Below are 59,357 nucleotides of genomic sequence, written 5' to 3' on the forward strand. Positions count from 1 at the left end.
GGATAGAGCACTGGGAGTCAGAAGGTCATGGGTTCTAATGCCTTCTCTGCCACTTGTCTGCTTTGTGACCTTGGGCAAGTCACTTCACTTCTCCTTGCCTCAGTTACCTCATCTATAAAATGGGGGATTGAGACTGTGACCCCCAGGTAGGGCTGAGATATGTCCAACCTGATTTGCTTGTATCCACCCCAGTGCTTGGCTCATAGTAAGGACTTAACAAAACCACAATTATTATCAGTGTTAGGACAAGGACCTTCACTGGCATGATTAACTTGTATTTACTCTAGTGCTTAGAAAAGTGCTTGACACATAGTAAGCACTTACCAAATACCGTAAATAAACAAAAAGGAGAAAGGGAAAGGACCCCAACATTGGTATAGTGTCCTAATAATCTTGATTTCAACCAATGTAATATAGTCAGCCTACTTTATGCCCACTGACTGATCTGACTCCACCCCTGACATCTCTCTATGCCATAGCTTGGAGGAGCGATTAAAGAGATTGCTTTGTGGCCTCATTAGGATGTACTCTTTCTTCACCCCAATAAAAATGTTTGAACTCCTCACTTCGGCACATTTTACAAAGCAGTAATGGCTTGGAATAAAATCATTCCTCACACTTTCATAATTAGTTTGAGGTCTGGTTTCGGGAAAAAGGAAAAAAAAATAGCTGTGAGTTCAATATTGTAAGACTTCCGCAGTTTTATATGAAACATCAGAAAGAGGGAACTCCTGCCTGAGACTGCTCTCATGGTTTTCATTATCACACAAAGTTAATCAAAAACACTTCAAACTCAGGCACCTATCACCCTGGAATATTGCTATAGGGAAAGAAAGCATCTCTCTCATTTGGGCACTAATTAAGCTCAACTTTAGCAATTAAAAGAATGAACATAGTACTCTCAGAATTAGTGTTCCCCTTGCAAGTTCAAACCAAACACTTCTGGGGTTCTTCTATCCTAATGTCTCACCATAGGATAGATTGGTTTCATGGTATTTATAGTGGGCCATGGGCCCAGCAAATTCAAAGTGAAGGCATTTAGTACATGGCACATTTGCTCCCCTTGAAAACCAAGTTGAAAGGCCATCCTAAAATTGCTAAAAGGATAAAGAACCCAGTCTCTATGAGCACTGGGAAACAGCGTGATATAGTGGATAGAATCTGGGCCTGGGAGTTAGAAGGACCTGGGTTCAACTCCCTGCTCCACCACTTGTCTGCTATGTAACCTTGGGCAAGTCACTTAACTTCTCTGTGCCTCAGTTATCTCATCTGTAAAATAAAGATTAGCATTATGGTCCCTAAGTGGGACATGGACTGTGTCCAACCTGATTAGCTTGTATTTACCTCAGCACTTAGTACAGTGTTTGATACAAGGCAAGCACTTAAAAAAACCCACAAACAACAACAAAAAATAGCTACAAAAAACACAGCCTAAAATTCAGGTGTACATGATGGAGAAAAGGAAACAAGAACTCTGCTAATAATAGAAGATTTGTAATAATAATAATAATAATGTTGGTATTTGTTAAGCACTTACTATGTGCCAAGCACTGTTCTAAGCACTGGGGTAGATACAAGGTAACCAGGTTGTCCCACTTGGGGCTCACAGTCTTCATCCCCATTTTACAGATGAAGGAACGGATGCGCGGTGAAGCGAAGTGACTTGACCAGGTCACACAGCTGACAAGTGGCAGATCAGGGATTAGAAACCATGACCTCTGACTCCCAAGCCAAGGTTCTTTGACTAAGCCACCCTGCTTCAGCTTTGTGTTCAGAATTCTCCAATGTGCTGCTTTCCAGATTGTCTTTACCATTTTCTAAACCAGCCTGGAATTGAACATAATGAAAGCAGCTGGAAGCTGTAGCCTATTACAGTATTGCTGTTCATTTTTGAAATTCTTTAATCCCGATTCCCCTGATAAGAGTTAATCTGTCACTCCAGTCCATAATAGTCCACATTAAGGAAGTTTTTTACCTCACACAAAGCAATCCATATACATATATATGTATATATATATATAAAATTCATAACTTGCATATATCTAGATAATGACTAAATTATGCAGACTGGAAGCTGATAAATGAATTTTTAAAAAGACACTGTTTGGCCCAGTGGGATCATTTTCATTTGTTGCCTGGGCCCCGATGATGCCCAGTGAAACTAAACAAATTGCTTCAGCATATGCCCTCATCAGCAAAGTAAAATGTAATTTTGCTAATTAAAATACTATTAGACCATATGTCTAGGAGAAATCAAATTTTAATCAAATAAACTCCAACCTTACTATTAAAAACAAATCCCTCAATTAGAGAGATTTAAAATAACTTAATTGTAAGTGGAAAATGTGGTTTAAAATATAATCACAAGGTAATTTTGTTTTAGTCCTTTTGGTCAACCTCATTAGGAAGATGAAAGTCTCACATGGATTTCAGATTGGATATCAACTGGGGATTTTTTGGTCACAATATTTCAACATGCTGTACAATGAGCTTAATCTCTCTCCTTCCAGGTTTCACAAAGTTACCTTTAAATTAGCTAGGACTGTCTTTAGAAGCTTCCCAAATCTCCAGTAGTCGTAAAATATGCACCCAAGACACACAGGGGGTAAGATACTCACCTCGAGGAATCAGTTTACACATGTCTTATTTCATAGTGTTTTCCAAAGCAGGAATCTTGGAAATACATTTACTCTGACCTGCCAATAGGAAGCAGTAAGCTCTCTTTAGATTCAAACACATTTAGAGTTGAGTTTCTTTGAACTGGGTTACCTGTCCCAAACCAGAGATTGCACCACAGTAAAGTGTTGTAAAAGGCAGGATCAGAGAGAATTTATAGGACCCAAAGTTGATATGCCATTGGAAGAAAGTTATAGCATTGTTTATTTTGAGTTATTTGTATGCATTTTGTTTGTCCTTGTCAGAGGAAGACTTACTGTTAGTTACTTACATTGATTTTTTTTTTTTTTAATTTCTGAGATACACATTAGGGCGAGATTCAAACTTAGGCCCCTGAAGTAAGGCATTCTTTGGACAGTGAAATTCAAATCCCATTTTATTATGCTGTCAATGAGCTGCTGAGGTTCTCCCTTGCTTGTTAACATGATAGCAGACAGACGAGAAGAAATAAAAAGTACTGGTCTGTGAAAGCCAAATCAAAGAGGGAGATTGAGGGTATTCTCGAGTTACCCCAGTGATTCTTTAAGCCTTAGCCAGTGACCCAGCCTGTGGTCAGAGTGCTGCAGGTTCCGTTTGGTTGATCCAAACGCTCAGACATGGAATCCAACTGTCTGTACAAAAGGCTGAGAATTGGCAGTTTCTTTGTAAGCTTACTGCACAATAAACAAAAGAGGGGCATTTGATACTAACTAAACAGAAAGAAGGAACAGACAATAACATTGTATAAACTTATTCAAGTCACAAATCTTTACGTGACATAGGAAGAATTTAGGTTCATAAATATCATGAGCTCAGATTTTTGCTAGCCTTAGTAGTGGAATTACGGCTTTTGGTTGAAAAGTTGTTCCATTTACCCATGAAAAATAACAGAAAGTACAAATTGGCTGAAAACTAGGTTCCATTTTGATCGTTCAAGTCAAATGAAATAAGGGGAAGTGGAGTGTTTTTCCATTAGCAATTTTAACTTGGTGACAAAAGAATCCAAGACGAACTAAGGGAAGTGACACATCTAATGTGTCTTTATAGAAAGGACGTCACACTCTTAAAACACATGGCATCATATAGATGATGCCGTGAAGTTCTGTGAGAATGGGTTGGGGATCTTCTGGTGTTTAGATTGTTTATGGTGTTTTTGTAAAATACATTTTTTCCCCCAAAGAGTCAGTATTGGCAGCTTATTAAGAATCCAAACTGGCCTTGAAAGCTCTGCCACTTGTCGGCTGTGTGACTGTGGGCAAGTCACTTAACTTCTCTGTGCCTCAGTCCCTCATCTGTAAAATGGGGATTAAGACTGTGAGCCCCACATGGGACAACCTGATTCCCCTATGTCTACCCCAGTGCTTAGAACAGTGCTGGGCACATAGTAAGCGCTTAACAAATACCAACATTATTATTATTATTATTATTATTATTATTATTAATTCAAAGCATTGTCCTGTCCATGTATTCATGTGAGTGTGTGCCCAGGGAGATAGGTGCAAAGGGGCTGTTTTATATTGTCCCCTGGCCTTGGGAGATTTGGTCTAGTCATCTTCTAGTAGAAATTTTCTCTGTCAGTTCACCGTAATGTATTTTTTTCTCAGAATACATTAACCGTCAAGTTTAAATTGTATCTTACATGCCCTTTTGTAACTTGTAGAATTAGGTTTATGAAAAACATCTGTCCAAAACGAAGTCTTGGCTAGCAGTGCCATCTAGCATCGCAAAGAAAAAATTGTGCAATTGCTTTGGAGAACATTTAGGAAAATTATCCAAAACACGTAATAGGCTATTTATGCAGCGCTGCAGTTTTCCACTGGGAAATAGGAAATGATTTGATATGAAGAACATGGTCAAGAATTAGATATACACTCAAAGTAAAACACTGAATGACAATGAAAAGAAAGGATTTGTGACGCTTTGTGACATCAGGGAAAACAGAGTGACTTGCGACATTTTCCGGTCGTGCCATAATATTGCTCATAAAATGAAGCTGTGACACAGTGGAGGATATGAGAAATGCCAGTAAGGGGATGAGAATAAATCATGGAACAATAAGAGCTTGCTCTTAAAATCTGGGATGCTAAACCTCTCCTTTGGGTGTACAAGTAATGGAACTTCCCATTCTTCATTACATCAAAAACTGAAAAAAACTATGGGCCAGATTCAATAAGGACTTACCATTCGTTTCATGGTTATTGAGCACCGATTTCCTACAGAATAGCGTGGCTCAGTGGAAAGAGCCCGGGCTTGGGAGTCAGATGTCGTGGGTTCGAATTCTGGCTCTGCCACTTGGCAGCTGTGTGACTGTGGGCAAGTCACTTCACTTCTCTGGGCCTCAGTTACCTCATCTGTAAAATGGGGTTGAAGACTGTGAGCCTCACGTGGGACAACGTGATTACCTTGTACCCTCCCAGTGCTTAGAACAGTGCTCTGCACATAGTAAGAGCTTAACAAATACCAACATTATTATTATTATTACTGCACTAAGCATTGAGAAAAAATCCCAAGGATGAAAATTAAACCCAGTCCTTGGCCCTCAGGGGACTAACAACCTAATAATAAGGAGCGAGGGAATTGGCAACAAATATACAAGGCAAAATTGAAATGATAAAAGTGGCAAAACAACATAAGACAACAAGAACAACAATGAAAACAATCAGAGCTGAAGTATAATTAGGGCTAAAGAAGCTATTTTGGGGCTTCTCACGCTTTTGTCTTTTTTGTGGTTGTTGTTGTTTATAATGCATTTGTTAAGTGTTTACTATGAGCCAGGCACTGTACGAAGTGCTGGGATAGATACAAGATAATCAGATTGGACATGGCCCCTGTCTCACTAGGGCTCACAGTCTTAATCCCTGTTTTACAGATGAGTTACAGAGACAGTGAGTACGTGGTCGGGAAGGTCGCACAGTAGGCAAGTGGCGGATCTGGGATTAGAACCCAGATCCTCTGACTCCCAGGCTTATGCTCTTTTCACTAGGCCACTCTGCTTCTCAAATGTTCCAGGGGCATGGTCTTGAGTCCAGTAACTCCAACTTTCCTACAGTGTTTTAAAAGTCTGTATGGCCTTGGTTCTTCCTGCTCGGCTCTAGCTGGGCAGGGGAGCTGAGATCTCACAGGTGACATGGAGAGAGAAAGGGAAGAGAAAGCAGCAGTGTAGAAACACTTTCCCAGGCAGTGCAGCTCAATCCTGCGATGGAACAACTGAGGTCATGTGCCAAATTCCACCGTTTTCCCTAAGAGTATTCTGGAGATTTAATTATACTTGTCTCTATTAAGTGTTCCCTTTTCCCCATCCCAACCCCCCCACAAAAATGGCTGCTTCAATAAAATGAGAGAAAAAAAGTGTTAAGGTGTCTCTGGAGTTTGTGCTGTGCACACAATAAGTGCTCAATAAATATAATTAATTGAATGAATGAATGAATGAATGAATGAATGATACACTCACAGGACTTGAAGATGAAGTGTGAAGTCTCCTCTCCTCTAGACTGTTACCTCACTGTGGGCAGGGAAGGTGTCTGCCAACCTTGTTGTATTGTAATAATAATGTTGGTATTGGTATGTTGGTGTTGGTATTTATTAAGCGCTTACTATGTGCAGAGCACTGTTCTAAGCGCTGGGGCAGCTACAGATAATCCCCATTTTACAGATGAGGTAACTGAGGCACAGAGAAGTTAAGTGACCTGCCCACAGTCACACAGCTGACAGCGTGGCGCAGTGGAAAGAGCACGGGCTTTGGAGTCAGAGCTCATGAGTTCGAATCCCAGCTCTGCCACTTGTCAGCTGTGTGACTGTGGGCAAGTCACTTAACTTCTCTGTGCCTCAGTTCCCTCATCTGTAAAATGGGGATTAAGACTGTGAGCCCCACGTGGGACAACCTGATTCCCCTGTGTTTACCCCAGTGTTTAGAACAGTGCTCTGCACATAGTAAGCGCTTAACAAATACCAACATTATTAGCTGACAAGTGGCAGAGCCGGGAGTCGAACCCATGACCTCTGATTCCGAAGTCTACGCTCTTTTCACTGAGCCACACTGCAAGCACTTAGTACAGTGCTCTGCACATAGTAAATGCTCAGTAAATACCACTGACTGATTGAAATGTGGATCACTGTTTTGCTAATTTTACAATATTCAACAGTAGGTTATGACCCCAGGGGGTTTATGCCAAGATGATGGGCTAGTATATGATCTCATCTATGTCCTCTTTTCACTCTCTAAGGAGATGAATTTAGACATTGAAAAAACCTAATACTCTATTGAGTGCCTATGTGAACAGTGCATCGTGTCTGATTCGTTGCAAAGTGAATTTAAAAAGTAGGGTCTCTATCTTCCTGAAATACAGCATATTAAGAACAGGCAACTCAAAAGAAGACTCAATACATTATCTAGTCATCTCTCAAGGTCAATATAGAATATCCCCTTACACATTGGTAGTTTTTACTGAAATAGCCCAAGTGATAAAGTCCTTAATACTGTGTTGTAATTCAATAGAATTTGCTAATTGGAGGTTTTTTTTTCATATTTGCTTAAAAGGTTATTTTTCTAAGATGCGTCCTATTTTCTTTGCTACGGTCTGTTACTTCAAATTAAATAATTGCCCACACTTTCCCTTGAGGGGCGACTTCATGGTTGGAGGAGTTTACTTGTCCTAATAATGGATGAAGCTTGGAGTGACTTACAGAATTTTGAGGGTTTTGGTATTTTTAATGAAATATTTGTTTTTTAAAATTTATCTTCACATAATGTATGTTTTTATTTCACAAGAATGTGGTTGAATTAGAATCTTTTCATTATCTTTTCCATAAATGAATCTAGAAAATAATCTCTTGGGTAGAGGCAACATAAATGATTTAATGCAACACCATCTGCCTTTTAATCTCAGGATTAAGTACCAGCACCATCATCAACAACAACATATAATAATAATAATATTTGTTAAGTGCTATTTGTCAAGCACTGTATTAATCAATCACATTTATTGAGTACTGACTGTCTGCAGAGGACTGTACTAAGCACTTGGAAGAGTACAGAGTCAGAGCTGGTGTACATGGACCACTGTGTACATAAATGCTTGGGATGGTAATATTTTCATAAGTAATGAGGGTTACAGGAAGACTGACCCTACTTGAGAGGGCTTCCTTTGGAAACCGCAGTCTCTTCAATTTCCCATTGGAATGACTGCTTTCAATATCATTTTACTGCCCTAAATGATTCAGATTCTCATTTATTTATAGCCCCTGTCCTTTCACTGTCTGCAGTTCATCTCATATTCCAGTTTCATTACCCTCTTTCTTCCCTGAAATTTGCTCCCCCAGGGTTGAAAAGTGAATCCTTGGGGAGCTGACAAATTTCCACCTAGAAAGTGGCCTCTTTGGGAGGAAGGGGTTTCTGGGGACACCAGGACTTTGCTGGAGATTTTAAATTTAAGGGGGAATTCTCTTCACAGGACTAGTTCCCACTAGAGGAATTTTCCAACAGTTCAATAGGGGAAAATCAGCTAAGAAATCACTTTATAGAAGGAATGCCCAAGGAGTTTCTCCCATCTCCTCCCATGTCCTTCTCACATGCTGCCCCCACAGAGCCAAGCAGTGTCCATCAATTCTCCTGGGTAATAATTGGTCAAGAGTCCTCAGGAGGCACCCCAACAGTTTCTTAAATGAACTTCTGTTCACTGTTCTCCTTTTCTGTTCTCCCGGGGTGGTGGTTGAGAAACTTTAGCCTATTAATGATAGATACAGATGGTGTCCATCTGGCATCCATCGTAACCAAAAGGATGGAGGGGTAATAGCCCTCTGAAACAAGACCCTTGCAAAATTAGATGAAATCTAACATCTCAGGAAAATATAGTTACTCGATCCATTATAGTACTTTTCTACTGACTTAAAAGTGAAGATGAATGGTGATTTGTTTTTTCTGAGTTTAAAACACGTGCCCTATTATTTGAATTATGCATGTCCTCACACTACTTTGGAGCCAGCTGAACAAATTGTTAGTTTTACACCAAATGAATTGGTGCCCATGCATTGCAAGCCATCATCTTTCATCACAGAAAACATTTAAATACTCCCTGATTCCACCACTCTTCTTTTCCGTAACCATAAATGTTCCTATCAGATGGTGCTAATATCAAAATTCTTTCTTTCCAAGCACTTAGCCCAGAAAGGATCACTTGGGACCCACCAGCATTTTAGATCCCTTCCTTTCCAGGTTCCTGATTGGATGGACTATCCCAACTGATGCCATTTCTACAAGGACCAATAAGATCTAAGACTTTTGTATAAAATGTGGACCTACACCTCTTCATAAAGATGGGGAAGAGTAGAATGGGTTCATTCAAGAAACTATTTTTCTGAAAGTTTCAAAGGAAGGAAAAGTAGGGACGATTAGGCAAGGGATTGAGAGTTTTGTAATGGAATTGGATATTCATTAATATTTTAACTTTCCAAACCAGATGCTAGCGATGGAACACTGAGATGGAAGAGGAGATTTACTCTAGCTAGGTCTTAGTATAGCTTCCTGGGGCCCCAAACAAGTTAGGCCACTTGAACTTTAGTCTTCATCTCCTTTCATTCTGCCATGAGAAAAGATACTGATGCATCCATTCACCTTCCTCCCTGGAGTGTAAGGGTGCTGAATTGCTGCTAAAGCCCTTTGCTCTATTCTCCCGGCAGAGCTGATAACATGTCTTTGAATATATACCATACACTGAAGGAAAACATAAGACTAAACAGAGAAGCAGCATGGACCTGGGAGTCATAAGGACCTAGGTTCTAATCACAGCTCCACCACTTGTCTGCTATGTGACCTTGGACTAGTTAGTTTTATTATTGCATTTGTTAAACACGTACTATGTACAAAACACTATACTATGCACTGCGGTGAATACAACCACATCAGGTTAGACACAATCCCTGTCTGGCTTGGGGTTCATAGCCTTAATCCCCATTTTACAGATGTGGTTACTGAGGTACAGAGAATGACTTGCCCAAGGTCACACAGCAGATAAGTGGGAGAGCTGGGATTAGAACCCAGGACCTTCTGACTCCCAGGCCGGTGCTCTATCCATTGGGCATGCTGCTTCTCAAGTCACTTAACTTCCTTGTCCCTCAGTTACCTCATCTGTAAAATGGGGATTAAGACTGTGAACCCCAAGATAGACATGGACTGCGTCTTCTATGATTAGTTTTTATCTACCCCAGCACTTAATTCAATGCCTGGTATGCAGTGAGTGCTTAAGAAATACCATTAACAAGACACATCAGAAACTATTGAGAAAAGCTAAATATTACAGGGTAGGCACTCCTTTTTGAGGACAGTTGGCAGAGAAGAGTACACGTGGTGCAGTAATGACTTTTGGAGCCCTATTAAGAGTAGCTTGAGCTTGAAAAATCCCAGTATAAGGAGACAATGCCTCATGCCACCCATGGACAAACCAAAGCTCAAACCTTTCATGTTTTTCAACATAATTGTTTTACTCAAAATTGGCTCTATTGACTGTTTCCAGCAGTATTTGCCAAGTTTGAAATGATGGCTCCCTATTTTTCAGCTCTCTGTGAGCCAAAGAGTCAAAACCCACTCATTCCACCTCACATATCTCAAATATATGCAGCATGCTTTTCCTGAATGGGTCTTAAAGCTGTGGAGAGGTTTCTCCAGAGACAAAGAGCCTCAGCCCAAAAGCCATTTCTAAGTGATAATGCACAATGAAGGGGCAGAGAGAAATGGACATTTTAAATGAAAATTTATTATAGATCATTCAAATAGAAAAAGGATTTCTCAGCCCTTGGTGGATTCAATTCTCAGACAATTTCAATATTGCTCAATTTTTGCTACTATTGTCCATTCTCTTCATAGAAGCAGCGTGACTTAGTGGAAAGAACCCGGGCTTGGGAGTCAGAGGTCATGGGTGCCAATCTCGGTTCCGCCACTTGTCTGCTGTGTGAGCTTGGGCAAGTCACTTAACCTCTCTGTGCCTCAGTTCCCTCCATCTATAAAATGGGGATTAAGACTGTGAGCCCCATGTGGGACAACCTGATTACACTGTATCTACCCCAGCACTTAAAACAGTGCTTGGGACATAGTAAGTGCTTAACTAATACCACCATTATTGTTATGTGTCCTGCTCAGCAAAGCTATGTTTCTGTGAGCACTCCCTCAATGTTGGGGGGAAGACCATAGTCCAGAATCACATTCAACTTATTCTGTCATCTGAAGTTGAGAATGGTTCAAGTGCTTAGTACAGCACTCTGCACACAGTAAATGCTCAATAAATACAATTAAATGAATAAATATAAATGTAGATTAAAGTGCTCCAGGAACTGGAAAAAACAACTACTATTAATGATAATGGTGGGGTTTTTTTTGTTAAGAGCTTACTATGTACCATGGCTCAGTGGAAAGAGCAAGGACTTTGGAGTCCGCGGTCATGGGTTCGAATCCTGGCTCGGCCACTTAGCTGTGTGACTTTGGGCAAGTCACTTAACTTCTCGGTGCCTCAGTTACCTCATCTTTAAAATGGGGATTAAGACTGTGAGCCCCACGTGGGACAACCTGATTCCCCTGTGTCTACCCCAGCGCTTAGAACAGTGCTTGGCACATAGTAAGCACTTAACAAATACCAACTTTTTATGTACCAAGAGCTGCACTAAATAATAAAGTTGGTATTTGTTAAGCACTTACTATGTGCAGAGCACTGTTCTAAGCGCTGGAATAGACACAGGAGAATCAGGTTGGCCCACGTGGGGCTCACAATCTTAATCCCCATTTTACAGATGAGGGAAATGAGGCACAGAGACGTGAAGTGACTTGCCCACAGTCACACAGCTGACAAGTGGCGGAGCTGGAATTCGAACCCATGACCTCTGACTCCCAAGCCCGGGCTCTTGCCACTGAGCCACGCTGCTAAATGCTAAGATAGATGTAGTATATGCAGATTGGACACAGTCCCAATCCCACATAGGGCTCACAGTCTACATAGGAGGGAGAGTAGGTATTAAATTCCCATTTTACAGATGAGGAAACTGAGGCCTTCCCAGACTCAGCTCTCCCTTTCCCTCTGCCCCTCCTCCCCTCCCCATTGCCCCTACTCCCTCCCTCTGTTCTTCCCCCTTCCCCTCCCCATAGCACTTGTATATACTTGTGTATTTTATTTATTACTCCATTTTATTAATGATGTGTATGTATCTATGATTCTATTTATCTATTTTGATGGTATTGATGCCTGTCTACTTTTGTTGTCTGTCTCCCCCTTTTAGACTGTGAGCCCGTTGTTGGGCAGGGATTGTCTCTACCTGCTGCCGAATTGTACATTTCAAGCACTTAGTTCAGTGATCTGCACACAGTAAGCACTCAATAAATAGGATTGAATGAATGAATGAATGAATAAAGCACTGAGAGGTAAGTGACTTTTCCGAGGTCATACAGTAGGCATGTGGCAGAGCAGGGATTAGAACCCTGGTCTCTGACTCCCAGGTCCATGTTCTTTCCACTAGGCTACCCTGGTTCTCAAGTAGTAGTAGTATTTACTGAATACCCACTTGGTGTGCTGCACTGTACTGAGGACTTGGGAAAGACAGGATAACAAAGTGACACCATTCTTGTCCACCAGGAGCCTATACTGTCATGGCAAAGACAAAAATTAAAAAATATTCATTCATTCAATAGTATTTATTGAGTGCTTACTATGTGCAGAGCATTGTACTAAGCGCTTGGAATGTGCAAATCTGTAACAGATAGAGACAGTCCCTGCCCTTTGACGGGCTTATCTGCAACAATTCATCAGTTGTATTTACTGAACACTTTCTGTGGACAAAGCACTGTACTAAGCACTTGGTAGAGTACAATATGACAATGTGGCTTGGTAAAAAGAGCATGGGTTTGGGAGTCAGGGCTCATGGGTTCTAATCCCCGCTCCGCCACTTGTCAGCTGTGTGACTTTGGGCAAGTCACTTAACTTCTCCATGTCTCAGTTCCTCATCTGTAAAATGGGGATTAAGACTGAGCCCCATGTGGGACAAGTTGATTACCTTGTATCTACTCCAGCACTTAGAACAATGCTTGGCACATAGTAAGCACTTAACAGATACCATTATTATTATTATTATTATTTCCAGAGCTGGTAGACATGTTCCCGGTACAAAATGAGTTTACAGTCTAAAAGGGAGTGGTCTAAGGCCTAGAGTGGTCAAAATAAAATAAGCAGACACAGACACACACACACACACACACACAAAGTGCTAAGGAAGTTGTCAGTAAGTTCATAAGTGCTACGGTTGACTGAAGGGAAGATATGGTTCAAAGTACTGGGAAAGTTCGTTGGAGTTGGGATTTTAGGAGGAATTAAACTGTGGGGAGACCTTAGTCTGTCTGATGTGGGGTGAGGGGAAATTTCAAACTGAGGAAATAGAGGAACAAGGGGATAGAGATGAGAGAGTCAAGAATGAGGTACAGCTGGAAAGTTGGCTTGGAAGGAGTGAAGACAGCAAGTTGGGGGATGTCAGGTAAAGAGCACAGATAGGTAAGGTAGGGCCAGATGATAAAGAGCCTTGAATCCAGTTGTGAGGAGATTTTATTTGATGCAGAGACAGAAGGAGCCTGTGGAGGGTTCTGAATAGAGGAAAGATATGGCCAAGCATGACTTCGGGAAGTTGATTCATGCAGCGGTGTGGAGTATAGGTTGGTGAGGTCAGAGTGTGCAGGATGAGAAATCAGCAAGGAGGCTAATGCAATAGTCTAGCTGTGGTGCAAGATCAGAGCTTATATCAGGGTGGTAGCAGTGTGGGTAGAGAGGAATGGGCCAATATGGGAGCTGTTGTGCAGGAAAAACTGGCAGGATTTGGTAGTAGACTTAACGTAAGATTTGAAGGAGAGCTAAAGATCAACGATGACACAGTTTGCTGAATTATGGGATGGGGAGGATGGTGGTGGTGTCTTCTGAGAGATTTTGGTCTCCCAACAATACAGACAGTCGAACTTTGACAGACCTTCAATTTGGGGTGAAGCTTGATAGCTTTGTCACTCACTTCCATCTTGTCAATCTCTATTTTCGACTTTGTTTTCCACCCATGCATATTTAGATAGCATCATGCCTGGTAACACAATTTTTTGGCAGCACTGACTTCTATGTTGCTACTAGTGAAAATCTTTGGGTTTTGGGTAGTTCTTCCTGTGTTTAAGATGATGTATATAGCTTCAGTTTTCTTCAAGTTTATTGCCGGTATAGAACTTCGTAGGGACACTGCAGAACAATTCAGAATCACTGTCATTTTTTCTTGTTCATGAACCTCCAGAACTGTGGTAATTATTAAGTGCTTACTTTGTGCCAAACACTGTCCTAAGCACCAGGATAGATACAAGATTATTGGGTTGGACACAGTCCCTGTTCTACATGGGGCTCACGGTCTTAGTCCCCAATTTACTGATGAGGAAACTGAGGCAGAGAGGTTAAGTGGCCTGCCGAAGGTCACACAGCAAACAAGTGGCAGAGTGAGGATTAGAACCTGGGTCCTTCCGATGTCCAGGCCTGTGCTCTTTCCACTAGGCCACACTGCTTCTCAACAATCATTGCCACATAGTAGTTCCTCAATGACAGACTGCCAAGGATGTCTGTGCTATAATTAGTTGGAAGAGGTTTCTGATAGATTGGAAGTGTGATCTCACTCTAGCTTGCAGCATTCACTGCATCCTCAAGCAGAGTGACATAAAATATGTCTATCAGGCCTGCTTCCAATGGTGAAGGTGGAAAGAGAATTGCTCTGGGAATCAAGAGACATTGGTTCTAGTCTCTGCTCAGTCTGCTGGGCCTATGCCAGCAATAGTGAGGATTTCTGATCAAAGAGTCTCCTCCAAAGGCATTCTGAAGGGTGGAGAGATCCAGTAGAAGTGTTGAAAAAATAACCAAGACTGCAGCTTGGTTATTTTTTCAGCACTTCTACTGGATCTCTACCAAGGAGACCACGCACCAGCCAGTTCATGGTTCCACAGCACAGCTTTTGCATCAAGCTGCAATGATAATAATAATAATAATAATAATGGTACTTGTTGGGCCGTTAGTATGTGCCAAGCACTGTTCTAAGTGCTGTGATAGAAACAAGCTAATCAGATTGGACATAGTTGTACTTTAATCACTTTGGTCCTGCATATCAGATACCTTTGCATGAACTCAATCATGTTTTGCACCCTTACCCACTGAGTCATTCCTAGCACTGTGCCCCAGCGGGAATGTGATTGGCAGGGAAAAGAGAGTGCAAATGGTGCTGGTCAAACTGCAGTCACTGTAATGAACACCTCCAGGTTAGTTCTACATCCCGAAGCTTTAGGACCGATGCTTTTCTGCCATTCTCAAAAGGAGAATCCATCCTCTTCAGAATCTATGCTGCATCCTAGGGTCACAACATGGTCTAATGGAAAGGCATGGGCCTGGGAGATAGAGGACCTGATTTATAATCCCCTCTCTGCCACTTGACTGCTGCGTGACCTTGGGCAAACCACTTAGCTTCTCTGTGCCATAGTTTCCTCATCTCTAAAATGGGGATTCAATACCTGTACTCTTTCCTACTTAGACTGTGAGTCCCGTGTGGGACAGGAACTGTTTCCCACCTAACTAGTAGATACCCAGGGCTTAGAAAGGGGTTGACAAGTAGTTAACATTTAACAAATACCGTTATTATTGAGATGGTCACGGTCAAACAAGTCACCGTGAGTTCTTTAGTTGAGTTGTTAAGCAGAATTGTCTAATGGATAAAGCTTGGGCCTGGGATTTAAAAGGACCTGGGTTCTAATTCCAGCTCTGCCACGTGTCTGCTGTGTGACCTTGGCCAAGTCATTTAACTTGTGACTATCTGTGCCTCAGTTACTTCATCTGTTAAATGGAGATTAATACTGTGAGCCCCATGTGGAACATGGACTGTGTCCACCCTGGTTATCTTGTATCTACCCCAGCAATTACTCCAGCATTTTGAAATAGCTTTAGGATTTTGGCTGAAAAGAATCTATATAGTCCCATTATTACTGCCTATATAAACATGGGGGTATAAAGGTTTGTGGTACATAAAACATTTTTATAAATTCAACTTATAAATTTAAGGCGAATAATTAATTTAAACATATATTCCATCAATTCATAAAACTAGAGTCAAAGACAGATCCCTGGATTGATATGTTCTAGAGAAGCAGCGTGGCTTAATGGAAAGACCATGGGCTTGGGAGTTAGAGGTCATGTGTTCTAATCCCTGATCTGCCACTGATAAGCTGTGTGACTATGGGCAAGTCGCTTGACTTCTCTGTGCCTCAGTTACCTCATCTGTAAAATGGGGATTAAGACTGTGAGCCCCATGTGGGACAACCTGATTACCTTGTATCTCCCCCAGTGCTTAAAACAGTGCTCAGCACATAGTAAGCGCTTAACAAATGCCATCATTATTATTATATGTTTTGTGGACATTGTGAAAAATTATTTCCCTACCTCTCTCTGGAAATCACTCATGATTATTCAAAGGAAGTGTATGGACTGATTTCACACTAACCCATCTCTAAGTGAAAATTAGCAATATTTCATTTTCCAAACATGAAAATTATATAAGAATAGTATTCTTCACATATATGTGTGTGTATATATATATATTTATAAATATTCCTATAATACAGTAGAATGCTACAGTAACTAACCTCCACTTCCCTTTTCTTTAATGGTATCATTAAACACTTACTATGTGCCAGGTACTGTACTATATTGTACTACTGTACTATCCCCTCCTCTAGACTGTGGCTGTGAGCTCGTTGTGGGTAGGGATTGTCTCTATTAATTGCTGTATTGTACTTCCCCAAGCGCTCAATACAGTGCTTTGCACATAGTAAGCACTCAATAAATATGATTGAATAAATGAATACTAAGCTCTTGGGTAGGTACAAGCTAATCAGGTCTATGTCCAACATGGGGCTCACAGTCTTAATCCTCATTTTACAAATGAAATAACTACGGCACAGAGAAGTTAAGGGACTTGACCAAGGTCCCATAACAGACATGTGGTGGAGCTGTATTTAGAACTCAGGTCTTCTGACTCCCAGGCCCATGTTCTTTCCATTAGGCCACAATGTTTCATCCCCTTTCCATCCCTCCCCATTTAAGATTGAGATTAAGTATTTAACAATGTATGGATTTTGGAGGAAGCTCTCCCCAGTTCATATCACAGTTTTGAGAGGCTAAAAAGGCTTCTGAGCAGACAACTAAAGGAGCTGTTGTACTGGGGAGTCAAACTTAATTTAGAAATGGATGATGCAGATGTCACAGACTTAATTGCAACTCATTCAGTGGGGTCATTATCCAATGAGGACCCCATCAAATTTTGACAATCCAGTGCTTAATTACAGGATGCTGAAACAGATGAAGGGGAAGTTGTGATTTCTCAACCACCAGCTAAAATCTTGCTACTAAAGTCTTGTACACAAATTTTTAAGAAAACACTGATAAAGCGAAGATTTAAAAACTGCAGAGGGGTGTTTGTTCATAAGCTGTTTGCCTGCTACAAGATACCCAAAAAAGAGAAGAAGGCTACTACTATTCCAGTTTTAAATTGGATCTATTCTTCACTAATCAATTTGAAATTTCACCAAAGTTGAAAAACCACCACTACAGTCAGCTTCTTCAGGAAAGTAAAATAAGCTTTTACTGTGGCAGCTTTCTACAAAGACTCATAATCATATTACAACTCCTCATTTATTTAATATTATGATGTTATGCTTTGAATTACTATAATAAAGGTTAAATGATAATTTAGTGTCATTTATCATTACCATATAAAGCACATAAAGGAATTTCATTTTAGTTTTCCAGAGGTTCTGAAAGGGATCTTAATTTATAACATTTATGGCTACAGGATAGCTAACCCCTTAATGCAACCATTTCAACATTCATTCATTTATTCAATCATATTTATTGAGTGCTTACTGTGTGCAGAGCACTGTACTAAATGCTTGCAAAGTACAATTCAGCAATAAGGGGAGACAATCCCTGCCCACACCGGGCTTACAGTCTAGAAGATCCAACCACAGTTTCCAGGAAGATCACCCAGTTGTATGGTGATGTATGCCTGTACTATTGAACTTTACCACAGAAATATCTCAGTTTATACAGAGGGAGCTGTTGCATCTCTTGGCCTTTTCCCTCTACTTCCTCTTGTATACTTAGTAAAGAAAACATTTTAGGATTAAAAAAAAAGGAAGAAATGTTCAAATCAGGTTCCCTTCTGAAACAGACTTACCAACACAAGAACTCAGTCTTCTGCCCTGGGGCCACTGAAAGCCAAAACAGGATGTTTTTCTTAAGGGAGTGGCTGGCTAAGCTTTTTCATTGTAAATGGAAACCACCCACCAAGGTGTCCTGCTCTGCTCACTAGCAACAATTAGGATTCTGTGGAGACCGTTTATTTCACTGAGTCCAAGACTCCTCAGAAGGAATTTTAACAGTTCTGCAGAGATCATATGCCTATTTCAGGTGCTGAGAATGATACTACTGAGCTCGTTTTGGAATTAGAAGGCTCCTTTGGACTGTTCCTTGGGGACAGAAACCCAGATGTGTCTGTAATGATAACTTGAGGCTGCTTAGTTGAGAATACTATTTAGGACTTTCTTCTTCAGAGCACTTACAAAATGTGCGCAACCTTTTTTAATGCCGTTATAGAGGAGGAAACCGATAAGTAAAAACGTCTTTTATTCCTTAAATCGTATTTATTATGTGTCTTGTCCAAGATCACAGAGCAATCTGGTGGCAGAGGAAAGGTAGTCTCCCTAATAACAGCGCTTGTCAGAAGGTGCTACATTATCCTCCACTCCCAGCAACAATACAGACCGTGGCCTAGTTGAAAGAGCATGGGCCTGAGAGGAAGAGGACCTGGGTTCTAATTCCACTTCTGCCACTTACTAGGTGTGTGACCTTGGGCAAGTCACTTAACTTCTCTGTGTTTTAATGTCCTCATCTATAAAATGGGGATTCAGTACCTGCTTCTTCTCATACTTAGATTACGAGCCCCACATGAAACAGAGTCTGTGTCCTACATGATTTTCTTGGTTCTGCCCCAGTGCTTGGCACATAGTAAGTGCTTTACAAATCCCACTGCTATTATTATTGTAAATATACTACTGAGAAGTGAGGTCCATATCAAATGCAATAGGGAGTTCATCAATAAAAGCTAGAATTTCACCTTCAAATCTCAGTTTTATTTCTAATCTTTTCCTTTTGTGAGAGTATTCCTTTCATCTTAAAGTCTTGTTTGACAAACTTAAGGTATTTAAAGAGGAGGCCAAATGCTGCTTGGGGAAGAAATTACCCTGGGTAACTGAGGACTGCGAGGCTTCAGGAAGACGGGGAGACCTAGAGGTAGATTTGAAACAGCCTCAGGCAACTGGGAAACATCAAGGCAGCCAAGGACACCACTTACATTCTCACATGGAGAGATGGAGTGTCAGTCACATGTGACATTTCCACCATACCCAGACATATGGATAGTATCTCCTTATCAGTAACATCATCTTGGAATAAAAAGGACATGTTATACATATTTTAGTGTCTGCCCCTACTGCTAGAATGTAAGCCCCTTTAGGGCAGGAATCATGTCTCTAAATCGATTGTCCTTTTCCTAGCACTGAGAACAGTATTCAGTCCAGAGTAGGGGCTCAATAAATACTACTGATGGTAATGATGAGAGAGGTAATATACAATATATACATATGCATCGGCATCACATATATATCATCATATTAATCAGCAATAGTAGGTGAACAGCAGTAACAAACATAAATTTGCATGAGGTTAATTTGGCTGACCCAGGACTGAAAAGATTGGCTGAACTTTGGGCAAACACTTCCATAGTGGGAGCACTTCTGTTAATTTCTTTTCTCCATCTCCTTGGGTAGTAGAAAACTTCAAGAAGCTGGACATCTTTACGTTCCATTTGAGGTTCGCACTGTACCTCGATCTCATCTATCTCACCACTGACCCTTCATCCAAGTTCTGCCTCTGGCCTGGAATGCCCTCCCTCCTCAAATTCAAATGACAATTACTCTCTCCTGCTTCAAAGTCTTATTGAAGGCACATCTCCTCCAAGAGGCCCTCCCTGACTAAACCCTCCTTTCCTCTTCTCCCTCTCCCTTCTGCGTTGCCTGGCTTGCTCCCTTTATTCATCACCCCTCCCAGCTACACAGCACTCAGGTACATATCTGTTATTTATTTATTTATTTATATTAATTTATTTATAGTCCCCTCTTGACTGTGAGCTCACTGTGGGGAGGGAATACATTTATTTATTGTTATTTTGTACTCTCCCAAGTACTTAGTACAGAGCTCTGCACGCAGTAAGCTCTCAGTGAATACAACTGAATGAATTAATGAATGAACAATAGTAGAAGCTCTTTTAAAATGTTGCATTTAGTATTGCAGGGGGAGTGAACACTGAGGGCATTGCTTAAACATTTTCTGTGTCTTCCTCTTGGCTACCTCTATTGATTTTACTGAGAGAGTAGCTTTACTCTGGAGGCTTGGACTCAGATGTTTTGTTTATGTGTGCAGGTCTGTCAAGCTGGAGTTGTATCCTCGATGACTCAGGAGTTTGTGAGAGGATGCTCTCTCCATGACGCCTTTTCATTTGACCAGGAGGGTCTTCCAAAGTGAGGTGATTGAGTTTATTGTCATTTATGAGAACCTCGTAATGATATCAGCAAATGATGGGAGAAAGGTGAATGCAGAAGATTGGAAGAGAGAGGGAAAAAGGGGGTAGATGAGATTAATGCACTTTCATTGTTAATAGACTTTGCTATTATTAGTGGTTTTGTTCTAAAGCCAGTGCTGGAAATTGTACTCTCACTGACATGGTAAATATTACTGCCTGACTACTTGTTTTGTTTTGTTGTCTGTCTCCCCTGTTTGGACTGTGAGCCTGTTGTTGCACAGGGATTGTCTCTATCTGTTGCCGAATTGTACATTCCCAGTGTTTAGTACAGTGCTCTGCACACAGTAAGTGCTGGATAATTATGATTGAATTAATGAATGAATATTACAGGACAGTGTTTTTGCTAAATGTGAGGGTTGTCTTTCTGAAAGTTCCCGTGCTTGAAAAAATTGTTATGCTGAGATCAAACCCTATGGAATAAAGGGATTAGTGACTGACTCTGTGAATTGGGCTAACAAGTTGCATTTCAAATAACTGTAGATTTCTTCACCTCATTCCAGAAGCCTGCCCTGAGTGTTGGTCTTGTGTCCACCCTCAAAGTATTTCATTCCCATCCTTCAATCAATCAATCAACTGTATTTATTGAGCACTTACTGTGTGCAGAGCCCCATACTTATCACTTGGGAAAGGACAATATAACAGAGTTGGTAGACACGTTCCCTGACTACATCGATTTCCATGCTCATCACTTGTGAATTTCTCTATATTTTTTATAGTTTCATTTGTATATTAAATTTTTAGCTATTTCATGCTGATTTATTAGCACCTACTTTCTATTATTTCCTCGTTCTTTCTCCTGTTTACAGTATTTGTAAATCATGTTTGTCTACCTACTTCATTAGAGATGGTGAGCTCTTTGAAGGAAGAAACATATATTATTTTGGTTTTATTCACAGTTCCATTTAAGTCCTGCTATGTGCCAGGCACTGTACTAAGCACTGGGGTAGATACAAGCTAATCAGGTTGGACACAGTCCATATCCCACATCGGACTCACAGTATTAATCCCCGTTTTACAGATGAGGTAATTGAGATGCAGAGAAGTTGTCATTTGCCCAAAGTCACACAACAGTCATGTGGCAGAGTTGGCATTAGAACCCAGGTCCGCTGACTCCTAAGCCCAAGTTCTTTTCACGATACTGCCCTGCTTCTCATGTATTTGCTTTTGCTGTACTCTCCAAGAACATAGCACAGTGCGACACATTCAGTAGGCACTCAGTAAATCATAAATTACTATGCTCTATCAAGCCTGCAATAAATATACTAGAATTAAATAAAAAATAAACCGGTGCATGAAAATCATTTTTACCTCCCTGTTTACTTTTGAGGTACATTTCATTTGATAAAACACTGGCCATGTTTCAAGAAAAATCATATCTTTAGTTTATAAGGTTAGTGTAGAAGGATATATACAAAGCTATATATATAGTAATAATAATGTTGGTATTTGTTAAGCGCTTACTATGTGCAGAGCACTGTTCTAAGCACTGGGGTAGATACAGGGTAATCAGGTTGTCCCACGTGAAGCTCACAGTTAATCCCCATTTTACAGATGAGGGAACTGAGGCACCGAGAAGTTAAGTGACTTGCCCACAGTCACACAGCTGACAAGTGGCAGAGCTGGAATTTGAACCCATGACCTCTGACTCCAAAGCCCAGGCTCTTTCCACTGAGCCATTAAGTATATTTCTATATTAGCATATAAGTGTATATATACAAATGTATCAAGTATATTAAGGCATTGGTAAATGGCTGTTTGCAGCTGCACTAATTTCAGAAGTGTATTCTGTAACTGCTTAAAGGTCACTGGAAGAGATGACTATCACCTCCATTGTATTATGCTTTCCCAAGCACTTAATACAGTGCTTTACACACAGTAAGTACTCAATAAGTACCCCTCATTGAGTGCTGGATGATGTTTCCTAGGAATCCATGGTGGATCTAAAGTTCGCAAAACACAAGGAGTGTCAAGGTGAGTGAGGGCATGGATGAATTAAAGTGTCAGGAAGCCCGAGACCCATTACAGAAAACCCTAGGTAGGAAAAACTGCATATTGTGATAGTGCAGATGGTAAAACAGAATATTAATCATGTATACTCAAAACCTCCTCTCAAGGTTGCACCTGAAGGGTTTCTAGTTTTCTACCAGTCTTGAGTATGGGAGGGAGAGTCAAACAGAGGTATTTCCATTCCTAGCTTGGGCAGTAGCTAGTAAGTGGAAGGCAATCTGCTACAAGTCAAAACTCACCTGTGCTGAGCAGCAGCAGCATGAGAGTCGAGGGTGGAGGCAATGGTAAATCATTTCTGTATTTTTTTACCAAGAAAACTCTATAGATACACTACCTGAAGGATTGCAGATGGAGATGGGGTATTCTGGAAGAGACGTGTCCATGGCATGGCTATGGGTCGGAGACAACTTGACGGCATGACAAGATACTAAAAACAGTAACTGGGAGAAGTAAAACTTCATCAGTCAAATTCACCACCCTCCAAGTAAAATATTGTGTCCTGTTCCAGATGACTCACTAACTTGTTTTTTTCATATAATTTTCTGCTGTGGAGTGAAAACTTTGAGAGTTGTCTATAATAATGAAGTCAAGCAGTCCATGCTCTTTTTCAATGCCCAGAACTGTTATTTTGTAATAAAGATAAACTGATGATCACATTCCTAGTGGTTTAATTTTGTTAATAACAAAATTTTATTAATTTTGTTAAGATAACCTTTGGGTTATCTTAATCAGCCATTTTTCAGTCAAGCTCATTCCTTATCAAAGTAGGTAAGGGAGCAGGTAGGAAGGTCCTTAGCCTAGGAACTAGTATTGGAATAATTTTCTTTCCTTTTTTTCTTCATGCTGAAACAGTATCCTAGTTCTGGAAATTCAGAGTCACTGTCTTGAAAGAATTTTACTTTCTGATTGGAAATTTCATTTCAAAAGGGGTTCCTCTTAGAGATGAAAATGAAGTAGATTGTCTAGGACTTCGAATTTTCATGGGCATCATTCTCAAGTTCTCCATCATTTGAAGAGAAATTTCAAGAATTAACATTAGTGAACTGCTAAGTTTAATAAAACTCTAAACATTCTACAAGCAATCTCAATATCATTGATGACATCAGTCCTGTATTTGACCTCCAGTACGTTACTTGATCTGTGAAATCTACTGATCTTTGGCATATGTATATATAGCTGTCCTTCATTTTCTAAGATAACACTCTTAAATGGGAAATCCTATCTGTGCAGACAAGTGTGGTTGAAAGAACCAGGGAGTGACTGACACACTAATTAACATTGTGTGCGTGTAAGGATAGTTCTTGGTTGTTCTGACACTTTTGCTCTAGACTGTAAGCTCATCATGGGCAAGGAACATGCCTACCAACTCTGTTATATTGTATTATCCTAGGCTCTTACTAGAGTGCTCTGAACACAATAAATACGATTGATTAATTGAGTGATTGGTTGATTTGCTAGACTGTAATTTCCTTGTTGGCAGAGAACGTGACTGCCAACTCTGTTGTATTGTTCTCTCCAAAATGCTTAATATGGGGCTCTGCCCATAGTAAGTGCTCAGTAAGTTCCACTGATTGATTGATATTTCTGGTTTTGAGCATGGCTGTGGTGATCAAGAGCCTTTTTCTTGGTCTTACTGATTCACATAGCCTTGGCTCAAGGGCAACCCTTCTTCATGTCATCCTCTAGACTGTAAGCTTATTGTGGGCAGGGAATGGGTCAGTTTATTGTTATATTGTACTCTCCCAAGCACTCAGTACAGTGTTTTGCACTCAGTAAGTGCTCAATAAATACGAATGATTAATTGATTAATTCTGACTACTGTTCACTAGACAAGACTGTTTCCTTCAGTGGTCTTCCACTTTCCTTCTGCTACACTTCACTAGGTCTTTAAACTCTATCCTACCATCCAGTTTGTGCATGTCCCCTGTACAACATTCAGGAGCTACTTAGCTGAACTACTAACAATCTGTTTTGCTCACATTCTCATCCAATGGAGGTGTGTTGGTCTGTGTTGTTTCAATGTTGATGAGCTTGCTGATGAAATCACTGGTTGTAATTTTGTCCTACAGTTTAAAGATGGGAGTGGCTTACAGATGACATAATTAAAGATAGATCTCTCTACTGTTTACTGAACATGTCTACCAACACTGTTATATTCTCAAGCATTTAGTAAAGTGCTCTGCACACAGTAAGTGCTCAATCAATAACACTGATTAACTGATACTGTGGAGAGTTCAGGTTTTGTAGCCTCATAGAAGGTTGGGTACTACTCAGCTTTGCAGCCTTTCAGTTTTAATTTGATGCTTGGTTACCCATTATAATCAATCAACCAAGGTTATTTATTGGATACCTACTGGGTGCAGAACTATGAACTGAATATGTGAGAGAGCACAATAGAGTTAGAAGACACATTCCCTGCCCCCAAGGATTTAAGAATCTAAAGAGGAGCCAGACAATACAGACACAAAATAATTTACAGAGAGAAGATGAGAAAACAAAAATGGATATGTAGATGAGTAAATGCTTAAATACTAGTGTGTGTAAGTCATTATGTTCAAAGGTGCTACAGATGGATGTATCTTCCAACTCTGTTATACTCTCCCAAGTGCTTAGCACAATGTTCTGCACAAAGTAAGTGCTCAATAAAGACCATCGATTGATTCACTGATTGATCAATTGGCACACAAGGGCTGAGGTGATAGATGTGGTGGGTAGGAACTCAAGGGAAGAAAAATCAATCTAGGGTAGAGATTCTATGAAGATGAATCTCAGAAGGGATTTGAAGATAGGGATTGCTATAGTTTGGTAGATGTGAGGGGGAGGGAGGTCCAGGAGGGAGGAAGATGGAATTGAAGGCTTCAGAGATGAGAATGAGACACAGTTAGTAGATTAATTTGAGAGGAACAACGCGTTGAAGCTGGGGTGTGTGGGAGAAGAGAGTGGCTAGGTAAAGGGACTAGAACTGAGGGAGAGCTGATAAGTCAATGGTTAGTTGTAATTTCTTGATGAGGAGAGAAATGGGTGACCACACCAGATTTTTAGATAGCATTAGCTAGAATTTCCAAGAAAAGTGAGTCACCCACAGTGTCAAAGTCAACAGAAAGAATGAAGATGTTTAGAATAAACAACACCAAATAGATTTGGCATTGGGGACCTTGGAATGTATGGTCTCAGTGAAGTGAAAAGGGTGCAAACTAGACTGTAATGGATCAAGAAGAGAGATGAGGGAGAGAAAGGGGAGGGAATAGGCTTATACAATCTGTCTGAGGAGTTTTCACAGGACCGGGGGATGGGAGATGGGAGGGTGAACTGGGTGGTTCAGTGGGAGCCAGAGGAGATTTTTTTTAGCATAGGCATGAGCATGTTTGATGGCAGAGGGGAAGTTGCCTCCAAAGAATGATCAGTTGAGGATGGTGGTCAGAGAGGAAAGAATAGTGGACATAAGTGTTCTTAGGAGGTAAGAGGGGGAAAGGAGTTGGAAGAAGTAGATTTTGAAACCAGGGAGGGGATGGGAGAGATGGCTGGGAAGGCTGAGAGAAGAGATGTATAAGGAGAGAGGGAGTTGTGGAGGTGAGGAAGAGACTTTCAGAAGAACTCAGCTAATAGTTTCATTTTTTTTTCAAAGAAGTTAGTTTGTAAAGTCACTGGAGCAAGAGAAGGGGAAGGTGGGGTCCTCTGGGGCCCAAAGGGAAATTAAAGGTCTGGAATAATTGGTGAGGACAGTGACCAAGGGAGCATATGAGGGAGGAGAAGTAATGCCGGTAGAGGGATAGAGGACAGAACTGTAGGATTCATTTGCACATCAGGAGAGGGGAAGAGAGTCCAAGGCGGGTATGATGGCCTAGAATAAGTAAAGAGGGGTCTAGAGAGCAGAGGACTCTGTAGGGAGAGAGAATACAGTTTTCTAGATATCCCAGAAGGATAATTTGTTGAATTGGTAGATTGTCACCAGAAAGTAGTAATTCACTTTTGGTAAGGTTACAGTGAACTCTCTCAGAGTCACACCTGGAGAGTTTCCCGTACTTCTATCAGTCTTAACTATGGGAGGGAGAGCCAAACAGAGGTATACCTATTCCATTCCCAGCTTGGTCAGTGGCTAGTGAGTGGAAGGTAATCTGCTACAAGTCAAGACCCCCCAGTGCTGGGAAGCGGAGGGATGGGAGAGAGTCAAGGGTAGAGACTCAAGTTTACTGCATGGAAGGAAGCATTGGTAAACTACTTCCATGTTTTTACCAAGAAAAGTCTATGGATACACAACCAGAACGATTGCAGATGGAGGTGGGGTGTTCTGGGAGAGACGTGTCCATGGTGTTGCTATGGGTGGATGACTTGACAGCATAAAACAACAAAACAAGGTTACAACAACTAGAAATGATGATATCCAGTTGGTCACTGACCAGGTTGGTGTGTGGGTGAGGTTAGAGGATTGCATAGTTGAGAAATCACAGGAGATAGATGGTAGAGGGCAATCAAGAATACCTATGTGGATGTTGAAGACCCCAAGAATCAGTGTAAGAGCAGAGAATGGGAGAAAGAAGGAAAAATGCCACACTGGATCAGAAAAGTGAAGGTAGAATGAGAGGGTTGCTTTATGTTTGCAACTAGTAGTTGTAGTGGGTAGTAGAAGCAGATGATGTGAGGACTGAAGAAGAGGGGCGAAATACTGGGGGTTGGGGGGAAGTGTGAGTCACAGAGAGAAGTAGAATCGTGTCACCAAACTCTTACCATCAGTCTCTTGTCTGTTGTCCATGCATCACTGAATAGTGTACTGCATAGACAGCAGAATTTGGTTGCAACATTAGATTCTATGTTGCTGATGAAAATCTTGGTGTGTAGGTTGGCACATAACCTCAGTTTACTCAAGGTTTATGGTGACCATAAATTAGCTTATAACAATATTTATGTTGTCATGCATTTGTGCTTCAAAAGAATAGTTATCAGCATTAAACAGCTCTTGAGCGATTGCCTCCAAGTTCAAATGACTGGCTACTGAAGAATAGTGAGCTGTGTCTGAGTCAGTGTGCTATCAGATCAAAACTTTGCCCAACAGATGTGAGACACCAAAAATAGCTCAAAAATTCTGGGAGCAAGACTTATCTGCTGTATTTGTTAGATCTTCAGAAAAGCATATCTTTGACTAAATTTTCTACAATATGTCTATTTTTCAACCATATCAAACTCATTCCCATGGGTGTGTGGTATATGTTGTAAGCTCGATATGGAATGGGGACATGACGGCTAATTCTGCTATACTGTACTCTCCCAAGCACTGAGTACAAAGTAAGCACTCCATAAACAGCGTTGGTTGCTTAATTGCTGTGGGATTAATCAATTTTACATGGGCCACAGTTTTGAAATACTGATAACCACTAATATAATTTTTTAAATATTATTAGCATCCCAATACATTATTTTTCAACAAAGTAAAAAGAAATGATTCAGAGAAATAGAATTACCTCATTTTCTTTCAGACTTAATGCACAAAAGGGGAACCAATGAGGATAGGATGAGGAATCCCAGAATAAGGAGGAGGAAGAGGGAAGGAAAGAGAGAAATAGAGTTAGAGGACAGACTAACACAGACGAATTTATATACATCTGGAGAGAGACATACAGTAGACATGGAGAGATGAAGGAGGCAGACACTGATTCAGAGAGCATAACAGACAAAATAAAATACAGGAGAAAGGTAGATAATTTTTTACCTTACCTATCTTTGTGTCATCATAAAGTTTGCTACCTATGTAGCAGAATTCAGAGACAGGCTTCACCTATCACCGAAGGAGTCCCTTGTTTGTGAATAAGATTTGCAGATAGAGGTTGGAACACAGCTTCAGTCTTCTACAGTCAGTCAGTCCTTAGCACCCTGCTGATTATGAAAAGCGGATCTTAATTTCCTATTTAACATCAGTCAGTCGATCGTGCTTATTGAGTACTTACTGTGTGCAGAGCACTACTAAGTGCTTGGGAGAGTACTATATAGCAATATGACAGACACATTCCCTGCCCACAACATGCTTATGGTTTTGAGCATATAGGAGTGTCTTAGTAGTGTGTCAGGAGGGGTTAGTCCAACACTTAACTACATTCCATACTGCCTTTGTATTTCTCTGCTGCCCTATGATAGATATAATGAGACTCCACTGTTTCTATCGTGGGTGTAACCAAGATCTCCTTGGTAGTTGTGAAACAGTGTTGGTGATCACAAGATAGTATTTAGCCCATTCACTGAATAGGAGTAAAGACTGATCACTTTCATCTGGGTTTAGGCAACACTGCCATCCCAAGCACTGGTATCCTTTATGATAGACTGTAAAAACTGAACACCCTGAGATGAATTATAATGACAACAATATTGATGGTATTTATTAAGGTTTACTATGTGCCAAGTGTTGTACTAAGCACTAGGGTTGGTACCACCTTGTTAGTAAAATCTCTCATTTTATCTTGACTGTATTACTGCATCAGCCTACTTTCTGATCTTCCAACCTCCTGTCTCTCCCCGCTTCAGTCTATACTTCACTCTGTTGCTCAGATTATCTTTTTACAGAAACGCTGTGGACATATCATCCCCCTCCTCAAAAACCTCCAGCGGTTGCCTATCAACTTTTGCATCAAGCAAAAACTCCTCACTAGTGGCCTCAAAGTTCTCCATCACCTTGCCGCCTCCTACCTCACCTCCCTTCTCTTCTTCTACAGCCCAGCCCGCACACTCCGCTCCTCTGCCACTACTCACCTCCTCAATGGGCCTCGTTCTTGCCTGTCCAACTGTCGACCCCTGGCCCACATCCTTCCTCTGGCCTGGAATGTCCTCCCTCCTCACATCCACCATACTAGCTCTCTTACCCCCTTTAAAGACCTACTGAGAGCTCACCTCCTCCAGGAGGCCTTCCCAGACTGAGCCCCCATTTTTCTCTGCCCCTCCTCCCCTCCCCATCGCCTCTACTCCCTCCCTCTGCTCTACTCCCCTCCCTGCCCCACAGCATTTGTGTATATTTGTACATATTTATTACTCTATTTTATTAATGATGTGTATATATAATTTTATTTATCTGTTTTCATGCTATTGATGCCTGTCTACTTTTTTTGTTTGGTTATACGCCTCTCCCTTCTTGACTGTGAGCCTGTTGTTGGGTAGGGATTGTCTCTATCTGTTGCTGAACTGTACTTTCCAAGTGCTTAGTAGAGTGCTCTTCACAGAGTAAGTGCTCAATAAAAACGATTGAATGCATGAATGAATGAATGGGATAGATCAATCAATTAATCATATTTATTGAGTACTTACTGGGTGCAGAGCACTGTACTAAGCATTTGGGAGAGCAAGGTATAACAATATAACAGACATATTCCCTACCCACATTGAGCTTACAGTCTAGATGGGGAGACTGACATTAATATAAATAAATAAATTATGGATATGTGCACAAGTGGTGTGGGGCTGGGAAGGGGGATAAATAAAGGGAGCAAGTCGGGGTGATGCAAAAAGGAGTGGAAAAAAAAGGGGGCTTAATCAGTGAAGGCCTCTTGGAGGAGATGTGCCTTCAATAATGCTTTGAAGTGGGGGATAGTAATTGTCTAGCGGATATGAAGAAGGAGGACATTCAAGGCCAGAGGCAGGATGTGGGTGAGTGGTCAGCGGCGAGGTAGATGAGATCAGGTTATAGTTGGCATTAGAGGAGCTAGGTGGGCAGGCTGGGTTGTACAAGGAGAGTAGCAAGGTGAGGTAGGAGGGGGAAAAGCCATTAAGTGTTTTAAACTTGGTGGTAAGGAGCTTGCAGAGGTGGACGAGCAACCACTGGAGGTTCTTGAGGAGTGTGGAAACATGGACTGATCATCTTTGTAGAAAAATGATCCAGGCAGCAGAGTGAAGTATGGACTGGAGTGGGGAAAGACAGGAGGCAGGGAAGTCAGCAAGGAGGCGCAGTAATAAAGGTGGGGTAAATGCAAAGAGAATCAGAAGGGTCATGGTTCCTGTCCTACTTAGGGCTCACAATCTATCTCTACCTTTGCAAGCTGCATAGGGAGGCTCAGGAGGAGAAGGAATTGGGGTCAGGATTTAGGGGAGGAGCCCAGAACAGGGTTCTGCCGCCTGCCTTTGCTGAAGGAACCCCAGAGACTGGACCATGCAGTGAGCTCGGCAGGAGTGGTGGCTGCCATGGCCTGGAGGCTGGGAGGGCAGCCGGGAGTGGTAGTGGTAGCAATAGTATTTATTAAGCATTTGCTGCGGGCAGAGCACCTCTCTAAATTCTGGGAGAAAATACACAGGTGGGGATTAAAGATGGTCCCTGTTCCTCTTGGGGCTCATAATCTGAGAAGAATTTGGAGCCCAGAACTAGCTCTCAGCTGAGCTCAGGACCCCCTAATCTATCTCTCCCCATTCTGAATCTGCTCGCAGGGGCCGGACGTGTGGTAGGGAAGCGGTGCTGCCTGGTTGGGGTAATGTTGGACCTGGGTCAGGGAGTCCCGGGTTGGGTCCCATCTCCACCATTTGCCAGCTATGTGGCCTTGGGTGAGTCACTTTTCTTCTCTATGCCTCCAATTTTTTTTCCATAACATTGGGTTTCAGTACCTGATCTCCCTCCTGCTTATTCTCGGGGCCCTGCGTGGGCAGGCACTATGACCCAACTAATTTTCTTGTACCTACCTCAGAGCTTAAGTGCTTGGCAAAAAGTACTCACTTAACAAACATCATCACTGCTGTTATTATTATTCCTTTTTCTTCATTCCAGTTCTTAATTGTGGATCCTTATGAGCTGTGACCCAGCACTTACCACAGAGTAAGCACTTGATGAATGTAATAATATTAATAATAATGTTGGTATTTGTTAAGCGCTTACTAGGTGCCGAGCACTGTTCTAAGCACTGGGGTAGACACAGGGGAATCAGGTTGTCCCACGTGGGGCTCACAGTCTTAATCCCCATTTTACAGATGAGGTAACTGAGGCACAGAGAAGTTAAGTGACTTGCCCACAGTCACACAGCTAAGTGGCACAGCCGGGATTCGAATCCATGACCTCTGACTCCCAAGCCCGGGCTCTTTCCACTGAGCCACACTGAATGTCACTACTAACGTACAGGTAAAGTTTATCCATTGACCAGTTGTATCTCTGGGCATGTTTGGAAGGTCTGATGCTTCCCTGATTGCAAATCCTTGAGTGCCAATAGTCTGATAAATGGACCTCTTCAAGAGGAAGCTGTCCTTCAAACTCTATCCATCCTTCCTCAGGTAGTCCAATTTCACTTGCTAATGCAATTTCAGCTCCAAATCTGACCTGTGCACCTTCATTCAATCGTATTTATTCAAATCAAATCTATTGAGGGCTTTCTTTGGGCGGAGTCCTGTATTAAGCATTTGGGAGAGTACAATACAACAATAAACAGACACATTCCCTGCCCACAACAAGCTCTCCAGTCTTAATGCGGTGCTCTGCACACAGATAATGCTCAATAAATACCACTGACTGTTGACTGAATGTTGGACTATCTTTCACAAGCACATTATCTGTGATTACAATGCTAATTTTGAGGGTAATTATTTTTTAAGAAAATACATCCACAGATTTGATTTATAGCTTAGATTTTGAGCCCTGTGTGGGATAGGGACTGTGTCAATCCGATAATATTGTATTTACCCCTGTGCTTGGCAAAGAGCTAGGAGCATATTAACCACAGAATAGATGCCATATGAATAATTAATATCTTAATAAAACTTTGAAAATATTACAAGATGTGAGTCATTTTTATAAATGCTTGATGATCCTTGGTAGAACAGTAGAGTTTTAATGATAAAATTATAGTCTAAGAAGTTTAAGGGGTGCAAAGGAAGTAAACTTTAAAATAACTTAAGCTAAATCACCCTCCTTGGGTTTCCACTGTATTGGATAATATTTTATTTGGGAGACTTCTATTATTTTTAAAATAGTTATTCTAATACGTAAACTTTTTTTCTTAAACACATGAATGCTTGTACAGTCATTAAATTACTTTTGCTTGAATAAAAGCAAATCTGGAGGCAATTGGGCGAGCATAAATTACATTTCATTTCTAAAGAAATAATTTATGTTACCCCAAACTCCCAAGATAAATGGCTAAGCAACCACACAAGAAGGAATATGCAAATTATTTCAGTTGATATAGAGTTTCCAGAGCAAATTTGCAATCTGAAAGGGATAATTCAGAAATATCTCTTTCTCCCTTGAATCTGGGATCTCAAGATATTTAGCCACTCCACCATGGTATTGTGGATAGAGTCAGAGTTAAAGGTGTCCTACTTCACCCTATCCCTTATAGTAGGTCCATGTAGGTCAAAGGTCAACCTTTGCAAACTTTGCCATATGTTTGAGGATGCAACAAGAAACCCGGAAGCTGCAGCTAAAATACAGTTCCAGTCCACTGGGAAACTCTTACAACTGAACAGCCTAAGAGCATCATTCAATTCCTTAGAGATGGTAATCCAGGAACCACAGTTTGTTGATGACTTCTCCTGAGCCATGTAGAAATAAGACATGCAGATGATTAGGACTCATTGATCAGAGTTGGCATATCAACTATGGATGGACAACACGCTTGACAGAAAATGAAGGTCACATATTAGTCAACAACAAAAAAGCCCTACATAAAACCAAAGCCGTTCATTGGCGACACAGACCTCGGTGCAGTCACCAAGGTCAGCTACCTAAGCAACGCACATCATGCACAAAAGCAAAAAGAGTACCAGATGGTACAAATAACAGACACCACAGCTCAACAAAGACAATCTTTAGGCAGTGTGGTAAGGACTGTGGGTACTGCATTGGTCTTTTCAGACAGACAAACACACACACACAGACTCACGCACAACTTGGTGAATTTATTGACTTAGCGGTTTCTTCTTCAAAAGCAAATATATGTCCGGATCTGTGCCCTAGCATGTACTTTCACTAGCAATTTTAGAGACTCTAGGACACTCTTTTGACAGTTCAAGCCTGTTTGGAAATCTACCCCCACTAGACTCTAAGCTTACTGAGGGCTTGTTGTTGTCTTATGCTGTCGAGTTGGGTCTGACCCATAGCGACGCCATGGACACATCTCTCCCAGAATGGCCCACCTCCATCTTCAATTGTGCTGATAGTATATCCATAGAGTTTTCTTGGTAAAAATATGGAAGCGGTCTACCACTGCCTTCTTCTGTGCAGTAAACTCAAGTCTCCACCCTCCACTCTCTCCCATGCTGCTGCTGCCCAGCACACGTGAGTTTTGACTTGCAGCAGATTGCCTTCCATTTGCTAGCAATGGACCAAGCTAGGAATGGAATGGATATGCCTCTGCTTGACTCTCCCTCCCTTAGTCGAGACTGGTAGACTACTGGAAACTCTCCAGTTGTGACCCTGAGAGGTGTTACTGAGGGCAGGGATCATGTTAAACAACTCTATTGTATTGTTCTCTCCTAAGCATTTAGTTCAGTGCTCTACACACAGTAAGTGCTCAATAAGTACCACTGGTTGATTGAGCGATCTGTTGAAGCACTAGTCTGTGCCCATCCTCAAAAGATGAATACTAATACAACATAGGTTTGCCTTAGTGTGGGGTTTTGCAAAAATACAACCCCAGACTTCTAAAGTATCTGGTTATATGTATATATGTACAATATATAATGATGTGTGGATTAAAAGAAATGGAAAACAGAACCAGTAAGGAAAATCAGCCAGACCTTTCCAGTGAGTGTGGGATTGTTAGTCACTTTAGAAGAGGTATTATTCTTTCAGGCTATCAGGAGGATTTGGTGGCATCCAAAAGCAAATTCCTAAGAGAATTCCTATGGGGAAATCAAGTTCTACTAAGTTCTGGTGAGATGAAATAGAAACCGGCCAATCTTAAATCTCTAAGTTACTTTCCTGAAGTTACTGATTTACTGGCAAGGTTGGGTGAAAAACATGAAATGATTTTTTTGATACTGCATAAAAAATTATTATATCTCTTGGGCAAAATTTACCATGACTTTTTGAAAGCATTCCCCATGGGAAATGATTGTAGGATAAGTCCCTTAAAAGAAATTTAGAAGATGAATGTGGTTATCGGGTCCACTTTTATGGACTTTTAAAAGAAAATCTTTCTACATACTTTAGTGATCGACATATTTTGTGTAGTTTCAATCATAACTGCCTTAAAATTTGCACTTATAACATGTAGCATGGAATTTTTCAATGTGGCTGCTCAAGGAAAAAATCATTAAATTCAGGAACAATACAAAGGGAAAAATGCATTTTATAAAATATTCTAAGGGTCTAAATATTTTAAAATTAAGTCAAAGATGGATTTTTAAAGTGTCTTTGGATAGACCTTTATAAAAATGAACATGAGTTTTGAGGGAAAACCTGAAATGGAGTCGTTCTAATAGATTTGTACTTTTTTATGATATTGTGTTTTTACAACATCTTCTACACCAAAGAATTTCAGTGTTTAACAAGTAAGAGGCCTAGTAAAGGGCTGATGGAGGGGAATCAATTTTGGGTTATACGATATAGGTTTAACTTATGGTAATTATAAAAGAAGCTTCTCACTTGCCATCTGAATTTATTGTCAAAATTCAATGCTGGGGTGATTATGAAGTGCCAAGATGGTAAACAAATAAAAAATAAAGAAAGGCAGTTTGTCCTTTATGTCAGTGCTTTCTTTTTTTGCTTTTTTTCCTCACTTCCACACTATAGACCCTCAATGTATCCCAAAGAGATATATCTTAAAGGATCCATTCCGTATTTTCTCACAGATAATCTCCTGAAATCCTCCATTCCTTAATCTCTCACTTCCCTTCTTTCCATTCCTCTACCATCTCTCCTCCAACCAATAACTGCCCCACTCATAAACAGAATACAGCATAGAAGACTCATTTCAAGAGGGCAGAGAAAGACACAGAGTTTGGGTTGGCGGTGGTGGGGGGAATACTTAGAAATACTAATAGTTTCCTCAGTGGGCTGCAAACAGGATAATCCAGCATCGTAAATATGAGAAACGTCCCTTTTCTGAATTTCATCAGGGTCCATACTTCTCTTTTTAGCACTTTCCCAATCTGAGTGCAGTTTTTTCACCGATGCGGGTGGTTGTTTAGTTTAGTTGAGACTTAAGTGAAGAGCATGCAATTGGGAACTGCCTTCTGGATCAAAGATTTACTATGTGGACTGTGGACGGGAAAGAGCATTGACCATTCTGCTTGAGCACAAAGCCCACAAGCTTAAAGTATTATGAACTCTCTGGGTGATCAAAAAGTGTCACACTAATAAGTCCGTCAGAGTAAGTCAAGTCTTAAACATAAAAGCTCTTTGGTTTTAAAAGCTTTCTCATGTTCGTTAAAAAAATGGGCAAATGCTCATTATGAACTAATTGGTTGCAAATGTTAATTTTAAAAACTAAAGCTCTTTGAGAGTTCTACTTGGGCAGTTTTAAAGGTTTGAAATCACGGGGAGTTGTCAGACCCTAGCCATTAAAATCATCCAAACCTTTTGTTTCTTCATTGCTATTATTAAAGGACTTTTCTCCCAGGCAACATCTGGCTGTCTCTCTCACTTGCTATTGATCTTTTTTTAAAAATGGCATTTGTTAAGTGCTTACTCTGTGCCAGGCACTATACTAAGCGCTGGGGTAGACACAAGCTAATCATGTTGGATGCGGTCCATGTCCCTCATGGGGCTCACTATCTGAATCCTCATTTTATAGATGAGGTAACTGAAGGAAAGAGAAGTTAAGTAACTTGTCCAAAGTCATAAAACAGACAAATAGACAAATAGTAAATCCAGGTTGGTGCTCTATCCACTAGGCAACACTGCTTCTCAGCTCTTCTGCCCTCTAACCTCCTTTTCCCCCATCATTTAAACAGTATTGAAGGAATTCTCTTTAGGGTGCAAATCCAGGGATTTTTCACATCCTTCCTTCCCTTTGCCTTTTATTATTTATAACAGAGTAGCCCATGGCATTTATTAAAGGCCCACAGAATGCACTTGCATTTAACTATCTGAAAAGACTCCCTGACCATACAGACCGTCCACTCCAATGGGGGAGACATTTCTCCTTGCCTTCAGGACATCTCTACTTGGATGTCCCACTGACAATCAAAAGTTCTTCAAAACAGAACTGCTCATATTCCCATCCAAATCCTGTATTCCCCTGTCTTTACCATCACTATAGACAGCACCACCACCCTCCCTGTCTCACAAGCCCCAAACCTTGGCGTTACCCTCGACTAAACTCTCTCTTTCAAACACCATATTCAGTCTGTCACTAAATCCTGTCAATATTACCTTCAAAACATTGCTAAAATCCACCCTTTCCTCTCTATCCAAACTGGTATCACAATGATTCAAGCACTTATCCTATCCGGCCTTCCCTACTGCATTAGCCTTCTTGCTGAATTCCCTGCCTCTCCTCACTGGTCACTGAACTGGTCTCCCCTCACTCCAGTCCATACTTCACTCTGCTATCCAGATCATTTAAAAAAAATTCAGCCCATGTTTCCCCACTCCTCAAGAACCTCCAGTGGTTTCCCATCCATCTCCACATTAAACAGAAACTCGTTACCCTTGGCTTCCTAACATTCAATCATCCCCCTCCTATCTTACCTCACTGATTTCCTTCTATTACCCAGTACACTCATTTCACACGTCTAACACCAACTTATTCACAGAATCTTGATCTCATCCATCTCAGTGCCATCCCCTTGCCCATATCCTGCCTCTGGCCTGAAATCCCTTCCCTTTCATATCCAACAGATGATCGCTCTCCCCATCTTCAATATCTGCCTTCTCCACTAGATTGTAAGCTTCCTGGTAGACACAGGGAATGCGTCTACCAAGTATATAATGTTGTACTCTCCCAAGTACTTAGTACAGTGCTCTGCCCACAGTAAGTGCTCAATAAATATAACTGATGGGTGGACTCTGTCTTGTCATGTGATGCTAACGATGGGGTGAAAGGAACACCCATCAAACTTTTCTAGAAGTTGGAAGTGGTCTTTGAGATAAGTCCTGGTGTGAGACTAAATTGTAAGGCTGGATGCAACTTCACAAGCATCAGTTTGGTCTAAAGCTTGATGTTGCTTCCATCAGCCTTTCAAAGGACATGCTCTCCCTTTTGATATGGCTCTCTATCTTTTTGTCTGTCCTTGTGTCACTGAACAATATGCTTCCTAGACAGCAGAAGTCAGGGACATATCAACTCAGGTGTATAGGCATCCTTGATTGTTTATACAGTAGGCTTTATTTTTCTCTGGGATAATTATCTGTCTACAGTGCTTTCCTGATTCTGAATAGTGCTTCGTACACTGCTCCACACAGAGTAGGTGCTCAATAAATACTGATGATTGATTGATTGAAAATGTGACATTATGTGTGCATAGTTTTATCAAGAAGCCTGTGACTTGGTGTATAATGTTCTGTAACACAATTCTGGATTCCCCACCCTTCGAAAAACACCATGTTACCCCATCTGAAATACAACTTAACTTTTGGTTTACTTTAAGGACCATTAAAGGGTCAATTCTCCCATAGAAATGATGACTTTATTGGACTCACCCCAATGGAATATAAATCTTTTTTCCTAGAGGTCACCACCAATTAAGAAACCATAAATATGCATGGGTAATTTCTATTCCTCCATCTGATTTTCATTCCCGGTCACTTTTTTTTATTTATTTTACATTCCATCTGCTATTGTCTTGATCAATTATTCCTTTTTATTTCTCTCTGGATTTCCTTCGTTTACACTTTGTTAAGCTAAATAGTGTCCCATAAACGTATTTTGGCTCCCTCTTTTCTTTCTTTTTCACATACTAGACTCTCCTCATTCTTATTATTCTCCAAGGGTCTTCCAAGACAACCTCTTTCCATACTCATTATTAGACATTCATGCTTACTCGGCTTTCTAGTTCACAACCAACAATGAGTCCATGATATGACCTTAACGTTTTGCTCTTGTGGTGACCAGAGTCCCTTAGCAGTCACTTGTAATGAACTTCATCACAACACCCTTTGAAAAGCTAAGTAAATTACACCCATAAATCTCCCATATTCATATTTTAATCCTTCCAAAGAATTCCAATAGTTCAGACAATCTTAGGGAGGAAGACAGATGTCAAAAAGTCAGTGAAAATGTATTAAGCACTCTAGGTGAAAATGACACTATTTGAAAGTGACACTATTGACAGTGAGATCCTTTACATGTATGTAGGTGTGGCTGAAAAGAAGGATACAGACCTGACATTCCACATGACATTATTCATTCATCCAATCATACTTATTGAGCACTTACTGCATGCGCAGCGCTGTACTAAACACTTGGGTAGGTACAACACAACAATAAACAGTGACATTCCCAACTGACAATGAACTTACAGAATGCCTTCCAGATATAGAATCTGTGCTAGGCATTTATGGTACATACCAAAGAAGGAAAAGACACAATAACTGTTAATAGTGATGGTATTTATTAAGCCCTTACTATATGTGTCAAGCACTGTTTTAAGCACTGGGAAGAAACCAGCAAATCAGGTTGGACACAGTCCCTGCTCCATATGGGGCTCACAGTCTTCATCCCCATTTCATAGATGAGGTCCCTGAGGTACAGAGAAGTTGAGTTACTTGCCCGTCACACAGCAGACGTGGCGGAGCCAGGATTATAACCCAAGTCCTTCCAACTCCCAGGCCCGTGCTCTATCCAGTAGGCCACACTGTTTCTGAAGGAACTTAAGTCTAACACAAAAGAGGCACTAGTTTCTTGGGATTTAGCTTAAGTTCCTGCTTTCAAACTAAGAGGTGAATCAACAAAAATATTTGCCAACACATTTCATTATGACAAGAATGAATTGAAGGGAGGGACCCAATAGATTATGGATGGTATTGTTTGTTTGAAGTATACTGTCATTAATTAAGGAAAATTTTCTGGAATTCATGATTCTTGGCCTTTGATTTAATATAAAGGAAGGTGAAAAGAGCCAGGAAATTTTTTTCTTATTCTGTCTAAAATGTGAATGAGGGTTACAAGAAAGTAAATTTGACTGGACTATAGATTACAATGCCATGGAAAACTGTGAATAAGCATGAAGGCATTAGAATCTTGTATTCAATCTGGAAAGAGATACAGAGACAGTGAGGGGCTATTAGTGACATGGTCAAAGCAATGGCCATGAAGTCGATTATAGCTGCCATGAGTGAAGCCTCTTGTAATGGTAAGAAGTTGCTGGCTGGGCCACCAATAAGATGGTTACAGTAGTCAAAGCATCAGATGACCAAGATTAAGCAAGCATTCACCTAAATCATCTCATAGAAGTAGTTTCCTACTCTATCCTTCCTCTACAGGAAAGGATGGAGAGTGCAAACTCCCTCAGCTATTTAATCCTTTGCCTCAACACAATTGGCAACTTGGTCAACTTGTCTACCGGCATCAGGGCTACTCTACTTTATGAAATCAAGGTGTCTCATAACTACCTGAATGTTTGCCTCCAGAATTTTCCCAGTATTATCGATGGTCTCTAATTCCAGGAAGCAGCTTTAGTGTATATCTATTTTTTTTAACTATTACTACAAGGGCTTTCTGGGGCATTGTAGAATCTGATGTGATATATTACTGAGTTACTTCATCCTGTGATGCATCTAAAGACCCTGATGAATGCCATCCAGTGCTATTGATTCATTTTAATTTAATTATTTTGGTTGTTTCATCAAGTCTTTTCCTGTTTCTGTCAGAGCTTCAGCTCCACTGTCATCTGTAACTGAAAGTCCAGGGTTGGGACAGATTGCCTCACCTCCTTTCCCATTCCCTTTGAAAACAGATCCCCAGAATCCATTTCACAACTTGATATATTCTTAAAACATTGCTCCAGTTTCACCTTGGTAAACTAGGCAATCCATAAATCCTTCTTCAAACTTTCTATTTTTCATTTATAGGACACAAAATGGGATTACTACGTTCTTTTCCGATACCAGTGGAAGATAGGCTTTTCTCCCCAGTTAAGGCTATAACAAATACCTGCTGGGGAAAGAATATATTACAGATAGTGGTTGTATCAGAAGTGCTGTCTTTCATATTCAAAGAGGATGCTGGTAATTGTGAGGTTCTAGCTATGTGTGCAAAACTGGCTGAAAAGATCACTGTAGGATTGACTCATAGTAGCAAGCTTTGGAAATCTCACAAGAAATTGAAGATGGTACTGAATTGGGTTGACATTGCTGTTCAAATCAATGGGGATAAGTGAGAACAGAGGGGAGGGAAGAATTCATAATTATTCCTAAGAATATCTTTATCTTTTCTCATGATGTCTGGTGATATGACTTAATAAACAGAAATATTCATCAATCAAAAGTGTGTATTGAGCACCCAGTAGGTGCAAATCATTGGGAGAGGACAATAGAATTAGGAAATACAATCTTTGCCCTCAATTAGCTTACAGACTAATGAGGAAGACAAAAATATAGGAGGAAGAAGTGGTCAACTAGTCTTCTGGAAAACAATGTGCAGTGAGAACAAAAGTATAAGATGATATGTTTGACAAATATGCTATTCAATAAATGGCACTGTTGATCATGTTTCTATGTTTATAAAATTTTCCTTAATTTTTGAGGATGATGGTACTGATGGTGACATTCTATTGTGAAATTCAGGTGAGTATGGCTAAAAAAATCATTTTCTACCAACGTTCTGTTTCAGAGTTGTGTTCACATGAGGCTGGATCCCTGCACTACTGATGGGTTTGACCCATAAGAGATATGCCTCAGTTTTTGAGTCTACCCTCTTGGTATCCTGATCTTCATCCAGTCCCCAAAACTCCATGTTATTGCCATTTTCAAAAAGAATGGTTAGAGAATCTTCTGGAAAAACTACAGAGATTCTTACTGCTTTCCATTACTGGTAAGATTCTAGCCAGAATCCTGCTGGGCAGGCTATTGAAGAATATAATCAACCATGCCATGTGCTTTCAGTTGCAGACTGGCCTGAGCTGATATGATCTGTGCAGGACACCAGCTATTACAGGGAAAGTGTAGAAAACCCCAAGATCTCTGTCTTCAAACCTTAGAAAAACACACGGTACCATCAGTATATCTGTATTCCAAGTTGATAAACAAATTTGGCTTCTCTAGAAAATCCACCAAGATCATTAGGCTACACCAAGACTGAATATGGTTAGTTGGGTCAGAACTGAAGGCTTCCTGTCTGATCTTGAACCCTTTACCAACCAAGAGAAACAGAACTATTTGATAAATCTAGTCCTGTTCAATCTCTTCTGCCTTGCTTGAGATTGCAATAAGAGGTCTGGAAGCTAGAGTCAGAATTCACAAACAATTCACTGAGAAAACCATTAGACAAGGTCCCTGTCTCACACAAGACTCACAGTCTAAATAGGAGAGAGAAGGATTCAAGCCTCATTTTACAGTTGAAGAAACTGAAGCACAGAGACGTTAAATGATTTAATTAGACTGTAAGCTCCCTCTAGACTGTCAGATTCTTATGGGCAGAAAAACCGTCTACCAACTCTGTAGAGTATTATACTTTCATAAATGCTCTGTACTCAGTAAGTGCTCAATAAATACCACTGATTGATTGATTGACTTGCTTGAGGTCATACAACAGAAAATTGGTGGACTCAGCATTAGAACTCAAGTTCTCTGATTACCCACCCTCTTTCCATGCTGTTTCCCTGGAAAGAGGGTGAGAAAGAGGAATGTTACCTTACCTTCCTCAGGCTCAGGCTCTATGGTACAGAGCTGAGTCTCAGGCTGCCTCTCACAGAGTGTCCTGTGCATAGAGTCCCTGCTGCCACAGGGCATTTGCCGCTATCTCCTTTTCCCTAGCTCCTTCCCCTCCTCAGCTCCAAACTGTGGTCTGGGTTGAGCTCTGTGGTGTGAGGAGGGCGATTCAAAGCCATGTCTTTTTCCCTGCAGTCCGAGGTGACCCTTGCAGTGCCAGGCAGTGGGGGAGGGAGGCGAGTCTGGGCTCCGACCTGCTGCCGCCCTTCTCCTCCCCCGTCCCCTCTTGCCTGCATGTCATACCAAGGGCCTGAGCCTTTCCCACTTCAAAGCACCTCAACGGGGTTCAGCAAGTGCTCACTCATCAATGAGAAGCCACTGAACCAACCTGACGGCACCGGGACTGATGATGGTTTGCTTCCGTGGGAGCATCTTCTGCAGGGTCATGGGAAGCTGACCGTGTCAGCTTGGGGCAAGCTTATGAAAATGAACATGTGTTAAAATCTCGCCTGGGTACCTGGAACGATGGCTATCTGCTAAGCACTCCCTGGATTCTAATCCCAGCTCTCCCATTTAACTGCCGTGGAACCTTGGACAAGTCACTTAACTTGTCTCTGCCTCGGTTCTTTCATCTGCAAAATGGGGTGACTCAGTACCTATTCTCCCTCCTATAAGCAGATAATATGTTTGCTAATTCTGTTGTATTGTACTCGCCAAAGTTCTTAATACGGTGCTCTGTACATAGTAAGAGCTCAATAAATACAATGGATTGATTTGTTGATTGATTACTTGGGCAGTGAGACCCATGTGGGACTTGATTATCTTTATCTCAGTGTTTAGTACATTACTTGGCATATAGTAAGTGCTCAACAAATATCATTAATATTAATTATTAATATTAATATCATTATTAATATTAGTAGAAGTGGTAGTATAAGTAGAATTTCCAGATACCAAGGGGGAAACAGCCAAGATAATAATAATAATAATAATAATAATAATAATGATGATGATGACGGTGATGATGGTATTTGTTAAGCGCTTACTATGTGCCAAGCACTGTTCTAAGCACTGGGGTAAATATGAGGTAATCAGGTTGTCCCACATGAGGCTCACAGTCTTCATCCCCATTTTACAGATGAGGTAACTGAGGTGCAGAGAAGTTAAGTGACTGGCCCAAAGTCACACAGCTGACAACGGGCGGAGCCGGGATTAGAAACCACGACCTCTGACTCCCAAGCCCATGCTCTTGCCACTAAGCCATGCTGCGCCTAAGATCCAATCACCAATCTTGTGTGATTTTAATACTAATTATTATGATACTTATTAAATGCTTACTATATGTCAAGCACCATGCTAAGGGCTAGGGTAGTTACAAGACACTCAAATCAGTCAGTCCCTGTTCCATATGGAACTCACCAGTTAAGAGGTCGGGAGAATAGATGTCATCTCATTTTTCAGTTAAGAAATCAGAGGCACATAGAGGTTAAGGGAATCCCCCAAGGTCACACAGAAGGCAAGTGGCAGAGCTAGGTGTAGAATTTAGCTTTCCCAATTCCCAGGTGTATCCTTTTCCAGTAGGCCATGCTGCCTCACGAATCTGTCAAGTAGAATAATGTTCAATGACTGTTTTCTTCTTGGAGGGGCTGGGGAGAGCACAGAAGAGTGGCTTCCTTTGTGAGAGAGTCCTTGGGTCCAGTAAGTCTGTCCCTGTAATTGAAGTAACGTAGGCATTGTGATAAACATGTTGTACTCTAAAATGCCTTGGGATGCGAGTTCCTTGAGAACTGTGTCTGTGTCCTTCTCTTCTGGCTACACTTCCAAGTGCTAGGTACACAGAAAGTGCTCAGTAAATACCATCGATAATGATGTTAATAATGACAACCTCCCACTTCCCCTAACTTTTTAAAGTGCTCTAAGCACTTGACTGAGCTCTCTTTGTGGGCAAGGAATGTATCTACCAATTCTGTTGCATTGTAATAATAATAATAATAATTACGGTATTTTTAAGTGCTCATTGTGTGCCAAGCATGGTCTGAAGAACTGGGGAAGATATAAGGTAATTAGGTTGTCCCTTGGGAGGCTCACAGTTTAAATCCCCATTTTATAGATGAGGGAACTAAGGCACAGAGAAGTTAAGTGTCTTGTCCAAGGTCACACAGGAGACAAGTGGCAGAGCTAGGATTAGAACCCATGTCCTCTGACTCCCAAGCCTGTGTTCTTTCCACTAAGCCATTCTGCTTCCCAAGAACTTAGTTCAGTGCTCTGCATGCAGTGAGTGTTCAATAAATAGTGTGGATTTTTCCAGTTAGGGAAGTGGAGACTCTCCAACATTATTTTACTTTTTCAGGATCACTTTTCAAATCAGGAGCATAATCAGAATAAGAACAAATAGCAGTGACTTTTGCATTCTGTTGTTGAGCATCCTTGCCTCCCATGTAAAACTGGCAATAGATGTCTCTTCCTCACACTGGCCCATAGCAGACTTCTTTAATCAGGGTTACCTGGCACACTCCCAGTATTTGATCTATATCAATTCTTTTGGTAATACTATTAAGTCATTTGTTTCCTGGTAAACATATGGCAACCATCCTTTCTCCCATAGCAATTTCACAACACTGCACACTACCACACTATATAAAGTAGGAGAATCCCAGAGCTTCCTAAATTGGAAGCGTCCAAACAACTTCCCCAACAGGGATCAATCAAATAGAAGATGCAACGAAGGTGAACTTAAGGCATAGGTTTCCATTTTTATGATCTCTCCATATTTCACCGTATCAAATCTAACAGACCAACATGTACCCACCCTCTGACTCACTTGCAATTCTTTATGAAGCCACTGTTATTAGGGGGTGACTATTTGATTCTGTATTTGCACGCAAGTAACTAAGGTTAGAGCTGGCCCATTTTTGTTAAACACACCACACATTTTTGGGCAGTAGTACTTATTTTCTTTTTCCTATTCTTTGTTTGAAAATGGTGTTTTAGACTAAACTAAAACACTCTCCAAACTGAATGGACCAAATATTTCTGCCCTTAGCAGGCCAATTTTAAGATTTTCCAGTTTTGTGAAACCCACAGTGTCTATAGTTTAAACTACTTCCCATCTTCCTGCTGCTGTAAAAAAAAATCCACATCATTAAAAATGAAGAAAAGATTTTAAATCAAGCCACAAAAGAGTCAGGAAACTCTAAATTCAGGCCAGCTCTTCTCTCTAAACCACAGCTAGTAAAAAAAAAAAAGAAAAATAGAGAAAAAGGAAATTATTTTGTTGCCCTCAGTTTGTGTTACAATCTTAATGTTATTTAAATGTAGGTATTTTGTAATTTCCGTTTTCTTTCTTTAAAAGGAGGAACACTCACTGAAGGGTAAAAACGCACTCTCTTTGCCTAGGAGACCAATAATTCTCTCAGCTAAATGCACCCTGTGCCTGTTCATTTTATGTATATTCCTAGTTCTTTTTGGATCGGGCCTTTGGAACTTTGTTATCATTCAGGAGACCATACAGGCAGGTAAAAATCCAAGGATACTATGGAAAAAACATCTTTTTCTCCCTCACTTCTCCTCCTGTCATAAGAAAAAAAATGTCATTTTGATCTATATAAAGAACCTACATTGTTTAATGAATATCTCCTAAACTTCCTCCCTTCTGACAAAATATGCCTGGGACCTGATCTCCAATCAGACAGTGGCCCAGGAAAACCTAATGGCTGGTCTAACGGACTTGGCCAGGAAATAATGACTCTAACTTGGGGAAGCATCAGTGCTTAGTGGATAGAGCATGGGCCTAGGTGTCAGAAGAACCTGGGTTCCAATCTTGACTCTGCTACTTGTTTGCTCTGCGACCTTGGGTAAGTCACTTAACTTCTCTGTTCTTCACTTAGCCCATCTGTAAAATAGGGATTAAGACTGTGAGCCCCATGTGGGAGAGGGATCTTGTCCAACCTCATTAGCCTGTATCTATCCCTGCACTTAGAACAGTGCCTGACATATAGTAAGCGCTAACAAATATCATTAAAAAAACAAACTCTCAACTCATTAGCCAGCAAACACTTGGGACATTTGTTTGGGTCAAGTATCCTGCATTTACAACCAACATGGAAGGAGCTGAAAAGAACTAGGCTGAGACCACACATCCAAGAATATTTTCTCTGTTATCGTGCAACCTCGGGTATCTCTCAGGTCTGAGTGACCTGGATGCTCACTGAAGTACCTTTCCCTCTCTTCAAATCTGTTTGAACTCACGGCTGGAAAAACCCAGACAGGAATGCAGGCTGCCCTAAGAACACAAGCAGTGGTCAATCTAATCCAGGGAAGCAGAGTGGTCTAGTGGAAATGAAAATAATAATAATTATGGTATTTGTTAAGAACTTACTATGTGCCAGGTACTGAACCAAGCACTGAGGCGGATACAAGCTTATCAGGTAGGACACAGTCATTGTCCCATACGGGGCTCACAATAGATCTGGGTTCTATCTCTGGCACTGCCATTTGCCTGTGTGGTTTGGGCAATTCACTTAGTTTCTCAGAGCCTCAGTTTCCTCATGTGTACAATGGGGTTTAAATACCTGTCCTCCTTCCCCCTTAAAATGCAAACCTTATTTGGGACAGACAGTGCATCTGATAGGATTGGATTGTATCTATCCCACCATTGGGCACAGAGTATGTGCTTAACAAATGTTGCTGTTAAGATGATTATAATATTCAATCCCTGATAGGATGCTGGGGGGACCATATGATGATTGCTTTCTTTGACACTGATCCTAGAGTTTAAGGATGGGATATCAAATATCCTTAAATCCTTCCCTCTACATTCCTGGCTTTCCTCTTTACAACTCATGAAATGCACCTCACTAGCCAAGACTTCTTGGACCTGCAGATATTTTCAGCTGCACAGTGCTCCTGGGGAAGAAATGCTTCCTCTTGTTTATTTTAAACCTACAACCTTCTTGTGGGATTTTATTTATTTAATTATTTGTGCTGTTTGTTAAGCACTTATTATCTGGCAGATACTGTCCTTAGTGCTGGGGTAGATACTGGGGTAGATACACACTAATCAGGTTGGACACAGTCCACGTCCCACATGGAGCTCACAATCTTAATTGCCATTTACAGATGAAGTACCTCAGGCACAGAGAAGTTAAGTGACTTGCTTAAAGTAACACAGCCAACAGGTGGCTGAGCCAGGATCAGAACCCCGGTCCCTCTGACTCCCTGGCTGTGCTCTGTCCAGGAGACTTCTTCTCTCTCTTGTCTCTACCCCAGCACTGAATAAATGGTTGCCATGCACACAATGGAGAAAATTTATGTTGTTATTCTTCTTGCTATTGTGATTATTACAGTATTGATTTGGCACTTACTGTGTGCTAAGCACTGGGATTGGGACAAAATAATCAGATCAGACACAGTTTCTGTCCCCTGTGGATCTCACAAATATATAAAGAAAGGGCAAGCTGGTATCTATTCCACACTTTGCAGATGAAGTAACTGAGGCCCTGAGAGTTTAAATGACTTGCTCTAGGTCACACAGCAGGCCAGTAACAGTCCTTGGACTAGAACTCAGGTCTTGTTACTTCCTGACCTATGCTCCTTCCCTCCACTACCCTGCCTAGGTAGAGTCAGAACCAATATGAAATGACTCTTCCCATCAGATCTTGCAAACTTCACTTGGTAAAGGAATTCTTCTACTTGGGTGAAAATTGTCATTTTTTTCCTAAGATCCAGAATGGCTTTTCCAAATGTAGATATGCATACAACTTCCAACAGGCAGCTACCTAAGCTCAGGGTCCCCCTGGGCTAAGAACCTTTGGGGCCTTTAGCCTCAACACCTTCTGATTCACTTCTCCAGAGGGACATGATGAACTTCATAAAATGCAAGTCATTTATTTGCCTAAGCAGCAATGCCTGGAACTGTGCTGGATGTTGGTGGTTTGCAGGCAATGGGCAGTCTCAATAGTCTTTTGCTTCAGGGATCTAACTGCTTCAGGGATTCTGGGTGTGCCTTCATGGCTTCCGCAGCACTGACTATTAACCAGCAAAGATTAGGGGATCTGATACCAGTGGGTTTTGTTGGGGTTTTTTTTTGCCACAATTCAGCCATCTAGTGACTCAGGGAACACTTTATGCCAAGTGTCATTTCCAAGATCCTTGCCTCCAGGACGCATGTTTTGGTTTATTTTTCTTTCTAACAGGGAGCAGCTTTTATTTCTGGGGCAGCAATTGTGGTGACATTTTTTCCCTGGAAAATCTCCAAAGCTTTTCTCATTCGATAACTTGTGTGACATGAACTTCGAGTTTTTGAAATGCCTTTTACACCGTAGGAGCAGATAATGACCATACTGAATGGAAGAAATAAGCATACTGGCTGAAGGCTGGCATTTGAGTAGCCCACTGGATCCCCTAAAAATCACAATACTGATACTCTGAATTTGTACAGCACTTTTATTTTTCACATCTACATTATTACCCTCTTACCCCCTCTAAAGGACTCATGTAGATTATTTCCACTTTACTTATTTTTGACCAGACTAATTGTAAATATTTTTGTGTTTCCTTCCCTTCTTAGAGAGTAAGCTTCTTGTGGGTAGGGATCATGTCATCCCATCACTCTACATTCCTAATACAGTGCACCATATCAAGTGGGTGTTCGATGAATGCTACTGCTAATTACCTACTGGTAATAATAATAATAATAATTTTGGAATTGGTTAAGTGCTTACTTCATGTCAAGCACTGCACTAACCCAGGTCCAGAAAGGGCAAGGAACTTGACTTAGGTCACACGGCAGGCCAGCGACCAAACTGGGACTAGAATCCAGGAACTCCAACATATAAACTGATGCTCTGTCTTTCAGTCTAAGCTGCCATTCAGGGAAATGAAGAATACTGCAGGACAATCCAGAGTGGTCCTTTTTTATGGTATTTGTTAAGTGCTTACTATGTGCCAGGCACTGTTCTAAGCACTGTGGTAGACAAATTAATCAGATTGGACACAGTCCTTATCCCACATGGGGCTCACGGTCTTAATCCCCATTTTAAAGATGAGGTAACTGAGGCACAGAGAAGTGAAGTGACTGCCAAAAGTCACAGAGCAGACAAAGTTGCAGAGCCGGACTTTAAACCCAGGTCCTTCTGACTCCCAGGGCCGCACTCTATCGACTAGGCCATGCTCCTTCTCGAGAACAACAGCATTTTCAGGAATACTTGTCCTCTTCCTGAGATGATGAGTTAACTAGAACTTCCAGAACCAATCCCAGGAGGGAAGTGTTTTCAACTAGCCAGTCATTTCAAGCCATAAATAAGAAATAAATAAGAAGCAGCGTGGCTCAGTGGAAAGAACCCAGGCTTGGGAGTCAGAGATCATGGGTTCTAACCCCGGCTCTGCTGCTTGTCAGCTGTGTGTGACCTTGGGCAAGTCACTTCCACTTCTCTGTGCCTCAGCTACTTCATCTGTAAAATGGGGATGAAGACTGTGAACCCTACGTGGGACATCCTGATTACCTTGTAACTACCCCAGTGCTTAGAACAGTGCTTGTCACATAGCAAGCATTTAACAAATACCAACATTACTATTATTATTATTATAAATAGCCCAGGAATTCAACTTGGTCAATAGGATGGCGTTCACACAAAGAGATAGTCTGAGGGACATCACACCATACAGAGTAAGTTTAGGAAGCCAGTTTTACTTCTAAAAAGTTGGTCTGCCCTCTTTCTTTTCAGAGTTGCAAGCCAAAAGCACACAGTATGTTCTACCACAAGAAAAACAGGGCATATATAGTTGACTAACTGCTTCTTCCTCTGCTTGGTGTTCTGGGAACATGATGGTTAAACCCAGATTCCTTCAACTTTGTAGCATGATGTTTCCTTGGAAAACAGCTACCATTCATTGGTGATATTGTTAGAAATATTGGTAGTGATTGTAATAATAGTGAGTCCTAGGATTATCCTAAATGAGGCATAATCCCACCATCTCAGAGTCTATTTCTATTGCGTTGCCACATGCAAAAAATATTTCTGTGATTATAAAGAGGGATAAAATGTGGTCCAAAGAACAAATCCTAGCTGAGAATAAAGTGACTTATCTATCCCAGTCTCCATAAGCCTTTCAGTTTTCTCCACTGTTAATTTTTGGGTGCAAGCCTCATGTCCATTTTCCAACTGGAAACACCTCCTATTAAAGAATTCTGCTCCCTTAAGGATCCTCATATCCAAAGGGAAATCAATTTAACTGTGGTTGATTTAATATTTTGCCAAAATATACACGGAATGACATGAAGTTCAATTTTGTCTACAAAAAGCCTCTCCGGAGCCATTACATTTTCTCTCATAGTTTGGTAAAGACAGGCATGAAAACTGCTATCACTTTTATGAGAACTTGACTCAGAATCCAAAATTAGCAATGATCTGCAACGTGGAGAGGATATTTATTAATTTGGAACTTTGTAGCAGGTCTTTATCCCTACACTTTAAAGAAAAATTGAGACTTAAAGGCCAGTAGAATGGATGATTGCACTTCATAGACTCAGTCTAATTCCTGAGCATGTTGTATACATTTTCAATAATGCTCGACAGAAGATACCATATCATCATGCTTCAATTACCCAATTAGATCTTAATGAAAATTCAGGGAATTTTCTAATAAATATGCATCATGATTAAAAAGAAATCATCCTGAGCTCACATTTGGAGCCAAACTCCTAGAAATACTTCAGAAAACTCTGAAACAAAATCTTACAAACAACGGGCTTGGGAAATGAACACAAAGTTGTGAGGACTTATCCTGTGGTCATGTAATGCATGTTAACACTTAAGTACCACCGTGATATCATAAAATGAAATCTCTGCCTTCCCCAGTGATTATTCCAGCAGAAGGAAAAGATGAAAGCTTATGTTCTCAGTTATCCAGATTCTTTCTCTTTCTCCTACCTACTGCCTCCATATGCTTCTCCAAGCGCTTAGAACAATGCTTGGCACATAATAAGCGGTTAACAAATGCCATCATCATTATTATTATTATTATTTTGGGCCTCTTTCCTTCTCATTATATTGCATCCTCAACAATGGGGTGGGCAATCAATCAATCATTCAATCAATGGTGTTTATTGAGCACTCACCGTGTGCTCTGTGGGAGCACAAGCATCTGTGGGAGTACAATATGATAGACTTGGTAGACACGAGCCCTGCTCTCGAGGACCTTATGACATAGGGAGAGGGAGAAGAAGAAAGATAATCCAAAACCCAAACTCTAAATCAATCAATAGTGTTTACTGAGTGTTTTCTAAGCACTTTGTACTTTCTAAGCATTTATTCTAAGCACTTGAGAGAGTAAAATCAACAGAGTCCATAGACCTGTTCCCTTGCCTTAATGAGCTAACAGTCCAAATATGCCTATGTTTAGCAGATCTGATTTCACCAGAAGAGGGCTGAAATTACTGGCTAAAATGAGGTTTAGAGATTATCTGTGAATATCATTTAAACATACTATCCTTATCCCCTCTTCCCTTGGATGGTGGAAACGAAAACTGGCTAACGGATGTTTTCAAAATGGCAGGAAAACTATGGAAATCATTGTCTAGATTTACTTTCGATAAATTTTAAAGGTGAAATGGCCCTCCCTCCTGGGTAATCCTTCCTCTAAAGAACTCTCATTTCCACTACTCACTCTCCTTTCTGCATGTCTTTATGCACTTGGAACTTAACCCTAAAGCATTTGATATTCAACCCACCCCCAGCTCCACAATGCTTTGTTCATTTCCATAATTTATTTTAAGGCTGTCTCCCCCTCTGGACTGGTAAGCTCCTCAGAGACCCGGAACATGTCTTCCAGCTCTGTTGTACTGTACTCTCCCATGTGCTTAGTACAGCGCTCTGCACACAGCAAGCACTCAATAAATTCCACTGATTGATCAGAGTATAGATGCCTGAGGGTTACCACATCCAGAAATCACAAATCTATGGAGAGTGACATGCAGAACAGGGTATCAGGTGTTGCAGAACCTTTGTACCCTTTGGAGAGCCAACGATCAAGGTACTTGTCTAGGATGATGGCTGGTGTTGGGAAGATAGTGGCGGGAAGGTAGCAGAGAACAGCCTTGGCAGCCCCATTGAGGGCCACATCACATAATGGGACCAGTTCCCTCTGGCCCACTTCCTGGTTCCCCTAGGTTCCTCAGCAATCAGCATCTTCTGACTGTCACATTCCTCCCGTTAGATAATCAGTTCACAGCCGACTCTGGATTCTGCAGATTCAGAGTTCACTTAACAGTGAAACAGATATCACTGTGAATAATTGTTCATCCATGTCTTGTAAATGTAGTAAGTGGGTGACTTGATGGCATGATCACCAAATCAAGGAAAAGTGATTCATAATTATGTTCTTTGTGAAGCATTTGCAGAGCACCAAGCAGGTGCTTACTGCTGGGGTAGATACAATATAAGCAGAGCAGACACAGTCCTTGGCCCTCATGTAGATTTAAAGTTTGAGGGAAAGGGAGTATAGATATCTTATCCCCATTTTAAAGGTGAGGAAACTGAGACCCGGACACATTGACTTGTCCTAGGTCACCCAGCAGGCAAGTGTCAAAGCTAGGATTAGAACACCGGTCTCCCAGCTTCCAAGCCTGTGATTTCTCCACAAGGTCACGTGATTTTCATTGTATTCCTTCAATTCCATAAGTGGCATAAATCTTTATTCAAAGAAAAGTAAGAAGTCCTTTGGAGACTACAAACTTTTCCTCATCCTTAACATCATTAATATCACCATCAAATCTGTAATCTGTCTGTCACTGTGTTTGCCACAAATCCAAGTTATTTAAAAGAATACGTTGTTCCCTCATCTCCAGGGGTGCCCAATCTAGTCAAAGATGTCTTGGGATTAAATTTATGAAAAATCACTCCACAATCCTGTCCGAAATAGAGAGAATCTTCTGATTCTATTGAAAAAGGGTTAGACGAGTGACGGAAGATGAACAAGTCTGAAGAAGGTTGTGTGTGGCAATAAATACTGCCTGGTAATAATCATAATAAAAATAATAACAACAGTAATAATAATAACACATATATGTTAAACACTTTATATGTGTCAAGCACTGTTCTAGGTGCTGGGGTAAACACAAATTAATCAAGTTGGATGCAGTCCCTGGCCCATATGGGACTCTCAGTCTGTGCCTGGCACATAGTAAATCCTTAACAAATACCATTATCATTATTATTATTATTATTATTATTATTATTAAGTAGGAGGAAGAACAAGTAGTTTAATCCCCATTTTACATGTGAAGAAACTGAGATTGAGAAAAGTGAAGTGATTTACCCAAGGTCACACAGCAGGCAAGTGGCAGGGCTCGGTTTAGAACCCAGGTCTTCTGTCTCCCAAGTCCACGCTCATTCCACTAGGTCACGCTGCTTCTCTCAGTCTCAGAAAAGCACAGATGTCGAAACCCCACCTGTAGCTGGACCACACTCAGACCCAACAGATGACTCCAACAGTTGTGCAATGTAATCTGAGCTCCTCATAAAGGATTTGATTTTTTAGTCTTCATTCAGGCAAGATTCCCTTTGTAGTCAATGAGCGGCAACTCAGAGTAGGATGTTCCCTTTTTAGAAAATACTCATATTTTCCCAACAAATGCAGCTGGTAAGGGAATGCAAACTCTTATTGAAAACATACTGTAACCTTTTCCTCATCAAACTCCTTGCCTTGACACTTTCTCCTCTTTGGTTAGTCCAAAAGGTTACTACAACACTAACTTTGCTTAGAACACGTCACTCCCTTGCTCAACACCCCACTGGTTCCCCGAAGCCCTTGGCATTACATTCAACTTCCTCACTGAGTTTCACAGCCTTTTGTCACCCGATCCTCTAGATATATTCCCGAACTTTATCTGTTCTTCTAAGCTTTTCGTTTCTCCTTTATGTTCTAGTCAAATGATCCTGCTCTTCATCCTTCTTACCACCTTCTAAAATCTGTCTAAAATTTTCCTCCCCATGAAGCATCTTTCCATCACTGCCCAACCCCCAAGCTCCTTTCCCCACACAGTCCAGACCCTCTTTAATCCTCATTCCAAGCAAAAAGCTTTCCCAGTAGATTGAGACTTTCCCATCCCCCAGCTCAGGGGTAGATCTCTATGGTGGGTGGCTTCTATTTACTGAGTACAGAACCCAGAACCCAGTGCACGATGAAGCTGTGTGACCTTGGGCAAGTCACTTCACTTCTCTGTTTCCCTCTTACCTTATCTGTAAAATGGAGATTAAGACTTTGAGCCTCAAGGTGGAAAGGGACTGTGTCCAAACCGATTTGTTTGTATCCACCCCAGTGCTCAGCACAGTGCCTGGCACCTAGAAAGCACTTAACAAAGGCCACATTATAATTATTCTCCATATGATGGGTAGGTTCCACATTCTGGGTCACTCCAGAACCTTGTGCTGAGTTGGATCTCTATGGTGGGTGGATTCTACCTTTTGGGTCATTCCAGAACCCAGCACCAGGTCATATTCTCTATGATGATTGGGTTCTGCATCCTGAATTGGAAAGAAGCTCAGTTTGGGATCCTGTGCTCAAGGAAAATCTAACATTAGTCATGATAACACTGTTCAAGCAAGAACAGTGTTTCTGTGGTCTCAAACCCCTGATCCTGCTTGGCGGGGCCCCAGGAGACCTTAGCTTCCCCATCAGGTGTTCTTGGTGGATGAGGCAGTAATCCAGAATTTCAACTCATAATCCTTTTTCCTTCTGTGCCAGAACCTTAGGTGGCTTCTTGGCAGTGCCCAGGCCCAGGCTATAGTTTGAATGGGGGTGTGTCAAAACAATGGGAAGCTTACCAACACCTCCATCTCTCATCAAGATAAGTGTATATTTTATGGGCACTGGATAGTTCTCATTAAGGATTCGCTATGGTGGTAGAATAAGGCTGCTATCAGCATGGTCTAGTGGAAAGGGCATGGGACTGGGAGTCAGAGGGCCAAGGTTCTAGTCCCTGCTGCACCACGGGCCTGCTAAGTGATCTTGGGCAAGTCACAACCATTTTGTGCCTCGCTTTCCTCATTTGTAAAATGGAGGTAAGTTACCTATCTGTTCTCCCTTAATAATAATAATAATAATAATAATGCTATTTGTTGAGCGCTTACTATGTGCCAAGCACTGTTCTTCCTATACTGTGAGTCTCACGGGGACAGAGACTTCCAGATTTGGACAGTGGCTCAGTTGGCAATATTAGTCATTTATGGATCTAAGGTTAGGGTCTTGGTGTTGTTCTGAAGCTCTCTTCCAGGGTACAATTTCTTCTTCATTTCTAAAATAACTTTCCTTAGGAAAAAAAAATGTCCATAGGTAGATGCTCTGTGGATTAGTGTCCATATCAGAAAATAAACTTATCATCAGATTATTCCTCTCATTTCTAAGCAGATGTGAGGGTAGCCCAATCAATCGATCAGTCGTATTTGTTCAGTGCCTACTGTGCGCAGACCGCTGAACTAAATGCTTGGGAGCATACAACATAATGCACAGTGACTATGACCATCTCCTGGTTGCTGGAGCTTTAGGGTGCAAATGAATTTGTGGCAGAGGGAAGCATTTCACAACAGTAGCAGGAGAATGTGTCATCTTTCAAAAGACTGAACAGATCAGATCTGTTGTGTGACAAAGATCCTTTAAGTCACTGAGACAGAGAGGGTGCAGGCCCAACCTGGCTTTTTTTTTTAATGGCACTGTTAAGTGCTTACTATGTGCCAGGTAATGTACTAAGCACTGGTCAGGTTGGGCAATCCCAATCCCACATAATGCCCAGTCTTAATCCCCATTTTACAGATGAGGTCCCTGAGGCACAGAGAAGTTAAGCAACTTGCCCAAGGTTATACAGCAGACAAGTGGTGGAGACGGAATTAGGTGTAGGGTGCTCTGTCTCCCCAGGTTCATGCTCTTTCTGCTAGGACATGCTGCTTCTCAGTTTGTTCTTAAGAAGTAATTTAAGAACATACCTTGAGACTCTGCCGACTCCCCCTACCTGTAATTTATGTCTGTCTCCCAGCTAGATTGAAAGATCTCTAAAGGCAGGGCTTGTGTCTGCTCACTCTATATACTCTCCCGAGAGTCTAGTGCAGTGGTCCACCAATAGTATCAGATACTATTGGCTGATTGATTAAAAACTGGGGGCCACAGAGGAAATGGCGGATAGAAGCTCCTCTACTTCAGTCAGTCAATCCTATTTATTGAGAGCTTATTGTGTGCAGAGCACCATACTTAGGGCTTGGGAGAGTACAATATAAAAATCAACAGATGCATTCCCTACCCACAACGAGCTTACAGTCTAGAGGACTGTCTATTTCTATCCACTCCTCTTCTGTTGGGCTCCATGCAATTTCTTGCTGCTTCTGAGCCAGTAAGGAGCTGGGGGAAGCTAGATAGACACAGAGTGGACTAGCCCACACAGACACTGGCCCTCTGGGATTACCCCGGTAGCCCAGTGCCTGCTGGAAATGCCAACACTCATGATGGTACACCAATCAACCAATCTGTTACATTTATTGAACGCTTACTGTGTGCAGAGATTTGAGTGCTTGTGATTTCTCAAACGTTCATCAAAATAAATTTGGATTTGCCTTGCTGGAAGACAAAAAACTTGAGCCATGAATGTCAATTCCAGCCATAAAACCAAAGTGTAATGGCACGCTGTAAGGGAAATCGTAAGGGAAACAGTGTGGTATAGTGGATAGAGGGCACTTGGGAGTCAGAGGACCTGGGTTCTAATCCCAGCTCTACCACTTTTCTGCTGTATGACCTTGAGCAAGGCACTTAATTTCTCTGTGCCCCGTTTTCCTCAACTGCAAAGCGACAATTCAACAACTGTTCCCCCTCCTACTTAGACTGTGAGCCCCATGTGGGACAGGGACTGAGTCCAACCTGATTATCTTGTATCAACTATCCTAGTGCATAATACTGTACATGGCACATAATAAGCAAATAATCAATAACATAATTAATTAATTAAGGTACAAGGCCTAGAGAATGGATGACTGCAGTAATAGTTGAGAATTCACTGTTCTGGGTGATGCCCAGTTATGTCCAAGAGCACCGTGAACTTGTAATCTAGTTTAAGATTTGTACATAAAGCAATACTTAGCAGTGAAGACTTGTCCTGGAGACTGTTAGCTCCTTGTCAGGAGGGATCATGTCTACCAACCCAGTTGCATTATACTTTCTCAAAGACTCAGTACAATGCTCTGCACCCAGTAAATACTCAATAAATACCATTGATTGATTGAGTGGGTGCACATTTGAGCCCTTACACCCAATCACAGCAGTCTCTCAGCCAGAACCTCGACACCTGGATTTTTACCTATGCTTGAGTCGTGGGACTGGCAAAGAAGAAATTCTGTGTTCTTAGTGCAAAGAAAATATTTCCAAATAGGTAGAGTAGTTCTCATCTGAGAGTCCACAAATTGAAAGTAACTTGTCCTGCACAGGAAGAAAGATGGTTGTTGTCACTCTAGAATATAGGATCCAGAAGTCAAAGAGAGACCAGTTATTGGCTATCAGCGAAGCCAAACTCTAAAACAGGTACCTACAGAACTTTTAGCTCAGCAGTATTTCTAAGAATGCTGTTTGAATAAACGAAGCCTCCATTCTGGATGGTCTACCCCGGCTCATGGAACTGGAAGAGCCAGCAAGTCCACATAGTTATAGCGATAGTAATGATGGTAATTCAACGCCAGAAGAGGCTCCTGCAAAAGGGAATTCTGGGCTGTTCTTAAATAGGCATGTTCCGGGTATGGCTCCTTACAGCTCTAATATAGATCATTTGTATTCTACAGCCATCAACCAATCTCCACCTCTTTGGTGGCCCTCCCTGGCAGAAACATCAAGAACTGCGACCCCGAAAAATACACTTTGTTGGATAAACATAATTTCCATTCTGTTTTTTTTCTCTTTGTTCTGTGGAGTGCATAATTAAGTCATATGTTCTTGGTCCTCAAGCTCATTTCATAAATCTAAATGATTTCTCCGCATAATGTATATTCAATTTTGATTTCTATTTGCTTGTGTAGCACATGCACTAGGTGCACACTGCAGAAGGCTTACAGATTTCAGGACTCCTTCCCCAATTAATGATAATTTATACACATCAGGTAATAGCCTTCACCCTCCTATCTACTTGTAATGCCTCTAAGAGGATAAATGAGCCCATATATCTGTGATTAGTTTGGTAAATGATCTGGTACTCGATCATTTAAGAACCGTTTATCACCATTTCACGTATTTGGTAATGTCTTGCTGCAGAAGTACTTGTGTTTTACCCCACAGAACCCTACACTATTTGCACACTAGAAAGCCCTGGGCCCACTAGGTACCTTATTCGCATGAGTTTGCAGTGGGTAATGGCTCTCCTGAACACACAGTCTAGGCGTGTTGTGTTATGGGGAATCATGGTGGATCTAGAATACAGCACTGTACTGAAAGGTACTGGTTTCAGTTCACAGGGTTCTACGTTGAAAGTCTGCAACCCCTCACATTGAATGGGATGATGATGATGATGATGATGATGATGATGATAATGATTAAAATAATAATAACGATGATGATGATTATGATGATAAAAATAATAATGACAGTGTATAGAACACAGGCCTGAGAGTCAGAAGGACCTGGTTTCTAATTTTAACTCTGTCACTTGTCTTCTGTGTGACTTTGGGGAAGTCACTTAACTTCTCTGTCCCTCAGTTACCTCATCTGCAAAATGGGGATTAAGGCGATGAGCTCCATGTGGGACAGGGACTGTGTCCTATCTGATTAGCTTGCATCTATCCCAGTGCTTAGTATCGTACCTGGCACATAGTAAGTACTTAACAAATACCATTAAAAAAATACAAGAACAAAAAATACTCGTATTTGCTAAACAGTTACTGAGTGCCAAGTGCCGGGCTATGTGCTGGGGTAGAAGATAATCAGATCAGACATAGGCCCAGTCTCACACAGGGCTCGCAGTTTAAAGTGGGAGGGAGAACAGGGATCCCCATTTTGTAGATGAGGTAACTGATGCACAGAGAAGTTAAGTGACTTTCCCATGGTCACGTGGCTGGCACATGGTGGAGCAGGGATTAGAACCCAGGTCCCCTGACTATCAGCCTGTACTCTAGGCCACGTGGCTATTGTGCAATAAGAATTTGTCCTTGGGTTTAAAATGAGGGCTGCGTGTCCAAAATTAAACTCACCTTCCCTCCTACACCCGCCCTTTCTCCCAACTTCCCCATCTCCACTGACCATACCC

At 41.2% G+C, this 59,357-nt stretch overlaps 1 non-coding gene across 1 annotated transcript; it reads right to left on the reverse strand.

Annotated features, from left to right (window-relative positions):
- Nucleotides 1-33,623: 33,623 nt before the first annotated feature.
- LOC114810814 lies at nt 33,624-33,761 on the reverse strand. Its single transcript, XR_003758505.1, has one exon. It is a non-coding gene; the product is annotated as a small nucleolar RNA SNORA7 (small nucleolar RNA).
- Nucleotides 33,762-59,357: the final 25,596 nt, after the last annotated feature.

Source organism: Ornithorhynchus anatinus, chromosome 3 (assembly GCF_004115215.2).
Source record: "Ornithorhynchus anatinus isolate Pmale09 chromosome 3, mOrnAna1.pri.v4, whole genome shotgun sequence".
In the NCBI taxonomy this organism is placed as follows: domain Eukaryota; kingdom Metazoa; phylum Chordata; class Mammalia; order Monotremata; family Ornithorhynchidae; genus Ornithorhynchus; species Ornithorhynchus anatinus.